Source organism: Rhipicephalus microplus, chromosome 1 (genome assembly GCF_043290135.1).
Source record: "Rhipicephalus microplus isolate Deutch F79 chromosome 1, USDA_Rmic, whole genome shotgun sequence".
NCBI classification, from domain to species: domain Eukaryota; kingdom Metazoa; phylum Arthropoda; class Arachnida; order Ixodida; family Ixodidae; genus Rhipicephalus; species Rhipicephalus microplus.
The window spans coordinates 274,973,311-275,044,570 of record NC_134700.1 but is presented as its reverse complement, the minus strand read 5'-3'; the positions used below and the strand labels follow the sequence as shown (position 1 = coordinate 275,044,570).

The 71,260-nt window shown below is 44.1% G+C and overlaps 4 protein-coding genes across 8 annotated transcripts in view; all 4 read right to left on the bottom strand.

The window, feature by feature from the left end:
* Positions 1-3,684, bottom strand: part of LOC119188214 (5'-AMP-activated protein kinase subunit gamma-1-like) — a 383,279-nt gene extending 379,595 nt beyond the window's left edge. The window contains exon 1 of the mRNA XM_075895085.1: positions 3,215-3,684. Within this exon, the coding sequence (XP_075751200.1) occupies positions 3,215-3,262 (48 nt within the window). The 5' untranslated portion in view covers positions 3,263-3,684. The remainder of the gene's footprint in view (positions 1-3,214) is intronic.
* A 10,360-nt stretch (positions 3,685-14,044) lies between these two features.
* Hacl (2-hydroxyacyl-CoA lyase) lies at positions 14,045-37,510 on the bottom strand. Of its 3 annotated transcripts, XM_075895046.1 has the most exons (18): positions 37,306-37,510; positions 34,104-34,208; positions 32,209-32,249; positions 31,127-31,207; positions 29,623-29,695; positions 28,392-28,469; positions 27,266-27,473; positions 26,305-26,440; positions 25,062-25,167; positions 23,976-24,059; positions 23,731-23,739; positions 22,012-22,113; positions 21,390-21,443; positions 20,984-21,084; positions 16,942-17,100; positions 15,131-15,241; positions 14,584-14,770; positions 14,045-14,394 (listed from the first exon to the last, which is right to left on the bottom strand). In XM_075895046.1, the coding sequence occupies exons 1-18, from the start codon at positions 37,360-37,362 to the stop codon at positions 14,362-14,364; spliced, it is 1,725 nt and encodes a 574-aa protein (XP_075751161.1). In that variant the 5' UTR covers positions 37,363-37,510; the 3' UTR covers positions 14,045-14,361. The 3 variants fall into 3 exon arrangements, with proteins under 3 accessions (XP_075751161.1, XP_075751169.1, XP_075751177.1); XM_075895054.1 differs by lacking the exon at positions 23,731-23,739; XM_075895062.1 differs by lacking the exon at positions 34,104-34,208.
* A 348-nt stretch (positions 37,511-37,858) lies between these two features.
* Positions 37,859-44,855, bottom strand: LOC142817692 (uncharacterized). Its single transcript, XM_075895040.1, has 7 exons — positions 44,755-44,855; positions 42,682-44,449; positions 41,859-41,927; positions 40,624-40,737; positions 38,697-38,751; positions 38,582-38,613; positions 37,859-37,935 (listed from the first exon to the last, which is right to left on the bottom strand). Exons 2-7 carry the CDS (start codon positions 44,404-44,406, stop codon positions 37,897-37,899), a joined length of 2,034 nt encoding a protein of 677 aa, XP_075751155.1. The 5' UTR covers positions 44,407-44,449; positions 44,755-44,855; the 3' UTR covers positions 37,859-37,896.
* Positions 44,856-46,136: 1,281 nt separating this feature from the next.
* Rpn6 (regulatory particle non-ATPase 6) lies at positions 46,137-70,458 on the bottom strand. Of its 3 annotated transcripts, none has more exons than XM_037436146.2 (10): positions 70,302-70,458; positions 68,581-68,679; positions 67,605-67,729; positions 66,988-67,059; positions 61,809-61,866; positions 59,699-59,988; positions 56,758-56,931; positions 54,925-55,086; positions 52,875-52,926; positions 46,137-46,511 (listed from the first exon to the last, which is right to left on the bottom strand). In XM_037436146.2, exons 1-10 carry the CDS (start codon positions 70,384-70,386, stop codon positions 46,369-46,371), a joined length of 1,260 nt encoding a protein of 419 aa, XP_037292043.1. In that variant the 5' UTR covers positions 70,387-70,458; the 3' UTR covers positions 46,137-46,368. The 3 variants fall into 3 exon arrangements, with proteins under 3 accessions (XP_037292043.1, XP_075751144.1, XP_075751150.1); XM_075895029.1 differs by lacking the exon at positions 70,302-70,458 and adding an exon at positions 69,936-70,065; XM_075895035.1 differs by lacking the exon at positions 70,302-70,458 and adding an exon at positions 69,186-69,265.
* Positions 70,459-71,260: the final 802 nt, after the last annotated feature.

The window sequence follows — 71,260 nt, the reverse complement described above, 5'->3', positions numbered from 1 at the left end:
ATAGGAAGGGGGCGCAGCAACTTAGGGATGGGTAGAGTTACTGTGTATGCTACCTTAAGGTAGGGAGGGGGCGCAAAGTTTTTGTAGGGAGGGGGCACAAAATATATGTTAAAGTTACCTTTGTTCCCCCTGGAGGGGAAGCCCGTACACGCCTACGCTCACTACAGATCTGGTGTGACGTCACTGCGATGGGCTTTGGTCGGGAGAATGAGCATTTAGGTACACTCTGGAGGCGAATTAAAACATAATCTAAAGACAGTAGGATTGGGCGTATTGGTATAACATGATAAAGAGTGCTTGACAGCGCAAACGACAGGAGGAGACAAAAGATACGAGACATAGCGCTGAACTGCCAACAATTTATTTCTTGCGAAAGTCTTCGCTTTGACAAAAACGCCAGTTTGCTAAAGGTTTGCCGTGTCCGACAGTTCGCGTGGAGTGTCCTAGCACATAGAGGGTACCCACAAAAAAACTTGTTTTAGCCTCGAAATTTGGTGGCTCCACCACTTTAAAGTGAGCATGGAAGCCAAGCATTTGCGTAACGCAAGCCCAGTTCCGACATTTTAGCATAAAAAAATATAAGGCCACAAAACGATGCACGGACGAAGAGGGTAACACGAACTGAGCACTTTCAATTTTCGCTTAGTATTTTCACTAGATGGAAACACGCAAAGCACTCTTCCGCATTTGGTCTGGCGACGTCCACCGTATTACAACACATGCATTCGATTTCAAATTCCCAAAGAGGTATGCGTTAGCGTACGAGCCAAAGCATAACCAGTGTATTCACGGCCTTGTTTTGCTTCACTATAGAAACGCGCGAAACGCTACACACTAGTTCGTTCGTAATTGCTCTCTTTTTCCCATAATAACGGTGCTTTCTAAATACAGACTGATAAGTTACTCCTTCGTATTTACATTTTTTTATGCAACACTGATTAAGGTAGCAATTAAATGTCTATTGAAGCGACTCAGTTAACGAAAGGTAATAATTACCTTAATCACCACTCTCGAACACTAAACTCCAATAATTAAGTTGGCCAAAACGTATTTCCTAGCCATACCGAAATAAATAACTAGCATAGATGCGCCGAATAAACGTCCTGTTTTTTTTTTTTCTGCTCTCTCTCTTGTTTTACTTTTTAAAACAGTGGAACTGCGCTCCAAAATTTCGTCCTCTTCCGATACAAAAACCGAATTTCCCATGTTTCTTTCGTAACTTCCAACGTGTCGAAAATATTGTTGTCACTGTCCTGCACGCATTCAATTGCTTAAATTATTTTGATACGCACCGGAATGTTGCAGAATGCAGTGCGCAGCGGTAGGCACAAATATTTTTCAGTGCGTGTAGAAGGAGGAGGCGGGTACTTTGTCTGTGTGCAAATTTTCTGGCTGTGTGTGTACATAACGTGTGTACCGCACGCATACATTAAGAAGTAACTGATTGCATGTTTTTCTTTGCTTTTAAAATTGCCTTTTGTAATTAATATAGATTGATAACTCAAGTAGCCCCGCCGCGGTGGTCTAGAGGCTAAGGTACTCGGCTGCTGACCCGCAGGTCGCGGTTCGAATCACGGCTGTGGCGGCTGCATTTCCGATGGAGGCGGAAATGCTGTAGGCCCGTGTGCTCAGATTTGGGTGCACGTTAATGAACCCCAGGAGGTCAAAATTTCCGGAGCCCTCGAGTACGGTGTGTCTCATAATCATTTGGTGGTTTTGGGACGTTAAACGCCACATATCAATGATAACTCAAGTAGCAAACAAAACATATAATGAATCGGTCTCTTCCACCTCGACGCTGTAGTACATGAAATCCTATTCGAAGGAACTGGAAATGACAGACGAAGGTGTTCCGTTTATGCGAATCACACAAATATTTTTTTTCAAAATATATTTTCTCTCAAAAGATCGATTTTCAGTGCATTGAAAAAAAAACCATAATGCTTAGCTGCGAATAAATGAATTTAGCATAAACCATTAATGCATGTTTTAGATGCAACCAATCTCGCCTTCTCTTTCAAAATAATCTATACATGCATGAAAGTTGGGCACACGAAAGTTTGAACCACAGAAACAGATACCTTCAACTTCTGTTAGTACTTGTATACAAGCTTCAGTATAATTTGAAGAGTTGCTGTTCCTGGTTGCACGCATATTGGCTTCGTCTTTATTATGAACACCACAATGAACACCTCTAAATGCGAAACATCGAAGTGTTTCACTTCTTTTTATACTGACATGAAGACTGGTAGCTTGGGGGGCTATATATATAACAAAAACACGTTATGGCTTGGAGGTTGCTCATTAGTTTTTGGCTAGTTACGAAAATACGCTACTGCATAACGCGGTTCAGCTCTTCCTTTCGTGGTCATCGACCTTTTGCCAGTGAAAGCGCTACAACACTATAAAAGATTTTTCAAAAGTTTACTGCGGATTTGTTACGCCTCATCGTTGCCTGTTAGCCTACGCATTGTTAACGACATATATTTTCCTAAATATTTTAGGAAGCTATATGGTTAACGAGACACCCGTCGTTCGGGGACCCCTGTGATTTTAACTGGTAGCGACAAAAGCACAACGAGCGGGAAAAGAGGAACACTGCCGTATACTGCCTTTCCGTATTTGCGTACCGTAATTAAGTAACTTGCTAAAACTCCTTGTAATTACCATTTCACATGGTTGCACGTAGGAACTACACTTACTCCGTTTGCCTCTTTTGCTAATTGCTGAATTCCTGAGCTGTTCATCCCGTGTATCTGATACAGCAACTGAAGTCTGTCGCAGCTATAGCTTCAGAAGTGTGGCAGCTTGGGCTAGTTGGTATGGCATGACGATAATTATAGCGCGAGAACAAAACGACGACACAGAGCAAAACGACGACACAGAGACAAGAACTTTCGTGTCCTTCTTGTCTCTGTGTCGTCGCTTTGTTCTCGCGCTGTAACTATCGTCATAGCTTCAGCTTCGTTTAACCGGAGTTCACAGAAAAAAAAAAAAAATGCTGACACGTTTAAGCGAAGCTTGTGCCTATGCATCGTGCCGTATACGGGATATGCTCCCAAAGTTGACACCCTCGTTTTGATTATCCGGCCTTTCCTTTAAAGCCAGTTTCTGTCGTCCGTACTTCGCTGTATGCGTGATGCGTTGCCGCGTTCTTTCGGTTCCCCACCACCCACGATTCCTACATCGGCGTCATTCAAACGCGCGGTCTCACCTCGGGCATGGACAATGTCCTTCTGGCCGTCTTCCAACGCAGAGCCATCTTGCATAGAACGAAGCGCACAGCTATCAGGTGGTTCCCAGCTAGTACACACACTTCAGCCAGAAACGGGGCCGTCGGACCACCGAAACGGCGACAGAACGGCACCAATTAGCAACTTACTCACGCGTCGCACGTATATACAGCGGTTTCCGACGAAGGCGTTTCAAAGGTAACGACACACTGTTTGCTACAATGGCCGCAACACTTCCGCGCGGAGAACACGCGATGAATCGCGCACATTCGACCACCGGTGCAAGGCTTTCACCGCTGAACTCGAGAAACGCAGTTGCCGCGAGGTTCTGTCCTTCCGACGTGGTCCCCTCGGCGTCTCCAGCCGGGCCGTACCTCTACTGCTAGGCGTTGTCCGCACCCGCACGAAGTACGTACGCTCGGCAACGCGGCACACGCACGCACACAAGTAACGACGCAGCAGCAGCGGCGGCGGCGAACATCGACTGTACTACAATAGCAGGCGGTCATTCCGAGCCTGTAATCTAGCCAAGCCACTATAGCTACTTCGCCTCGACTGCCACGATTGTGTGCTTTCCTTGTCTCCTCCCGGCCAAGATAACAATCCTTAAACGAGGAGGGCCAGAGGTGCCCCGAGCGGTATTTGCAGAGTTCGGAGCACACACGCATGCGCATGACATATACGCGTGGGTTATCTCTGCGGCAGCGCGCAATGACCAGAACGCGAAAGAGCTGCTTGCTGCGGGCCTGTCGTTGCCATAGCGACGAGCCGAATGACATTTCAAGCAGCCGCATTATTCACATGATGACAGTACACTTGAACCAGAGTCTATGATTGTAGAACTTTTGCGGAAGCACTCAGAGGAATCACGAGGTTCTTCAGCAGCAAGCAGCTAACGTACTTAGCGACGCACGCATCTTTTGTTCGAAAGTGCAAAGATGCCACGTGGTGTGGTAGCTGTAGTTGTCAAGGCAGCCTAACGTTTGATCAAAATGGCAAACTGAACGAGGTGGTTACGCGTTGAGCAAAATCTTTGAACTCTCTCTCTCTCTGTCTATATATATACCTTACAACCTTTACACACAACGTGAAGGAAATAACAAGGCACAGGAAGAATAAGAAGAGACGAAGAAAGTTTTCGCCAGATTTACAAAATGAATCAGATGTCGAATAACTGCGATAGGTTCAAGAGCACGGTATCGCTTGCTTGCTGTGTACAGCAGGAAAAAAAAATATATCTTGACTTGTGTAGTCGTTAATCACCTGCGTTTTTTTTTTTTTTTGTCAGGTTTGTTGTCGTTTATGCACAATGGTGAATGGAGGGTGGTGTGTTCTGTAGTATATACGGATGTGCAATGTTTTACACATAACTTGAGCCAAGAATTCGAAAGTTAAAGGCAGTTAGGAGGCGAACTAAACCAAACGCACACTACTCGCACTAGCTTGTAGGTATACAGGCTATTTTTATTTCTCCCCATACTAATCAATTTATTCTTAGTTACATATTTTAATTATGGACTGGAAACCCAAAATATGAACACTGAGATGTAGAGCACTTTCAGAAACCACCGACTAAATTGTTTTCTGTACGATACGTCTCGCGCTGGTATTTTCTGCCACATTGTAAAGAAAGCCCGCGAAACGTGAAAAGAAGCCGTGTGACGGACGGCGAGCGCTGCTATAGGCTTTCCTAACAACCGCAGCGCCCTCACACACCGCAGGAGCAAATCGTGCCCGCCTCGAAACGAGGAGTTCGAAAACTGAAAAAGTGTCTATAAACGTCGGGGAGGATCATACGTCTTGGCTGGCGTTGTTGCGACCGGGGTTTCCAGACACCGGAGGTCCGGGATGAAGTTGTCGAGGCAGGAGGAAGAGAGACTTGAAGAGGGTTTATTTACAATACGTACATTGCGAACTCCCTACACGGTGAGCTCTCAAACGTGGCAGGCCTCTACATGTCTCCTAACATAGCGCTACATGGTGCTTGGTTCTACATGGTTCTGCTCGGTTCTGCTCTCGAAAAAAAGCACACACGAATGAGCCGTGGGGGCTCATTATAAAGGGTCTGTCCTCCCCAGATCCCTAGATCGGGGACCGCGTACAGAGGGCACCGTCCAACCACGGATCACACATTACCCGCGAGGGTGACGAGCACGCACGGTCCACGTGAACGTTCAAAATTGAAGCGTGGTCACTGCACGGCCAGGTGGCACGAACGTGGCTCCTCCTCGTCAAGGGGTGTCGCTGGGCGAGGGGTCTGAAGTTGATGACTGCATCCATCGAAAGGGCCGCCGTAAACAAGCTTCAAATGGTCGCCGAACGACTCGTTCAATTAGCGGGACGATTTCCGGCCGCCGCCGCCGCCGTCATCTTCCAAAGAAGAAGCGGCACTTGTGGTCTCCCGAACTGCTCACGGTGTCGTGGCGGCAAGACGCCGCACCCTCCGGCCAGGGGGGAACAATACATGGCGGACACAGGCCGCCAGCCCGTTTGGCGACTAAAAAAGGAACATCAAAAGGAACGCCGATCCATTGTCAGACCTGGCGCCGGTCCTAACAGTAGGCAGCCGGTCGTTCGGTTACTTGTTTGAAGATTAAAGGAGCGCCGCTCCCTCTTCCGCTCTGGCGCCGGTCACAACAGCTCGTCCGCCGGCGGGAGAAGCGACCTGAGGGTGACCAGCTGCACAGGTTGCCCGAAGTGTCGCTGTGTAGTGCTGTCTTCCAGGCCACTGCTGATGACGCTCAGCCAAGGACTCTTTCCCTCTCGCTCCTTGTGGCTCCCCTCTGGGAAAAGCATTCATACACACCACCACAGGCACGGGAGAGCACCCTGCCCGCACTGAGACACGTCGAGTCCGACAAATTATCCAAAAGCAACCTTACTTAAGTGGTATTACCAAACACAAAGCAGCAATCGGGACGTTTCTCTGAGGTTTCACCAAAACTCCTAATCCCGATCCGATAATAATCTTCCCATCAAACTGCTTTCAAGAAAACTAACTGTCAAGTGATGCGCTCACCGTGGCATACCCGAGTGCTTGCGTGAGCAATCCGCCGTAACCCACCAGGTATCATACTCATAAAATAAAGCATTTTACTTCACGCTATCTTTTAGTTCCCGAAATTTAGTGCCGCCAAAGCCAGTCGTCAATTCCTTTTGAGAAGACGAAAGCATAACTGCCGTGCTGCACCTGCATTAGGAACATCTTTATTATATATCCGCAAACGCACATCACAGTGCTCCTGCCTGGATGAGATACCACCTAACCGTTCCCTTGCTGTTGCCACTTTCACAAAGCATACATATAAACTCACGAGCTAGCTTTTCTTACACACCGGACACATGCGAACAAAACATTAAATGAACAACAAAAAAAAGTTTCGCATGAATCCTGAAAAATCTCGCAAGCAATAACTTTGCGTCTCTACGCTCAGTCATAATTAGTTCATAACGTTGCTCCTGCTCATTTACACGTATCTACCATGACGCAGGCTCCTATGCGTGTCGTTTATGCAATCGCACAACGCTTACCTTAGCTAAACGTACAACGCCCAAGAAATGAACAAAACCAAAATTGTGTTACCTAAACACTATTTGGTAGACGAGATTCTTAAAAAACACATTAAAATCCAAAACAACTTAAACAGTCAAAAGCAAATTTCAAAACAAAATAAATCCACTAATGACCATCGTCAAAAGCTCACGGATGTCTACTCCTTTTTGGGACTAACGCGCGGTGTCGCGTCCTGTGGGTCTTTCTAGGCGAACGGGAAATGGAACAATGGCAAAACCCATTCGCTTCGCCTCCGACCCCCGCAAAGCTCTGCGCTGACAACCTGCGTTCTTACTCTCGCTGAGTACCTCGCACTCCCGCAGTCCATCAAACATGCCGTCGATAGAGCGACGAAAGGGTCTGCCTTTCTACCCAACGTGCTTTTTTTTTTTTTTCGTTTTGTCCGGCGGCTCGGACGCATACAAACCAACTCCGGTGCCGATGACAAACGCCTAATTCTGTACGCTCTAATGCGTGTCACTATCCTTCCAATAGATCTATACAACGTATATAGGCTACCAAAATGATAGAGCGCTAACGAAAACAAGGTACAAACGAGTTATTTACAAAATCACAAAAACAAACAAAATGTTCCTTTCAACAGTCCCGAGTCGACGTTTTCCGAGAGGCTAACAGCTGTTCGCAACAACTCTGAGTCGAACTCGCGGTGGTCGCGCCCGGAACGATTTTCTCGAGAAACGGGGTCTACAACACGCGTCAATCGCCCTGCTACCGAACCCCGCGACGTTCCTCGAAGCCGACTTGCTGTCGCTTCCTGCCCCTCGAAAACCACCGACTCTTTTGCCCCGCACCCCGTCCAATGCACCGCGAGAACAACGGAAGGGTCTCTTGCCCTTCGACCACTTACGCACACCATGCGCTTCTCTTTTCTTTGTTCTCTGGCCGCTTGGACGCTTGCGATATAAGCCAGTCAGAGAAGACAACGGGCCTTTTCTCGCAAATCCGCCACGCCGTTTGAAGGTCCTCGTCAAACGCGCCGCGCTGATCGCGAGCCTTGCCGCGCTTCTGTTTTTCGGACGCTTTCTCCGTTTGGCACATTCCTTGGTGCCAAACCTGGAGCCTTTCGTCCGCCTCTGACGCTCATCAACATGGTCTACAGGGCTGCAAGGTTCGATGGAACACTCTGTTAATCTTAACTTCGTTTCCCCCACCACGGAACCCTCACACCCTGCTGTGACCGCGAGCTCTTTTCCCTCAGAATGGGTTAAAACCTGTTCCATTCCCTTACAGGCACTAGCCTTCTCTTTGGCCTCAAACGGCACCGCCGCTATATCTACAGATATCAGACCCGCAGCACTCTCTTCGGCCCTAAACGGCACCGCTGCTGAAACGCACCGTTCGTGCGGTACATCTGCAAATTTCTGACCTGTAGCCCTCTCTTCGGCCTTAATCGGCACCGCCGCTACGTCGCACCGTTCGTGCACTTCATCTACAGATGTCTGACCTGTAGCCTTCGCTTCGGTCTTAAACGGCACCGCCGCTACATCGCACCGTTCGTGCGCTACATCTACAGATGTCTGACCTGTAGCCTTCGCTTCGGTCTTAAACGGCACCGCCGCTACATCGCACCGTTCGTGCGCTACATCTATGGATTGACCACTCTGCTGCAATGCCACCAATTCACAATTAAGCCTTTCTATCTCTTCATCTAATTCCTGCATCCTTTTTATATGTTCTTCATGCCTGCGCTCAGCTTCCAATTCCTCCTGGCGCCATCTTTCCTTTCTTTGCGCCCTTTGTACTTCCTCCTCCTGGTCCAATAAGTACATATTCCCGAAGTGCTCGATTTCCTCATTGTCACTATTGCTTTCGAGAATCACTTCGCGGAGTTTAGAAGCAGGCATATCATCATTAAAATCTAGCTCCAGATCCCAACACAGGTTCAGCAGGTTCTCTCTCGTCAATCTCGTAAGATCCATGGCGACTACTTTGCTTTGGCTCAGCTGTGACAAAACACAAACCCACCAGCGCTTCAATTCTGGGTCTAGAGAAATTGAAGCCTGGCAAATCTCACAGCGGAGACCACAAGCTTAAGCACCCAAGTAGCACTACGTGGCCAACATCCCTCTCTACTTTTTCTTGTTAATTTTTCACTCCTGCTTTTTACAACATCCTAAAATTTAACCCGCAACGTACCCTTAGAAATTTTGAAACATTACCCCTTGTTCCTATTGAATCATCTAAGCTTTCCTGCTTTAGCGTACTTGCTCAGATAATCATCCAGTGCTGCCTTGTGCTGAGATAACAACCACAGTGGCCAGGCAGTTGTTGGTTATATCTATCTTTTAACGAATTTAGGCTAAACGACTCGATATATCTCAAGCACAAAGCCAGGCACTCACCCCATTACGTGCGGTGGTGGTACGCTGCTTCGATCCCGCCGAGTTCCAGGGCTTTCGGCTGGCCTCCGGTACATGTCGCTCTCCGTCGCAGACTCGTATCCCACCGCTGCCAACCAGTTGTTGCGACCGGGGTTTCCAGACACCGGAGGTCCGGGATGAAGTTGTCGAGGCAGGAGGAAGAGAGACTTGAAGAGGGTTTATTTACAATATGTACATTGCGAACTCCCTACACGGTGAGCTCTCAAACGTGGCAGGCCTCTACATGTCTCCTAACATAGCGCTACATGGTGCTTGGTTCTACATGGTTCTGCTCGGTTCTGCTCTCGAAAAAAAGCACACACGAATGAGCCGTGGGGGCTCATTATAAAGGGTCTGTCCTCCCCAGATCCCTAGATCGGGGACCGCGTACAGAGGGCACCGTCCAACCACGGATCACACATTACCCGCGAGGGTGACGAGCACGCACGGTCCACGTGAACGTTCAAAATTGAAGCGTGGTCACTGCACGGCCAGGTGGCACGAACGTGGCTCCTCCTCGTCAAGGGGTGTCGCTGGGCGAGGGGTCTGAAGTTGATGACTGCATCCATCGAAAGGGCCGCCGTAAACAAGCTTCAAATGGTCGCCGAACGACTCGTTCAATTAGCGGGACGATTTCCGGCCGCCGCCGCCGCCGTCATCTTCCAAAGAAGAAGCGGCACTTGTGGTCTCCCGAACTGCTCACGGTGTCGTGGCGGCAAGACGCCGCACCCTCCGGCCAGGGGGGAACAATACATGGCGGACACAGGCCGCCAGCCCGTTTGGCGACTAAAAAAGGAACATCAAAAGGAACGCCGATCCATTGTCAGACCTGGCGCCGGTCCTAACAGTAGGCAGCCGGTCGTTCGGTTACTTGTTTGAAGATTAAAGGAGCGCCGCTCCCTCTTCCGCTCTGGCGCCGGTCACAACAGCGTAAAGCTTGCATTGGAACGATTCTGTTGTAGTTGCGGGTCGCACAAAGGTCACTGCACTCGTTGCACAGCCTACGTTTGCGAAAAGGGCGCGCTTTTCATACACAGCGAAGTAACAACTGAGACACTTATTCGCGTTCATCTGTACCTGTGAGTACATTTCGTGCGTCATTTGTGCGTGAGAAATGCGGGGCACGTTTCGATCTGCTTGCCGTTTTGCGCGTGACCTCACAGTTTGTTGCTATCGCGTTCATTGCAACGCCTTTGCGGCGAATATGTTCCTTTTTTTATCTTCCTGTTTCGTATCGTCCTTTTCGACACACATATTTTGCCACTCCGTGAAACAAAGTTAGTAGAAAGTCAGCCCTCTTTCTGTCTACTCTGTTTCTCTTTCTTTTCCCTATATGTTTGCGCGCTGAAAAAACTTGTCAGTACGACTACACACCAGCTAGTCCAAGCTTCCACTCTTGTCAACAGCCATTAAATTTTGATGATCAATATATCCTAAATTACATGCAATTCTTGTGATCTCTGAAAAAAAAGGATATGCTATAAATTGAAAAGGCCTACAACTTTCCCACGCGAACAACGATTGATTGATATGTGTGGTTTAATGTCTCAAAGCCAGCATATGATTATGAGAGACGCCGTTATGGAGGGCTCCGGAAATTTCGACCATCTGGGGTTGTTTAACGTGCACCTAAACCTGAGAACACGGGCCTATATCATTTTCGCCTCCATCGTAAATGCAGCCACCGCAGCCGGAATTCGATATCGCAACCTAAGGGTCAGCACCCGAATACCTTACCCACCAGACCCTCAAGCCATTACGAAGAAAATTAATAAATTTTTGCTAATTAGCACTTGAATATTGCTTGAGCTGAAGCAAACTGTTTCCGCCTCGACATAGTTTGCGCGCGAAGATGACAGGAGCCTTGACTGGCATAACGTTTTTATTTTAAAAATCTGTATTTAAGAAAAGAAAAAAAAACATGGTTATTCGCCTTTTTTTCTATATTCGACCGAAATCCAAAGTTGCCTATGAACACGATGCTGCCTCCTTCCACGCACTTACCTACTGAGTTTACGCTTAAGAAGCCATTGCCCGCGCTGATCATTCACATCAACTTGCACGCATTCAATTAATTAACCGACTCGCAAATGGGCCAGTAATCTCGTTACGATAACCGTCACAGAAACGCCCGCTTTATTTCTGGATCACTTGTCCTTCTTTCGCCTCCAGCACGCCTGGAATTTCTGAAAAGATCCTGTTTCCGTACACCGGAAGATGTCGTCAAGTGACCGACGTCACGTATGAGATCGAACCGTTGTTTTCGTCCCCGTCGACTCATTTCCGCAACGACATCGTTCACGCAGTGCGACTGAAGCACTATCGTACACCGGACCTCATTGATGCATGTGTGGCGATACTGACATACCATCTACTTTTAGGGGCGAAGCTCCTTAGGGCGTGGGCTGTGCGTCCCCTGTATGTAGCCATCTCTCGTTTAGTTCTTGCAGTGTTCACTAGATGGCGGTAGCGTCCCTTGTATGTAGCCACCTCTCGTTTAGTTCTTGCAGTGTTCACTAGATGGCGGTGCTTGTATTTGATGATGAAAAGATGCAAGATGTTATAAACTAGACGGCGGCACTTGTAGTTGATGATGAAAGATGCGAGATGTTATAAAATAGGAATGATGTCACATATGGCAGGTGTCATTGGTGGAAGGCAATCGTTCGATTTAGTGCAGCGACGTACGCTAGGGGGGAGCATTGTAATAAAATCGAGTGGGCAAAATGTACGGAAGATTCATGGTTTACCAGGTTTTCCTCCAGAGCTTCGCCCACTCATCATCATTCACTTCGTGGATATGGCGGCACTTTTTCTGATGCACCGAGTATACAGGTGCTTTCACCGGCGGAGGGTAATGTTATGTGCCGCTGACCTAGATGACGAGGATGAAGACGGGTTGTCTCCTGTTTGCGGCATTTTGGCTGCTGTTGCCCCGATCAATTCGATTGTGTAAGTAGCGTAGATACATCCGTCTGTTGTCGTTTCTCCGAAACAATACAAATGCATCCGTTGATCTTGAATGAAGGCCGCGAATTCAGATGACTTTTCTTTTTGATTAACACCACCTTAATTGAACACCAGCAATGAATTGAGCCAAGAGAAGTAATAAGGAACGTTAATTGTACTGCTTCAGGCATATCGCAGTAATTATGATGCAGAAGTAAATGAAGTAACGAGGCTTAAAATGTAACTTGCCGAACCTGCAAACTCTGGATTACGCGCCCGGTGATCTCACTATAGATACGGCGAAGATCGTCCCCTTGCGCACTTTATTGGGTATTTAGGTGCATGCAAACCCCCCATGATGTACCTGTTGCAGCGCGTCACGTGACGTTGGTGGCGCACTCTTTTTATTGCGATAGCAATTATAACGTCAGTCTCGGCTGTTTTTTTTTTCGCCGTCGCCGCCATTCACCGTATATGTATACGTAGCTAAATATATATAAAAGCAAGAAAGAAAAATAATCCAGAACAATACTCCGGCAAGCGGAATCGAACGCCCGACCTCAGAATTGTGAGTGCGAGGCATTAGCCACTGAGCCACGAAGGAGCACCTCCTTCAACGTTCAAACGGCAAGCTATTTATATCTACCACTTACCGCTTACTATGGGCATCTAGGCGGAACTATCATGTTTTCAGCGTTACCAGCGAGATGGCACAATGAGCGCGCGTCGCCAGATCGTCACGGCGCAGCGGCGCGAGCTCTCATTTCCCAAACGTACTTTGCCCCACAAAGAGGGGACGCTCACGCTTGCGCTCGCTTATCTCGCGGTGGGGACAATCATACGCCTTGGGCTTTCACCGGAATGATTCTGTTATAGTTACTGGGCGCACAAAGGTCACTGCCTTCATTGCACAATCTCCGATTGTGAAAAGGGCGCACTTTTCAGACACAGCGAAGTAACAAGTAAGACGCTTATTCGCGTTCATCTGTACCTGTGAGTATACGTTTCATGCATTCTTTGTGCATGAGAAATGCGGAGCACGTTTCGATCTGCTTGCCATTCTTCGCGTGACCTTTCAAAATTTGTTGTTATCGCGTTAATTGCTTCGCCTTTGTGGCAAAGCTGTGAATTTTCTTTGCCAGCTGCGTTGCGTAGCATGTGATCCTTTAGTGAGTGGACAGTTGAGCAATAAGCTTTCTCATATCACCGGGAAGGCACCAAATCTACTGGAACAAGGCCTCCGCGGGCTTGTCTGCAGATTTTCATTAAGATTTCGCTTGTTTTGGTCACTTGCAACAGAGCGTTCTGCCGAACAGAAAATTGTCAGACTAATATGCATTGCAACATGCAGCGGACATAGCAGGCATATTACAACAGGCATTGGCAGGAGATAAGGGGTGGTGCAAATGGGGCATCTCTCCACAGCCCCCACCCCCCTCTTCTATATGTCGAATCCGAGAATACCAAGACCACCATGGATGCAAAAATGGAAATTAAGTGACAGCTGGCTTCTCACAACGGTCGCTCATAGGCCTTGCCTTTCAGGTTGGTTAACACAGGCAGTACAATGTTCCTTGATTGCACCATCAAGGGTCTTTGCAGTCACCATTATTGTCAAAATGCACGAATAACCGTAACCTTGCACACTAAAGACTGGCGTGAAAAGTCTGATTGACTAGATATCAGGTAGAATTGGGGCTCTCTGACAGGTAGCAGCACTTCTATTGATACTGATAACAGTTATTTCATATGATACCAATAACAGCTCTCCAGAAGCAGGAATATTACAAACATGCTCTAATGCAAACATTATATTTGTCACAGTAAGGCACCTGAACATCTCTCATTATTAGAACGTGCGTAGAAAATTTGCTACCTGGTAAGAAAAACAAGAAAAAAAAGGCAGGATGGAACTGGAACAACAAAAGTAACCTGTATGAAGTTTTTATTAAGTGCAAAGACAATATTTTTAGCAAATGTGTGATCTTTCTTTTTATTGGTATAAAAAACAATTCTAATATGAATCAATTACATCAGAAGCAGACTTAACAAAGTACCAGTGACCAGCATTATTACATTGTGGAAATGTGATATCGCATCTATATAATACTTTGTAAACCTACCCTGGGTGTATAGATAAAACAGTTACAGAAGACTTGGGCATGAGCAGCTATGTCGTAGATTAGGTGGACAAAAATTATTGGAAAAATACTGCACATTCCCAGCTTTCACGGTGAAGTACTTATCACATCTTGGACTTTGTCAGCCAGTCAAAGTCCTGGAAAAAAGAACAAAGTGAAGTCAATAAGAACAATGAGAATAAAGCAAAGCCTGTCAACGGTTTGAAAAAACACTCCATCAAGAATAGATATGAGGAATAGGAACACAGCTTCAAATCACAAACACAGCTTCCTATCAAGGTCATACAATTCTCAGGGCAATTATAAAAAAGACAATGGCGGCTGACCTGAGGCTTTCTCTGAGCCATGCCATCAATGACAACGTTGATAATAGTTGGCCGGTCGTTGGTGGCCAGGGCCTCTGTAAAGGCAGCTCGAAGCTCCTCAGGTGTTGTTACGTTAAAGCCTTTGCAACCAACCATGGCAGCCATCTGGTCATAACGGACACCTGGCTGAAGAGAGTTTGCTGGAAGCCTGAAAACGATATGTACACGTAAGCAATGCACGCCTTGAGTATGGTGCATTAGTTCAGCAGCCAAGTTAGGTGTATTACAAAAAGAGATTACATTGGGGACAGACGTGATCATATTTAGATAGCATGATGGAGCAAATGATTTATTTACAATCATCCACAGCCAGTTCTCTGAAATGATGGACAACCTAGAGCCTATCAAAAAATAAGTAGAGAAATAATTATTGAAATCATACAAGTTGTACGTAAAACTGAAGCTATATAAGATACCCAAGCTCTATAGTGCCCATACATTTCTTACTTGCAATATTATTATTGCTACAGCCAGTGTGTAGCAAGCCCGACTACACTACATAACTCACGAGATGCAAGGATGCATTCCCGACTGCAGGAAGGACTCCCAGGTTTCTCCATCAAAGCCATTGTAGATCCCAGAATTGTTCATAATTATGGCAATGATCGGAAGCTTGTACCTGCAGAAAGACAAGAGGAAGGCCAATGTGGGCCACTTTGCAACACAGCCAACATTTTGGAATGCCCACAGACTCCTTCCAGGTAATTCTCAATAATACTATGTGGAGTTTAATGTCTCAAAACCACCATATGATTATGAGATACTCCATAGTGGAGGGCTCCGGAAATTTCGACCACCTGGAGATCTTTAATGTGCAACCGAATCTATGCACACGGCCTACAGAATTTTCGCCTCCACCGAAAATGCAGCCGCTGCAGTGGGGATACGATCCCGCAACAAGCGGGTCAGCAGCTGAGTGCCTTAGCCACTAGACCACAGCAGTGGCTCCAAGTAATTCTTCATTTATTACAATTACTGAACAAGCTCAAGGTATTGAGTCACTCTCAGAGTGCATAACAACTTAGAATGTGTTAGCATGCTACTGCTCGCTATTTTTCGAGCTGCGAGGTCACAGTGGACGCAAGCCCTTTACACAGACACAACAGGGGGTCATCAGGAGAGAAAGCTAGAAAGCGGTGGCGGGTTTTCCAGAATTACTGCCTGGATAGTTTGTGTCAGCGAAGCAAACCACAGCAACAAATTCTTGGGACAGTCAGCCGAGAGCTGCAGTACGGGCCATGTGGTCAATGCGACTGAAGAGCAGAAGTGGGTTACGCCCGTCGTCAATAATGGTGAATGCGTGTGGTGCTGCCGTAAGAGAGCATCCCACAAATTCTTTTTCTCTCTGCTGAGAGCAAAGAAAGTGGGAACGTACACTGTTTGCATGATTGCTTTTCAACAGCGTGGGGATGTGCAATTGGAAGAGGGAACGGGGAGAGCTCATTGGGCACGGCTCAAGCGGATGGTCGTGTTGAATAAACACTGCCTTCAACCAGACCCTGGCTCTTCCTTCGCATTGCCAGTGTGCATTTAGATCACCAAGGGGCGGTCGATACCAACAACCAAACTTATTGAATGCCTTTTCAATGTGTAACAACACTTTGGCCAGTTGGTTGGCGATTCACGTTTAAAAGGTAGTGCACTCAAAGCAAAGGACGACGAGAAAACTTTGCTAACTCACAAGTGATTTTTATTTCAAAAGCAATATGCATAGTCACAGTCCTCCTTCGTTTGTGCGCAAATATGCTGCATTTAAGCATGAACTTCTAAGCGTCATGGCTCATCGAATACCCAGCCAAATACTGCCTCTTATCTGACTAAGATATTGCAAGGTGTCTAGATCTACACCTGTCAACAAAAAGTGCTGCAGTACCTATAGTATGATTTTGCTAAAGGACGCAGCTTTAATTTTAACTGTTACAGCCATCTTTCAATTGAGGAGAGCTGCTATAACACTTTAATACAATGACCCAACGGTTAACACGACTTCATAAGGCTGAAGCCAAGGCAAAATGACCACACCCGATGCAGATATCACAGTCCAGCCAAGTTCCCACATCCGAGGACGAAGAAGATAAGCACCACATGATGACAAACATGTATAGAAAGCAAAAAAGCGCTTAAAAACACCCACAATACTTATATTTAGGAGCAAGTTGAAGAACCCTAGGTGGTCAAAATGAATCTCGACTCAGCCACTACAACACATCTTATTTAAATTGCAGTTTTGGCACGTAGAGAAGAAGAATGACAACAACAGCAGCAGCAATGAGCAGAATGAAAAATCCCACCAGGAGAACAATATCTAGTGTAATATACCTAGCAGCAGTCTCCATCTCCATAGCTGAGAAGCCAAAAGCACTGTCTCCCTGAATGCAGACAACCCGCTTTGAGGGAGACTGCATCTGGCACCACAGGGCTGCAGCAACAGCAAAGCCAACCCCTACACCCATGGTTCCAAATGTGGCAGCATCTAACCTACGGATGAGAGACGAAGAGTGTCAGGCATGACAACACGATCTCAAGTGATGGAGTCCTGATGTGCAGACTCTTTAAAGTTCTATGAATACCTGCATGTTTTTTTGACTGGGAACCAGAGCACCTGTTGAATAGATTAACGAGATACTACTAACACTGTTGTGGACATGTGGGCCAAAGGTTACTGCAGTCTATGTGGCAGGGTACCTGCAATTTCGAGGCTTTCGCTCGGCAATCTCTAAACAGCGTAGCAGTTTAAGCTGCCATACCTATGCATATCGTGCACAGAAGAAACTCCGGTGGGATGCACCACAGGAATAGGACAAGTTCCCTGCTGAGCACAGCAGGTGCGAGGAAAAACAAAGACATTAAAGAGAGTGAGCGGAGCGAAAGAGAGGGTAGCGGGGAGGGAGGTAGTAGCCTGGGTTTGAAATGAGTGAAGCCATGTAAAACGAGGAGTGCTAAGACAAGGAACCGGGAAGGAGGAGGGAGGCAAGCATTAAGCAAGAACTCTGTTAGGCAAAGTAGAATAGAGGAAAGATAGAGCAAGAAAGAATATGAGCCGTGGTGAGAAGGAGAAGGAACGAATAAAACCACATAAAATGTTTTGCCGAGCGTCATAGCCACTTGGCTATCGAGGCACGGTAGCGTAACAGCATTTATGGAAGCCACATGATTGCACAGGTGTAGGCAAGAGAACAAGAAGATGGAGAGAGAGAAAGAACGATGTAGAGGCAGAAAGAAAGCGGTAGAAAGAAAGCATAGCATAACCATGTAGTATAATACAGTACGGCAGGGTGGGGCGGGAAAGAGAAGTAAGGGTGAGATAAAGAATGAGGGCCAGGCAATCAGCTCCACTATTACCAGAGTCTTTGCACTACTTGTGAGAAGACTGGAACTGCATGGCAATTTGAATGGCACGAATGAATGCAGATGGAGAACAACACACACACACAGCTCGCAAAGTTCATAGCTGGCATTCATGAAGTCCTTGTTTTAAATGTGAAGCATTTTTTTTGCGTACTAATAAGCATTTTTGCCATTTATCTGCATATCAATTTGTCTAGCCGCTTACATCTGGGTGCTCTCATGGTCAACCCCTTAACTTGGTGTGAATCAAAATTGGTCTGGGAGGGTAAGATGGTTTGACGATTATGACGTGCTGGTAATGACATGAATAATGTTGCAATCCCGTGGCGCACGTCGTCAAACATTTCTCACCAGATAGTGGCACATACCCATGGCAGAGTATGTGCCACTGGTATGTGGGTATGTGCCATAGGTGACTGACACTTAGTACCTACCCAGGAACGACAAGAACACACATGAGCAATTTTAACACGTGAATTTTCAGAAAAACCTGACTTCAGCAGCGTTACCCGATGAATGCAAAGAATAAATGACAGGGTCCCAGCAGGAATCGAGCCTAAGTATTCTGCGTGGCAATTAAGTATTCTACCACAGAGCCACGCAAGGTCTCAAAACTACTTTTCAAATAGATTCTAATGTTCGTGAAACATCAAATGTGGTTGCAGTGCTGGCTATCCAATTTTATAAACTTTACGTATATACTTATATGATACAGTCATTACGTCAGGCTAACGTCAATTATACATCTATATAGGTGCCATGCGCAGAAGTTGATTTATGTAGCAGTGTCCAGGGTTACCATCCTCGCAACCACCAGCACTTCATATCAGCTTACCACTTCTGGTGTTGCTAATATCCATGATGCTGTTGGCATCGTTATGCAGCTGTAAACAACTCACTATATAAAACCTGTACGGCTGTTTAGCATGTGTCTGTGCTTGCACTTGTATATATCTTCAGTGTCACTTCGTAACGTTTCGCTCAATTAAAGTTACAGCACAGTAACCTTCCATTTGCATGCTTTGCATAAAGTCGATTCCCAAGGTACGTGGGATCTGCAGAACTGGAGTTTTATGGCACAAAACGAATTTAATAACTATTGTTAGTGCTTACGATATTCATAGAAGTTCTGACACAAAAATTTCGCCCTCGCATATTTTTTTGATGCAATGTGTTGCTGGGGGCCTGTCAGTCATACCACTGCACATTGCTTGATGCAGCATGCGACAGATAATTAATTACAAGCTTTCTATTACCAACCCTTCTCAGTTTCGGTTTGAAAAAGCTTCGAAATGACAAGCCATCGGGTGGCACTGTCACTACATAGGGTGTGCAATGCTCGACTTCGTTATCACAAAGAACGGTGACACATTTCCAAACGGTATGCATCAAGAAGTCCGCTCAAACTGTAAACGGGACAGCAGTGTTGCCAAACCCAAAACTTTCAAGGCATGCTCTTCAGCAACTGACTGGCAAGCAGACGCTGAGCAAGTCTGCTAGAGCAACGCAGCAAAAAGAAAAATGGCTGCTATGACGTTACCATAACATGTCGTATTTCATAACATGTTGTACTGACTGCAGCGTGGTGACGTGAGGGAAGTAGGGTTCACTGCTGGTCACTTTGCTCGATGACGCACACGAACATCAAAATTCATGTAAAATACATTCTAAGCTATGTCCGCTGTTAATATTTTGCAGATGATATAGTCGAACCCCGCTACAATGAAACTGACGGGCGCGGAAAAAATTTCCTTGTAGTGAAATCGAAAAAAATATAGCTGATCTTAGCTAGCAAAAAACAAAGGAACAATTATTCTCAAAATTCAAGAAGTGTCTGCTCCTTCCTATTTTTTTTCCCAGCAGAGTCACAACACTATTCTCCCCCATGCATAGCAAGGTCATGGTGAAAAGCACGCCGAAACAACACCTATAACCGCTTTTGTGAATGAACCAAACAGTTACATTGACACCTTAACACCAGCAGCCGTCCGCCGTCCAAGTGTATCCGACAACACCGAGATGGAGGCAAAGTATCATAGAGCAGTGACTTTTGCCTTATTCTATGCCATTCTTATCATCCACCACTCGCCGCTAGCTGATCTTGTTAATGTGGACAAACAGCCACTCTGATTAGTTACCACAATGACCAAGTGTGAATTAAATGATACGCATTGGGATCAAAAAAGGCATCATTTCTCACAGCTGCCTGAAAAAAAACCTCGAACCTAGCGACTGATCTTCAGCTTCGGATCGTCTGCAGCTCAAAAGCAAGCTAGTGGCAAAAGCAGGGCAGTTTTATTGCGATCACTATTGAGCAATGGCAGCGCCTATGCTTGCTGAACAGCAGCGGTTTCTGGTGGTGCGGTGTGTGTTTTAGACTTCGTCAACTTATTTTTAGGTTCGGAAAATGCATCAAAATGTTCAAGATTGTGTTACTGTATAGCAATAAATATCTGAGCCTGGAATTGCATCGTGAAATTTCATTGAAGTGGGACGGCAGAAGAAAAATTGTTCGTTGTGGCGACAATATTTAAGCATTGACTCCTATGAACTGCTGACGAGAAAACGTGAATTTTTCGTTGTAGCGGAAATTTCGTTGAAACGATGTTCGCTATAGCTGGGTTCAACTGTATGCATGTTCACAGGAATTGATCCCGTAGGCATCTCGGCGGCGGAATTTTGTGTCAGTACCCCTTCAACTGAAAGACAGCTAATTAGTAATATCAAATGATCACTGTAAAAACATATTAAAATTTTAAGAAAGCCTTGTCGGGTTAATCAGCACTAGGGAAAAATAACACAGTATTAAGCAAATCATTGATGGAATAATGGCAATGAATAGGAAGAAAAGAATATTAGTGCCGTGAATAAAAAAGGAAAATTTGCAGACTTGGTGAAGAGTTTAGAGCAAGTACTGCTGTATCGTACTCATGGTGCATTATGTACCAAAATGCTAAGGATACTGTCGAACATGCTAAAGCGCACCATTGAATCGAAATATGCACAGACACACCTATGCCGTGGCAAGAAGTTAGGCAACATCGTCCTTCCAATGTCCATCGTGTTGGCACCTTCGTTCACAATGACTGCGTCCTTTGGTATGAGGTCAGCTATCTACAAAGGAGACGGAAGGCGGCAACAATAAGTGCCAACAAGAATCACTGACACGCACAATATCTGGGCTTTGAGCTCACAAAAGTACAATCTAAGAGTAGTGAGCAGTATCAGTTAAAATACACGGGAAGCACAAATTATTTTTATTGATTACAAAAGGTGCTCTGTTGTATCAAAATTTACACAAAAATATCAAATAAACAAGCAACTATACAACATCGGTTATTCATGCACAAAGCTGTGCTGCTGTTAGTGAAGCGAAACAAGTGTAGAAGGAAGACCAAAAGTATTCTGCAAATGCCCACCTGCTTATATGCTGTGTGAAAATTCATAGGAATATTCTTTGACGATGACAGCTCCTGGATAGCATAAAAAGAAGATGGTAAGTAAACCTAGTTAAACGAAAGCTTGTGCAAATAGTCAACGAACAGCTCCTGTGATGCATGCTGCATATTTTGAATTATAACTCATACCTTTGTAGAAGTCACATACCTCCCTTCGCGCCAGTTAAGAATATTTGGTTTATAAAATTCACTAGTATACAATATCTGCAGACTTTTGTTTCTAGAAAATATTAACAAGTAATTAATTACACAACTGAAAACTCCACCGTTCAATACCCCTTGCCTATAATTGCTTCCAGTTTATCAATTAGGACAGTAATCCTTAAGCTAAACCAATTAGTGTACATAACTCGATGAATGCTATCAACTAAAGCATTCCTTACAGCTCCTCTACTTTATTGGGAACATAATGCACTTGATTCTATTCACATATTATGATGCTGATGCCTGTTTTTAATTCTGTAGGGACCTCTGGCATAAGTGAATAAAAAGCTGAGGAAACTAGAAGCAGAGCTCAATCATCTAAAAGATCACTGTGTCCGATTAAAGCTCACAAAGAAACAAGTCAATGCTTTTGCCTCACCTGAACAGTTTTTTCATTGGCAGCAACTTTACCACGTAGCGCATGCCACCAGGGCGCATCGGCAGGGTACCGCCAAGGGTCCTTGGCATGCTCAGCGGTCAACTGGGCAGGCAAGGTACAGTCGGCCAAATCTTTAGCTATTGTGCCCGAGTGGCAGTTTTTTTTCTGCGTATCTTTGCCATACGACTGAACTAAGCTTCATAAAAAGATTAGGACAAGTGTATGCCCACAAAGCACATGTCCACGAAGCAAATTTTGCAAGCACATGAGTAGTTCAGTAAATAAGAGTACTTTGGGTCACTGAAATAACCGATACTACAGTTAGTTAATGGCAAGTGTTATGGAGTACTGTGACTGTAAGCCCCTCACAAAATTCATGATTTTTTTTTTGACAGATTAGAACTTTCCCTGGATGTATATGACTACCTTGGCTTTATGCATACGTAAAAATAGAAAAAAAAGTACTTATTATAAATACAGAAAGATTCGCCAAAATACGAGTACTCACCTATGTTCTACACAAAAAGAAAGCGGAAGTAAAAGGCCAGAGGAGGAGGATAGACGAAAGTTGAAAAGATACATAAACTAACGTTACTTGTACGCTGACTTTGCTTTTCGGTCTTAATAATCCGAATATATGCATGAGTTGTCTTGACTTTAGTGTCCTATTTTCAAACAATGCAGATTTTCCAAATATGAGAGCTCGTCGTAAAAATCATGGATAGAACAATTCTGTTTCAGTGTAGCTCTTCCTCATTGTTCTCACACTGTGGGTTCTCCAGCTCTTTGAATGTTTATGTTCATGTTTAATAACCTCAATTTTCTTTGAAGAAATTAGGGTCATCTTCGTAGCTGAACATCATAGTTTGTTCTAGAACCAACTAAAAAATTTCCCCTTATAAGAGCCCACTATTTTGCAGCTTGTATGAACAAATTTTGTTACATCGGAAGGTTATGAAAAAAATTAAACTTTAGAGAGAAAGTAAAAACAGTGATGCAGTTCAGACCATTAGTGACCTAGGAGGACTGTCAAGTAAGTTTCGTGCAGTGCAGCTGAAGTAGGCAAGAGAAAGACTGCGAGAGATTAAGTGCAACCTGTTCATAAAGTTTGGGATATAAATAATCCACAGCGCGAAAAACAGACGAGGACTAAGGAAGACGCGACGCAGGTGCCTCCTTATCCTCCGTCTGTTAATTGCGCTATTTTTTACACCTCAAGCATGAGCCATTAACTAGCCCAACTTTCTCTTTTAGTGCTGTTCATATAGTCGCTGCCGGCTCAATTCTTGTCAGTTCTCTTGCCCCATTCTACAGCTTGAATACTCAGGCCAAGAGCAAGGACTGTTGAGGCAAATAAAAGGAAACCATAAAGTGCACAATCGACAACAGAGACATTGTCAAGGAACATGCAGGGCTGTTCAGTGCATAAAGATGGCAACATAGATCAGTTAGTAATGTGCCACCATGAAAAAACGTACAAACAGAACGGAGTAGGGCAAGAAAGAAGGAGATGACATGGTCGTTAATGTGGCCCACTCCCATTCATTATTCCTGTCCGATCTGTTCATGCTTTTATTGCCATGACACTCCACTTAGATGAAAGCGTGCTGACAGCCCACGAAATGCGTTAAAATAGGAAAGGACAGACCGAAGCTTTGAGCAAACCACACCAGTCAAATGCAGCAGGGCAGCCAGCCTCTTCAGTCAGCAAACACTCACCCTGGATATCTGAGAGAGAGCAAGAGATGGAAGCCGTGACATCCTTGCCCATCAGTTCAACTACCAATTGATAATCCAAAGAAATACGTCCCGAAAAACTGCACTCATGCAGACTTTTAAACTATATCTCAACTAAGACAACAAGACTGCTTATTAGTAGTAGCTTAAAATGAAAGCACTTGCCTGCTGTATGTATACTATGCACAGCAGTGACTGTATAGGCAGTGAAAAGATTCAATAAAAACCTGCTCTGCCACTGCACCCACGTCACCAGCCAATGCGACAGCTGCAGGGATGCTGTTGTGCAGCTCCTCTTGAAAAAGTTCAACCTGCGAGACAAAGACAGAATATAGCTGGGGAAAAAAAAAGAAAGCAAACCACCAGGAAAGAAGCAGTTAATTTCTTAACAACAACAACAACAACAACAATAATAATAATAATAACAACAACAACACCAAATATTCTGGTTTCTAATGCTTTTCGTATTGTATAAATGTATAAATGAGCTAACCTTTCTTTTACATCAAGTTTGCCAAAAAGGTGCCTGAAACGTTCACGCAGCTATAATAAAGAGAAAAATTTAACACAATGTGGGCAACGCGAACAGGCGCCACCATTTAGTTATACAAGCTGCAGCCAGAAGAAGCAAGCTAACTAACAGATATGCATATTAGAACAACTTCAGTCTAGTTCACAGTGCACTAATGTTTTTTCATGACCATACTCATCATCAGCCATGTTAGTACAAATTATGTTAACAGTCATGCTTGTTGGAGAAGGCTTTTAAAATACAGTACATAAAACATGTCACCAACGTAACGACATAAAGTAAGACTTCTGACTAATGTTACTTCACCTGTAGTGCACAACAGGACAACAAAAGAGGTACATATAAGTGCGTAATGTAAAAGTGCAATAATGATATCATTGCAAAGCAACAATAACTTGTGATCTGTACCTCTCAACCTAACTTTTTAGTATATAACAATCACTTTCCCTCAGGACATTTAGCCTCATTCAATATCTCAACAGTGCTGTGTGTTTAGCCACTATTAATGCCCACATAACAGCAATAACGGCATTTGATTTCGTATTGCACAGTGGTGTATGCACTAACACAGTTAACACTTCCATACTGATTCCAAGGTCACTCTTTTAAGGGTGATCAGAAACCTTTGTCACTGTTGACTAAGCATTCTCACAAGTTCTGTGAAACTTCTCTGAACGGACGTGAGTATGCTGTCAGCAACAAAATTGAGCAGGTGCATCTACAAAAAATTTGCTACTTGCTCACGACAGCTAGATTTGTGACAGCGAACTGGCGCCCTTGCCTGAATTATTTTGACACCTGGGCTGAAGCGTGGAGGCCGTCCAAAATGTAACATCCAGTTGAGTCGTGCCCCCAGCAAAAGGATGACGTCCGCTTCTTGCAACGCTCTGCACAGACACATAATGCATATCATAACCCAGTGACGAAACTTACAGCTGTGAACGCTACGTGAAGTACCTGTATAATGCCATAAAAATCATTGATAAGGCATTAGTAAGGCATAAGTCATAAGTTTCAATTAGTGCCATGCAGTTTCAGTAAAAGCTATAAGCATTAGAGAGGGCAAGGCTTCTTAAAAGGGCCCTGCAACACTTTTTCAAGTAACAATCAAATGGCTTCGAGTTTATTTCCTCAAGAATGGACAGCCGCCAGATTTTCTGAATCCGTCAAGTACCAGCGGTGTTCCATGGATATATGTACCAGCAAGTATGTACAGTGAAAGCTACACTGAGGGGTATGAAAAGGGGGCCGGAAGCTACACCCTTTTAACAGTGCAAGTCATGACCATAAGCAATTTCTTTTTTCCTCAGTTGCGCAGCATACCTTTAGTGTGGCCTCACCACGGTGGTCTAGCGGTTACAGCACTCGACTACTGGCCCGAAAATTAAGAGATCTAATCCTGGCCACAATGGCTGCATTTCCTATGAAAGCGTAAATGTTTGAGGCCCGCATATTTAGATTTAGGTGCATGTTGATAATCCACAAGTGGTAGAAATCTCCGAAGCTCTAGAATACAGTGTCCCAGATAATCACATCGCGTTTGCAGGATGTTAAACCCCAGATATTATTATTACTGTCTCCAAAGTGATTTTAAGTGAGTACTTTGGCATCCCGCAGCAACCATGGTAACTATGTGGCTCACCACGCTCAAATCAGCCAATGGCGGTGGGCTTTCAGTTTATTATATTGCCATCATTTGAGTTTATGACATTATTTGTAGAGAAAAGAGTGAGCTGAGCGGTTTAACTTTACAGCTGACTTTGAGAAACAATTCTGAATTCCAGGTCATGTACTGCATTATAACGTTTTGCTCACTTGTTGCCGGGAGCCTTGACTGCTGATCGGCAGCATTTTCTAACCATACTGAAAAAGTGGTGCAAGGCTTTTTAAAGCTCATAAGCTTCAACTCGTACACTTGTTTCCATGTATCTTTGCTCTGTTAATTCATGTGGCAGCCGGGGTAGGTTCACAATTTTGAGTTTTGACAACACAGTGATAATTTAGCAATGTAGTGAGCAGCTCACTTTGATCTGGCTGGTGCTATGCACTGAGGGTGGTTATCGGGCAAAACACCCTTTCCCATCGGTGTAGGCAGGTATGGCAGGCCCGTGCATTCCACAAGTTCACGTACGCTCTTCTCGGCACGAGCATATGCGGCGCCTGTGCAAGTAGCGTAACAAACCTTTAGCCCTGTCCCCGAATGGCACAACAAATGTCGAAAGCATGAATGGAAACACCATCACTACACTCCATACTAATTGAGCCCAACATGTGTCACCAATTATAGATTAGATTGCCTTACTACTGCAGGACCCTTTATCTTGGCATTTAGAAACAAAGCTTGAACTATGCCAACCATTTTATTAGTCGTTGAAAAAAAAAAAGAAAGGGGGGTGAACTAAAATCTAAAAGGTTGTTTCTAGGTTGTGGTAGCAGAGTATAATGCATGATGGACATGACACGATAAACCAAACTATATGGCCCCCTTTAGACCTACATGCTATTGAGGAGAACAAACTTAATCTGCTCATTTGTACCACTGCAACTCATATTACCAACTCATATTACTAAGTATTCCGAAGATGGAATGTGACGATTGTTCAGCTGTGAAGGGACTAACTTCCAGTTAGAAACAGGCCGTATTTCAGCTGGTTCGAGCTGCATTAAAGCTTGCAGCTGACAATATGCAGCTCGAATCAGGCTTATCGCCTGCTTTTTTGCTGCTCCATGTCGGCGAGTTACAAGTTGGCCGACTGCCTGCAACACTGCGCTGGAACCACCAGACATTGGTTCCATCAGCTGCTGGTTTCATTACCTGCTGGAAGCACCAGCTACTGGTTCCATTACCTACTGGGAATGTGCTAATAAACCAGCACTGCTGGAACAATAGCCAACGAGCAGGAAATTTTCACCTGGGAAGGGTTCTCGTTATAACACACTCAAACGATGGTGATACACAGCAACATATGTTGCAAAGTACGTTACCCTTTCCAACGATAATAAGCGGTTTCTTGGCACTCTTAAGCAGTGACAATGCCTGAGCCACATTTGGTGGGTCAGCGAGAGTTCGTGGAGGGTCAGGGCATTTCGCCACCTCCGGCACACTCTCTTCAGGAACTTCTGCCATTATCATGTTTCCAGGCAGGTCAATGTATGTGGCACCCGGGCGGCCATAAAGGCTCGTTCGAACAGCCTGCAAGTCATGAAAAAAATTAATGTTTAGATAACAACAGTAAATTGCCATTCAGCCCACCAAGTATCAACGAGAAAACAAAAGTAAATATGGAGTGAGGCAAAAATAATAGAGAGACATGCAGGAAAATGCCGGGGATTAACCACATCTTGCTTGCTGCTCACCATTGGGGTGGGGAAACAAGGGCAAAAAAAAGGGAGCAAAGAGAGAGATAAAACACACATATAAACACACAGAATTAAAAAAGACACATAACAATAAAAAATGAAGGGCATAGGGTGTAGTACCAACTGTATCACAAGAGATTAGACAATACAGAAGCTATTTAAGCTTCGGCAGAGCATTACTGATGGGCTGCAGTGCTCACATTTCACACTCCCAAGCTACAAACAGAGAGGACGATGATGTGTATTTCACAAGCACCTGTTTTCACAGATGCTGGTGGTATGCGGTTAGCTAGCCTGAAGAATGTGAAATAATCTGACAGACACACTGTCATGTTACTTCTGGATTCGAGTGTGTGCTGTGCAAACACATTATGGCTGCTGCTGCAAGGCTGAGTGAGGGTCATCAGGACCAATAAGTCTGGACAGCAGATCGTAAACTTTCAGTTAAAACTGTCCTCATTATCTAATCCTCATATAGAACACGAGGCATATTGCGAACCAAACTCGCTCTTGTGCCAGGCATTAAATTTAGAAAAGGGCAGTACACTTAAACTTTTGGCTAGCAATTTTTCAGTTTGCATGCCACATTACAAGTAATTCAGTAGTTGACATGTAATAAACGTGAACATACTCACTGTTTGACTAACATCAAGTAAATTTTATAGCAGTAGTTAACTTTCTCATTCAAGAATAAGAGGACCACATGTTCTCAAAGGCCGTGCACTTAAGTAAAAAGAACCAGGGTACATACCTTTTCAATCTGCATGGGAATCAGCTGTACAGAGCTGGGACGACAGGTATACTTTGTGTACATACGACAGGCGTCCACCTACCAGAGGAAATTGAAAAAATCTGTGTAAAATACGCACAAAAGCAAATTCACTGCATCTCTTCTTTCCTCCTCCCCTCTTTCATCATTTAACTTTCCTTTTCTCTTTCCCAAGCAAAAAGCATGCAACGAGACTCTTGCTTCCTTCATCCTTTTTTTTAAGCTTCTCATGTCCATTTACCACGTTGCCTAGGCATTCAGGTATCCTCTTATTGGCGAGCCATACCAGAGTATGACTCTGTCAGAAGTGTCCCACTTGTACAAACTAGTGCACTGTGGAAGTTTATGAACTGTGTATACTACTGTCTTAATTTTCTGCATGTACGCGTAGCAAGGGGAATTATAGAGGCCATGTTCCACACCTGACAACGTCAGTAGTGGCCCTTGTTGGCCCCACAGCATTTAAGGCTCACAGTGCACACAAGTTCACTACAACTTGTGCAATGATGTCGAGGCTAGCGTGACCTCTTGCAGTAGCTGTGTTTTCACCAAGAAATAATTAGGCGTTTCTTTTTATCAGTTATTACTTAGAATCATTCTTGACTCCGGCTGAGTAATGCATTACGAGTTTTTGTACACTGAAGATGAAAAAAATTCACACAAAAAGATGTTACAATATCTTGTTTTAAATTAAGGTATGCTTCGCCGTTTTTCTCTTGCGCTTTAATTTAAAGCCTGTCACAGTACCTCACACGAAGCCTGATGCAGTGATTGCATGAGCATTTGCAACCAAGGCCAAGCCCAAAACACTCATAGATGCATGTTTTGACAACTGAACTTCTTGCACAGCCTCCATGATGCAGGACGACACACTTAATATTGAGCTGATATACAAGTACAGAATTGCATGACGTGGTGAATTGCATGAAGTGGTGAGAGAGTGAATATCTAAGCAAGCTTTCGTTTCCTCCAAGCAATGAAAATGATCATTTAGGGCGTTAGATGGCGTATTAGCTATCTGGTACGGAGTGGACACAATATGGACGAGAGGAAGTTTATGGAAGAGGGTGTTATGAAGAAAAACTTTGCCTCCTTTGAAGGGCGCAATGGTGTATGTCGATAACCTACCTGGCTCTTTAGCATTTCCCAGTTTCAGAGGACTCTGTGAGTGCTCCGCAAGCAAAAAGAAAAGACTGTATCTTGTTGCACTGACCTGCGGGAACTCTTGGAATGCCCCGAGTCCTTCAAAGTTTTGTTCACTGGAGCCTCCAACCAGCAGCAAAGGCCTGACAAAGATTAAGGATAACAGCAACTTGTAAGAATGAACTCTTCACAATGCGAAACTGGCCCTCACTGCCCATGGGTAGCAGTAAAAAGCTTTTATCTATGCAGGCAATAAAACTCTGGATGGCTATAACAAGCCTGCATACACTAAAGGCTCATTTTCTCATAAATACATATAAAGAACACCATAAGCTTGAATAGGAGACCGATTTTAATGTATAAAAAAGCTATGCACACACACATGTGAGCAGGTGCACACATACACAAAAGATATCACACTCAAGATTTATGAACACAACCATGCTCATATCTAGAGAGAATGTCCCAATCGCCTGCCACCCTTAAAGTATAACTGTGTGCTTAATGCACCAGCGTGAAGAAAAAAATGTAAATTTAAGGGCTCGTTTTATTTGTTAAACACAATATTAATGAGAACTAATGATGCCAAAGAAACTATAGGGGATTTTGTTGAAAGTATTTGTAAAGTAAGGGTGAAGAAAGAAAAGTGGACGAAAAGATAACTTGCCATATGCAAGAACCGAACCTGCGACCTTCGAATAATGTGCTCGATTCTCTACCAACTGAGCTACCATCGCGGCTATCCCCCCATCCACATTGTAGGGCACATATATGCATTTAAACCTGGGAGAGTCAGTCAGCGCTGCCTTTCGCCATCATGGAGAGTGGGGGGACACACTTTTTTGCCTATTGGCATCACGTAGCACGAGATCTTATTAAGAGCTGGCAGCTGACCAATAGTCTCTTGCATACCATTTAAAGCCATCAAGTCATCAATGAAGGAAAGAAGTGTAAATTTAAGGTGTTATTCGAAGTTAGCAGGTTCGCTTCTTGCCCACGGCAAGTTATCTTTTCGTCAGCTTTTTTTTCTTCACAATTACACTACAATTACTTCTAATAATATCCCCCATACTATCTTTGGCATCATTTTTGTTAGTTCTCATTAATAGTGCTCCAGCATGCAGCATGTGACAAACTTATGAACTCCTCTGCAGTTTTTACTATCGTTAAAGAACTCACTAGAACCAAAATTAATACATTATATTTATTATTCATCACAAGCATCTCTGTAGTTAGCATCATCATTAACGAACGCCTGAAACCGATACCCCACCTTCCTCAAAAGAAACCTGAATCTGCTCCTAAATAGTACAACGGCTTAGCACGTTGCAAAAGCATAAAGAAAGGACAATACTGCACAATATCCCCAAAGCTGTGACCAAGTCTACGGATCATACATCGGCCATGGCAGAATTTACTGGAGCTGCTGTGAGTGTGATGGTATTACACAATATCGTAATGCAGCAGGATCAACTAGGTCCTCTCTCTCTATTTCTTTATGTTTCGTAGTTATTTAACTTGAGAAGCTCTTGTGTAGCAGAGCACAAATTAGCTATGAAAACAGGTGTACTCACCATGCATTGATCTGAGCATTTGCCAGGCCACCGAGGGCATGAACAAGCCCTGGACCCGAGACAACAAGGCACACTCCAGGTCTGCATGGGCAAACACATCTGTACTATAAGGGCAAAGCTGAGGTGCCACAAACTGTGCAACTTGAACAATGCCACTCAGCAGAGTTGCAACAAGAGATGTATAATAACCAACATAATAATTCATAAAATGGCATAAAGACAGAAAGAAAGAAAGAAAGAAAGAAGGAAATAAAGGAAGAGAACTCATGACTAACAGTGTTGTGCTTAAACAACAGCTGAGAGTAATCTTCATCACCGTTTTTCTTTGTCGTTTTTTATTCACGTTTTTTTTATTCACCAGTTTCCACGAGTAAGAGGGTGAACAGTAAGTAAACTGTGCTGCCATCATTTTCTTCTACTGATGCCAAACACACACACAACACTTCAGTAAGGTAGATTACACAGTATTCTTGGCCCATTATTGTGCCCAATTCAAGATACATGATTTTCCCTTCCCATCAAAACAACAAATAAATCAGAGAGACAAGTTTAAATGATGTGCCCAGACAACTGGAATGCTGTTGGCTTACCTTGACATCAACTAGCTCACAAAGCAAGCTTATTAAAATTCAAAGAATTAATCACATTTTCTCATGCCAAGGCAGAAACAACGCATTTCTTTAAAAAATGAAAACTTTTGCAGTGAACTTTCTAAAGAATGTGTGGCCACTTGTCATATATACTTCTCACGAAGAATATTATATAATAGTCTATCATGCGTGAAGAAAGTTGGCTTTGCCCATGAAGGGGATGAGACCAACAAAGCGGCTATACATGCAAAACAAGTATTTAGCATGTGCTCCATGAGAACCCACAGGCAAAAATCTTGTTTCTATATATGAGAAAAGGGCAAAAGCCAACTCTCGTATATTTTTAACATCAACTGTCAAAAAGACGCACAGAAAACAAAAATAGAACAATGTGCCTCTCGCTTGTGGTTTTTTTTAATGACAGTATTTCTTTTTGACAGTTGTACAAATTATACTGAACTATCGAAGTGAGCGCTTCAGAAGAAAGCATACCTTCTGGTAAGATATCCCATGGCACCAGCCGCATAGCATGCCTACAGGTTTTACAGTAGTTGAAAGAAAAAGAGAGTTTATTAAACAAGAGGCAAGCACTCCTATACATGCCAATTGATATAGCAAACTAAAGTCATTTAGAAACAAGCAAGAGAGCCGATATAGCCCTTCAAGGGTCCCTGAAACACTTTCTCAAGCAACCATAATATGAATTCACTCGAAGAGCTTATTGCCTGACAAATTCAACGCCCCAAAAATTTTAAGAATCTGTCCAGTATGAGCGGAGTTGCAAAGATTTGTCGCGTGCTGCAATTGCATTCTCTCTTCTCTTGTCCGGACGAAAGCGCTGGAAGCTAAGCAGGGAGGGATGGCAGGGGCAAAAAGAGATGCCATGCGTGCCTCGTGACCTTGAGCACTTTTTATTTTATTTGAATGTGTGGCCTTTTCAGTGTGATCGCGCGTGCAGGCGTAGACAAGTCGCGGCGATCTCTCTAGCGACCGAGCACGCATTGCTTTCTACGAATGATTTTTAAGCGTCTTCTGTGATTTGTCGAGAAGAGAAAGCAATTTTTAGCTGATGTTGATAATTTATTGTGAATAATGGGCCGCGTGCTGCGCTATAATATTTGGCTTGCGTATTGCCGAGAGCCTCTTCTACCGACTGGCAGTGTTTTCTGACCATGCTCCAAAAGTGTTACAGGGCCCCTTTCTATAACAATGTGAAAAAGCACTTGATATCAAACAATATCAATGGTGAATGTACACAAGTAGGCAACTACAATTCATTAAAATACAAATGTACTGCAATATAAAGCATATTGGCATGCTAAGACTGCTAATATACTAATGGCAGAGCATAATAGTATGTGAAAGTGTGTATACTTGAGCATGTTGGCAGCTGATATGCACTTTTCTAGCGCACACAAAAAAAAAGGAGAGGAGGGCGTGGACAAAATAGCACTTTATACACATGTTTATTTTCCACCCTTGTTCTTTTTGTGTCGTAAAAATGTGAACTAGGTAAAATGATGTAGCTTCACAGCTGGCAAACCCCACACACTTTCTGTGCATAAACTTTTACATTTCAAACTTTTTCTTTTCCATAAAGCACAAGAAAATAAAAATGGTGCTTAAACAATGGCAGAATTCATAAAAGCTATGCATAAGCTTGATTATCATAGGGTATGCATAGCTCGGCCGGTCATATTGAAGTAACAGCACAGCTGCAGTTGAAACATTACAATAAATATATCTCCAGAATAATTTGATGATATTCCCCGATATCAAGAGAACTCCAGCATAATTTTAACTCTCTCCCTAGAATCACTCTAATTGAAATAAACCTATCAGTTGTAATTTTATGCTAATTTCAATATGTTAAAGAATTTAGCCTGCAATTCGAACAAACAAGCTGAACACAACAGCAGTTGAGCCAAGCATTCGTGCTACTGTAGCAAGTTCTATGCTACTTTAAACAGAAAGAATATACACATATAACGTTAGTATTATTAGTAAGGTCATATGAACCTGAAATGATTAGATTATGTGAATAAACTCACATACCTAATGTTACTACAACATTTCACTTGCTATGCATGAATTTGTCACAATGCATATATGCATACTGAATAATACAAAAACATTTAATTCCCCAACTGCCACCTTTCTAATTTCTTCCCCATGAACCGAGATTACCGTAAAGCCTTGCTTTCTTTTAACAAACTTAGCTCCTCATTTTGTCTTAGTACAGGGTGGCATTGTCCAAACTGCCAGCCACTCAACATGAACAAGGCCAGAGATAAAGTACAATAGCACCCCTGCGCTTCCTTTTACAAAACGAGTCATCGGCCTCTATGATAGCAGCTCAGGAAGTCTAAGCAAGATAGGACACTGACCGCTTGCTCGTTGTGCATGCCGACAAACTTGATGCCAGCCTGTTGAGCTGCCAGAGCCACTTCAAAGACAGGCACACCGACCACGCCAAAGATGTGTTCAATACCCTAGTTTGCCGCATCGCAAAAAAACATGCACCACACAATGAGTATCACAGCATAGAAAAACCTTTAGGCCTTAACCTGGCAGAATAGTCTTCCATTCATCCATCAATCAAGACGGGCACTCTTGTTTAATTAGAGCATCTTGAAGGGCTGGTAGGTGCATTCTAGTAAACGATCGTGAACTGCGGCAAATCAGGAAAAGTACAACACGAAAGAACACACACAATACAGAGCGCTATATCCATTCTGTGTCTTTTTTCTCTTCTTTCGTGTTGTCCTTTTCTTAATTTCCTACAGTTCACGATCCTTTACAACCTATTTAGTGTTACAAGTTTCAATGTACACAGGACATGACAAGGCTGATTTGTTGCCAGATTGCATATTATGGCTTCTGTGCAACTTCTCACAAATCTGTATCTCTATACTATAAATACAGAAACCCTCCTAGTCCTTAGGAGTAGGAAGGGCCTTGCTTTACAGCCCAGAGTGGTAGCTTTGGCCATGCCAAGCATACCCTTAATAGTTAAGTCAAAGATTAAAAAAAAAAAAAATAATGTTTCAAAAGCAATGACAAATGCCCATAATATGAGGTTTACAATATGAACATTGCATGTTGATCAAGAATGAAAGGAAGTGGCTTACAGCTACAGCCATGAAATGTGCTTTGATGATTGGAAAGGGGAAAACAACGTGGATTCTCTCAAGTTCAAGCTATTCTATATTCTGCAATTGCAGATTAGCAGTATTCCTAGGTAAACAAAAATAATGTGTCAAGCAGAGCATGGTAAGACATGACGTGCATTTTAACAATGTCTCCAGTACTCAACCCAAAAATATAAAATAAGTATGGTTCACAAATCTAGTTTATTGCTAGTGAGCATGTACAATTGAGAGCCCACTACCTCCAAAATAAAATGTCCTAGATGGAATGTACAGAGCTCAGATATGCTACTGGGAACACTAAGCACAAGGTATTGTACTTTGTACTATGGTTTCTGGCATGCTCTCTCCCAAGGCCTGCACCCACATCCTGCGATTGGGCACTCAGATTTTTTCACAAGAAGTATTGATGGCTGAATGAGGAATTGGTAATAAAGCAATTGGCAAGGAAGCATAGCAATAGTAGTGAGCATATTTCTGAAAATAAATCAGTCATCAGTGGTGCTCTGTCCCATGTCCCCCCCTGTGTTTGTGTGTATTTTCGCGGTTTAAAAGTGGTGAAGGCACACCAACTCGCTCAACAAAAAGTTCTCTTACAGTAATAAATTTTTGAGCACATCATTTAGTATGGGGAAGCGCTAACATAAAGCTTCAGGAGGTGAGAAAGGAACATAGGCACTCAATCAGTTTTGTAAAGCTGTTAAAGCCTTGCTTTAGACAAAAACAACAACAAAAAAAAACAAGAAAGTTGCCTTTTGACAACATGCAACATACAAGCAGTGTTGTACGTTAGCGCTCGTGTCGTGCCTTCTTCATCTTGTGCCTGTCTTAATTTTGTGCTGTTTTTTTCCTCTTATATGCAAGCCATGCCATTGGAGAGAAGCAAACATAGGCAGCGCTGTGTGTGTTTGATGCCTGGGTGAGTGCATGTGTCAGTGATTGTGTCGTGTTTGCGCTCTAATTAACTTTTAGAAATGTTGTACCAACGAGCCCAACAACAAGTTCTTTTACAAAACATAGGCAGGTTTGGCCCATCACTCTAAAATAAAATGCCTTCACAACAAACAGCAGCATTCTTCACATAGTCAGAACACAGCAAATTTTTCAATGTTCAAATGCAGCTGTACTAGCTCAGGTTGTCCAGCTCTATTATAATGAAACAGCAAAAGATACGATGAAGGCAGGCTATCCAATGTGAAGCCCCTTCCAACGGCATCCTACCCTCTTCAGGGGCACCACAATGCCCACGACACTGCATACAGAATGTCTTACCTTATCTGGCTCCTCCGACAACAGTGAATGAAATGGTGCTTGCATTCTTCCTGCTTTGACTATTATTGCTTTTCTACGCACAAATAAACAACCCGCCAGTACTCGTGAAAGTAACCTTTGTAAAGGGGTAATGGTACAAGAAAAGTACTTAGTTCATATGTAGCACAACACAATGTTGGACACATGTCTGCAAAATGTTAGTGCGTGCAATAGCGTGCAAAACTGGGCTAGTCAGCTGATCTTCATGGGAAAATCAGTGCAAAAATATGGCAACATGAGACGAAGACTAGCACTGGACTCGGTGCCTGTATTGTCATTCTTTGTGTCGTGTTGCAGTCTTTTTGCACAGCTTTTACCACGACTAGTTGAATATCGCCAGTTTTCATGTGTTCTTATTCTTCCCAAAAGCAGTAAACATGAGATTGCATGTGATCCGTACACCGTAACTGGCCCGTAACACGCAATCCTAGGTAAAAACATTTTAATTTGTCCCAGAAGAATGCACGGGCACTTTACGGTAACCAACAAACAGGCCGCGGTTTAGCTCGAACGACACGTACACACACGGTACGAAATGCTTTTGAAGCACGGACGTAGCGAAAATTAATTTTCTCGCTACTCTGCTGCAGGATTGCCGCGATGTGCTCACGGTCATGCCGAGTGCGCCGCAGCCGATTTTTAAACCGGGCGCATTAAAAAAAAAAAAAAAAAAACCCTCGCGTATACCCACATTTGCCCTCGCAGCGAGTCCTGTCACAGACATATGCGATAGGGAGATAAAGGCTCTTCACTACGAACACGTCTTTCCGTTCAGTGTCGCGAACAGCATTGATAGACGTAGCGAAGTTTGAACAAAACACAAAAAGGCGAGGCTTTCTGTGAAAATAAATGTTTATTTGTGCGTGAGGATAAAGGCAGGAAACGTGAGAAGTTCGAACGTCTAGTCAAGAAACAAAGTGAAACATGCAAGCATTGTACGAGTGCCGGCGCTATTCGCTGAATTCGCAACCGTTGTCCGAATGCTGAAGGCAGAACGTGCGACGCGATGCTGAAGGAATGGACCGCTTTTTTGCGGTGAATACCGAATACATCTTGATTTAGCACAGATACGACGAGTGTATTAGTCCGTACGCTACGCGGAACTACGAGGAAAACTTGGAGAGGTCACCTGCTTCCGAAGGGCTTCGACCACCACTCGGGCACCGTCGATCGTCTTGGCAGCCATGTCGCGATTACTTTTTACAGCGTCTTCGAGAAAAATCAACACAACGTCGTTTCACCGGAGAGGCACTAACTTTGTGACGACGCTAATCTTACAGGCTAAACTAAACTACTTGACAGGCCGCGCCTTCGACACAAGCGGACGATATTCCCCGCCTGCTGGCGCGCTGTCAATGTGGCCAACAACCTTGTGACAAAGGTCCGAGGCGGCGTCGAGTGCTGTTTGTTTTCATTATCGCGACAGGCGAAAAAGGCCGCTCACTGTACGCGGATTACCGGGTCAAGGCGTCCCTGCGCTTTCTTCCTACTACTGCTCTCTCTCTCTTTTTAAGCATTAGTTTTAACAACACAGATATGCCGCGGTGCGTTTGAACCACGTTGCCGCCTCACACGAAGTTTCAGATTTTTGTGGCGGCCTCGTCGGCACTTATAAAGGTTATATAAAAGAGTCCATGTAGTTGGATGTTCTCCGATTCCACACGACATTGGTGTGAGCTGCATTGTCGTAGCCGAAGTTGAACAGTCCCCTCTGCGACGGTCAGTGGCGGATGACGTGGATAACAGATGCCTCCATTTCCTGCAAATATGTGCAAGGTACCACGCTTGTAATATTCGCGGAATAAAAAATAGAATGGCTTAAATAGAGGAAGCTGACTATGTGTAAGCCGTACAGCCGAGGTGTCACCTGACAACGGCACGGCATTCGATCGTATTGGTCGGAATCATGCGCTTCCGCAGCGAAGAGCGATTACAACCAATCACAAGAGGGCAAGTGAACGGTTCACTTTCTCGTACCGGCGACGCGACGAAAACGGCAGTGGTGCCTTTAGGATCATTATTTCAATTTTTAAGGTAACACCAGCCGAACGTAATCCATTTAAAGAGCGGCTGCCCGACAATGTATCTCGAAATTTAGCAATCCGATAAAGAATAATTCACATTCGTAGAGAGTAATGCAAACAATCTTGCAGACCTCGAGAAATTTTCTCGTCAAAAGAAAAAAAAAAAGAAGACTATACACTAAAACAAAGTTGGTGACGTAAAATTTATGCTCTCATGCTGCGACTCGGAAAACCCAATTTTGCCCAGTTACCAAACTTTTGCGCTGGATAGATTAAAATGATGTCCCAAAGCACTATGCTTGCTTGACGAGTCTCAATTAACAGTGCCCATTCAAAACAAGAGAGGGAGAAGTAAAGAAAAAAAACACGCATGGTACTTACGGGGACACTTCGGCCATCATCCTTCCTGGACACTGAAACCAATGGCAAATATTTCAACATGTCGCTAAATCAGTGTGTAACACGAGTGAAACCACGAGGTGAGATTGAGCATTACCTGTATGCTTAATGACTATGGGCTTGGAAGGCTTTGCCATATGATCAAGACCCACCTGCAAAGAAAACAACTTATTTAAAAAGGAGCATGGAGTGAAATTTCCATGGCAATGACAGCACTGAAGATCTTCACTTGTCTCGATTCGGAGTATATCGATTGATGATTGATATGTGAGGTTTAACGTCCCAAAACCACCATATGATTATGGGAGATGCCGTAGTGGAGGGCTCCGGAAATTTTGATCAACTGGGGTTCTTTAACGTGCACCCAAATCTGAGCACACGGGCCTACAACAATTTCACCTCCATCAGAAATGCGGCCGCCGCAGCTGGGGTTCGATGCCGCATCCTGCGGGTCAGCAGCCGAGTACCTTCGCCATTAGACCACTGCGGCGGGGTGATTCTGAGTATATTAATGAGGTAACTATTCATGCACCCAGATGACTAATTCAATAAGCTTGTACAGCTATAGTAATGAGCTAATTATTTATGCATAGAGATTACATTCGCTACTACGATAAGCTTGTATAGCAGATATATGGTAGTAACTTCCACCAAAGAGACTGAAATTGCAAGTCAGACTGCCAACATTTACACAAGGTCAAAATCCATATGCTTAAACCTCAAGCTGTATGCTGTCAACAATGTATTCATTTTGCACACAAAATGGAAAGAGGAAGTCTGCAGGCACATGCTAGCAGACTGTGGAGAGGTTAGCACACAATTAAAACCTTCAAACATGACACATTTCCTGCATAATAATTTTTAATCACTTCAAGCCTGAACTCAAACAATTAAAAATATAATTCATAACATAATATGGTCATAAGCTCTGATACAACAGCCTGCTATGGAGAGTTCGAAGACATTATTGACAGGAATTCCACACGCTGCAGCGCATTATATATAACTAGTTATCATTGAGTAGTGTTTGCTTTATTGCCTGTCGCTAGAGCACAGCTCACCTGGCTGCTGTTTTCAATGGTTTAGCAACAGATTTTCTAACTTGAGCATATGTGTGTTCGCTCTCAAACTCCAGCAGTCAAAATTCGATTCAGTTCAACGTACAAGTACACACCACTCAATAGGCGCCTCTTGCACAGTGGCGGTCAAAATTTTGTGGACCATTAGAGCGCGTGTCAAACAGCACCGCTGCATTTTTTAGGGCTGCCTGCGAAGCTCAAAAGCGCACACTGCGCACACATGCCCTTTTTTATCTATTAGCCCGCCTGTTCGCTCTCTTCAACAGCGTGCGCACCGGAACGCTACAAGAAGTGCTAGGTGTCAATTCGGCTGTCACAGCTCAAACCCTATCGGAAAGGTCGATTTTTAAAACACTGACGCTGCATGCATGTTTTCGGCAGAACGGAGCGTCTGGGGCTATGGCACAGAATGCAGCGCGCACAGAGCACTGCCAGTACAACTTACAGTACAAACTATGTGCTTTTGTCGCGATATCATCGCTCGGTGTATCCGCGGCAACAGCAGGAGTGACACCTTGCGCTTCTTCTGGCGTTCCGGTGCGAGCGCTGTTGAAGACAGTGAACAAGCACACTGGCAAGTCAGAAGGTGCCTCGATGTTGTTCAATACGTGCTCCCATGGTCTGCAGTATTTTGACCGCCACTGCACATCACTTCAACAATAGTTTTAGTTTTTACGAGTAATGCTGTAAAGTTTTCAGCATAGGCTTTCTCCTGCCTTATGCAAACTTTACGGTGTTTTGCAATTATATATGTAAACCTAATTTGCAACCTTTGACGCATGTCTTTGACGCAAACTTTGACGCATGTTTGCACTATTCACTCCATGAGAACAACTGAGAAGTTGATCTTCCTTTGCTCACGCACATTTTAAAAGCAAGAATACTAGTTTATTTGGCGCTGGTCCCTTCCTCATACAGGAAAGCGCAGTGCAAACAAACACGCACCCTGTGAAGGATTCCCATGTTTGACGTTTGGTACCGTTTGTCTGGCAGAGGAGCAGTACGTGGAGATGCTGACAGAGTCGGTGAATGAACAGGCGAGGTTGCTGTCGTCAAGGTCTGAAATGGCAAGCATACACTTCTGAGCTTAGCAGTACCTAGTTCAGTATGACAATACTGGATGCCTGAGGTTTGGACAGAGCATGTAGTTGCTCCAGTCAACAGGAAATGAATATGAAAGAAATAACACTACAGAAATGACTAACAACATGAGTGAAAAGAAAACAGAACTAAGGGTTGCAATGTCACTTCTCGTGAAGCCTGATGTATATGCAATGAAAAGGTGCAAAGCAACTCATTGTTAAGTATAGGCCATAGCCTCTAATTTTGTTTGTTCCTACATCTCATGGGGGAGCCCTGCCACCAGCCTCTATCAACTGGTTCTGCATAAATACAATACCACCATGATGCAGCCATTAATATTGCCCTTTCAAAAAAAAAATGCCCACAACCAAGTGACATACGACTTCTTTAACTTTTTTTTCTCATAGCAAACAACATAGTGGGTGTGGTATGGTTCTGAATGTGGTGAAAGAACTTCAGTCTAGAACCATTACTTGTTCTTTCTTAACTCTGCTATCTGTAATCAGGACATCTTCACAAATTTGTTTAAAGGTAGAGTGTGTTTACCATACAGCAATCAATCATGCATTAACCTTCTACTACAAACGAACCAAATGTGACCGTGAGCCAATTATGTTTTATTACAGTAAAATGAACAGCTTGCTGAATGCACTGCTCTTGCGGCGGTGCATTTCATACATTGTACTTTATGTGTGTGATCTTGATAGGTGGCAACTAGAGAGCACCTGTGAAGAAACATCGCACGCATGAGAGAGATGGTGCATACACAAATTTGAATCAACTGTCCAGTGGCAATTCAAAAACATCGCATGCTGATGCTTGTCGATGCATCCATTCAACCAAAAGCACATTCATGGGCATGTCAAAGCAAGGTCATGTAACAGTACTTGGTATTTCAGCTTCATGCATTCGAAAGCATGTTTTTGCTGGCACACCTTGCTTGTCGCTTGCTATATACCCCATCCAGTCAGTAAGCAAGCAAGATACTGCATTTAAGCAATTGTTCTTTAAAATATGAAGAAAGATGTAGGATTAGAAGATACAGTGCTGCAAGGGTGTGGGCTAGAAAATTGAGCAAGAAATGTTGCTTGTCCTACCTTTGCTGACGGAGACTTTCGGGGCCTAACAATCTGGATGAGAGGCGGTGCAGGGTTCTCATGTATATACTGGAACATAAAGGACAGCAGGGTGTGAGCACTAAATGCAGACAATGATAACATCTAATCTTAGATTATTAATACAGCACAAAAGCAAAGACAGTATGCAAAACAGCAGGACCATTTCGTGTGCAATTCTAATATATGCTTTTTGCACTGTAATACCAGATATCCCCAATTCACCATCCTTAACATTTTTAATTTATCCCATATCTAAATATAGGCTGACTGATTTGCTAAGCACTTTCCTGTGGTCTCTGTCTACCTTAATGAAAAGAGTACAACAATAAACAAACCCCAAAGCATTAGCGAGCATTGTATGACAAAATGAACAGAACCTAGATGCCTTGGTTCTAGTAATCACTATAAAAGAAAAAGACAAGCTGCTGCTAGGCAGTGGAATAGCAATGCCAGGGGTAATAGTCAATATTACAGATTGCTTACGTGAAATGTTGTTGACACCACATGAGATGTATATTCATGGATTCCATAGTGCTAAAAAAACAAGCTAGAGGTCAGCAGCTTATACTAAAGTACAACTTTGATGCCTTTTGTACTCGGAAACTCCAACCCAGATTGTGTGCCTTAGTGCAAGCTATCTCTGGCTGGTCCATTGGATATAGCCATATTTAGTTTCAAATTTTAGTGACAGTAAACCGAATGGTGCTGTCAACGTACAATTGCTTTGTTTATTTTCTTTTTCTCCAAGTATTTGCTCTCTGCTGTATTTTTCAATGTTGTGTTAGTTGAATGCTTCTCTTACCCTAGCAACAGGGCTGACGACTGACCACGGTGACCGTGCGCCCTTCTTAACACTTCGTGGCGTGCCATCGCGGGCCTGAACTTGGCCAGCACTCAGTGGACTCTTGACTGCAGACTTCTGTGGAGTCTCCCCTGCTGAAACTCCTCCTGGAGTCTTTCCACGTATGGGTGTGGGCACCTTGAACACACTGTCGCGGCGCTTGGGGGAAGACGTGGGCGAATTCCACTTTCTGAACGGTATGTTCGACGGAGTGCGACAGCGGCCTCGGACAGTCCCAGCCACATTGCTCTCTCGTCGATTTAAGAAAGGCTTGGCAGGGGCACTTCCAGCTCCCTTTTGAAGAGACTTGCGCACGGCGAAGTGCTTCACTGGTGTCACGCAGGCAGTGCTTGTGGCAGGGACATTACCAATGCAGAAAGATGTCTGACAGGCCATCTCAACACCACTTTCAACAGTAGGGCAGTCCTGCTTGCTCTGTTCTGGAACACAATCCGATGTCTTTGGGGCTTGTTCAATGAAGTGAGATACAGCCGCACTTTGTAGCTCGTCGTTGCTGTGTGGCGAAGTAGCAGCTGCTGCAGCCTGAAACTTCTCCTGGGTGGGTTCACAATCCAATGTCTTTGGGGCTTGTTCAATGAAGTGAGATACAGTTGTCACAGCTGCACTTTGTAGCTCGTCATTGCTGTGTGGCGAAGTAGCAGCTGCTGCAGCCTGAAACTTCTCCTGGGTGGGTTCACAATCCAATGTCTTTGCGGCTTGTTCAATGAAGTGAGATACAGTTGTCACAGCTGCACTTTGTAGCTCGTCGTTGCTGTGTGGCGAAGTAGCAGCTGCTGCAGCCTGAAACTTCTCCTGGGTGGGTTTTTCTATAACAATAAAGCTCTTATCGCATGTTCGGATCTCAGGGGGATTATGTGGCACAGGTTCTTGCTCAGTTTCAGTGTGACTAGAAGTGGGAAATGGTTTGAGACCACTGCAAAGTAATTCATTATCAAACGTATGTTCTGCCTTGTGGCTGGATCCAAACGACAAGCGCTGTCTCACGGGGTCTTCATTGCAGGAAATTTCTTGAATTTCTGTGGAGGGTTTTTGCGGAGCGACGGCTTCCGCTGTCTCTGAGCACCGGTACAGCACGTTTTGCGCCGAAGCTTTAGAAGGGCGCGGTGTGGACATAGCGAGAGGTTCGGTCATCACTATACTGCTGTTCTCATGGCGTAGCTGCGCTTCGCTAGCCCTCTGCTTACTTTTCTCTTCCGTGGCCTCTTGACCCGTCACTGTCTCACACTGCTGTAGCTTGAAATATGGCGCCAGAATATCTTCTTCAGGCTCGGCGCAGGCATCCGTGCTTTCGCTCTGGCTCGCGATTTGCCCGCATTTCTCATTGAAGGCGCGCGAGACGCGTTCCGGCTTCGAAGGCTCCCTGTTTTCTTTGTCGCAGTCGACGTTGGAAAGCCTTAATTTATTGAAACCGTCGATACAATCGTCGGCTGAGGAACCACTGCCGTGCGCCGACAACTCAGTTCCGAGCAGCGAATCATCCACATAGTCGTTGAGACGATTAGTTTCAGGAGTCGCGCTGCTGGCTGCACTGCTGTTACAGCTTTTCGTGCGGTAACGTCGGATGTATGGAAGTCCTGACGCTTTCAGCTTCTCCTCGTTTATCACAATGCTCTCATCGCTTTCGTCGACGTAAAAGCTGTAGTGGGTAGCATCCACTTCCGACATTGCGTTCTCCCGTTAAAGGTCCGGGCTCTTCACCGATGAGATGCTGCAAAAGGGATAAAAACAACTAAGGCACTAGATAACATGTTTTTACGGCAACATGTTTTTGCGGCACAGACCTCATTCCTAGGAGAAGATGATGAGGTTACACCAGATTACATTCCGCTTTAGAACGAGATTCTAAAAACGGTCATGCGGTGGCTAGATTCAGCGGTTCGTGAAACAACCGACACCGATTAGGTTCGTGGCGAACTATTTGGAGCCAGTTACCAGATATCGGTTACGGTCCGCTGTCCGAACTATGCCAACGAAAACGAAACGCAGTGACCGTGATAAAATTAACAACGCTACCTGAATATCTTCAGTCTTGTTCCGCGTTTTCCGCCAGTTGCTTCAAATCTCGAAAACGGACCGCACCGTCCGCACGTTAGCCCTCGTGACCAGAACGTCGGCCGTCATTGGCCTTAATATCTTGACGTCACAAAATGTCTTTTTCATTGATGATGATAGTTTGACATGTCCAAACTTGCAAGCATAGAGTACGCCTGCAAGGTTTTGTACTTTTGTTTTTATTAGTACGCACAACAAAAAAAAAACTAACTGACAAAAAATATGACTTCCGAATCAGTTAAAAAAATAAGATTAAGCGATTGTAGCAGCAATATATTCATTCAGAATCAGAGTATTCTTTTCAAAAGGTAGGTGGCATCTGAATTCAGCGGGTGTTTCGAACAGCGTTGTCGCGTACAGCCGCACATATTATAGACGGGCTGCTCCGTTTACGAATGCAAAATTGAGAAGCTTTTCAACGCAATACAGGCATAATGTGCCTTGCGCAGAGGCAGATAGTGATCTTAAAGTCATGTACGCAACCCGAGTATACACATTTGCTGCATATTTACAGCATGGGACAAGTGAGAGGACAAGCAAGGGGTGCACGTGTCTCTACTCCGGCCTTCCCCATCTGCCAGCACTCCTTGACAAGAGCATTTGGTTTTTCCAATAAAATTCTGTAGAGTTCTGGCAATTCGCAGGTAGCACTAGGGATCTTGCCTTGTGTATGGAATGGAATGAAAGAACATCAGAATATATTTTTTTTTGCAAAACAGATGGTATGCAAACATACAGACTCAATATAATGTAATGTAGAGTACAAACTGCGTGAAATAAAAATTACAGGGCAACGGTATGCAAAATTTGTTAATGAATAACTATTACCATCAATTTATTTGTAAGGCACATTCATAGCATACCACATTAATAAGTGAAGCCTCAGTGACAACTCTCATGTGTGTACACTACACATCAGTTAAGAAGGCTTAAATTCTTTTCGCCACAACTTCTATGCCCATTAGGATGAAAGCCGACGAGCGGGCTTGTAACACGCACCAGAAAATGAGATACCATGTGGGGATCGAATTGGCATCATTAAACAATTCAGCTATGCAAGCATAATGCTGATGAAGCATCAACCATAGTTCCAAGCCAGCAATTTGGGAGCGCCCCCCTTCCCCCCGACCATTCATGGCTGTCCTACCAGCATTCGGGATCAAACCTGGTATCTTGCATGTTGGACTCTGATGCCCAACAGTTCTGTTACCACTGGTGTGAAAACATATACCCTGGACATAATAATTACCTGTACCTGTGGAAGTTATCTTACTCAAATGCCACTGCATTGTTACTACAATCCCTTGTAAATTAAAAATGAAGGACAATGCAACAAACAACAATCCTTTTTGGAGACTTTGCTTTATTTTCTTTTTCTCTCTTTCATTCCTTGTGAATTGATTTACTCGATTCCAAAAAAAGGAGCCAGCCGGGACAAAGGTAAACTTGGCGAGGTGTTATGTACAGAGGGCAGGGGGACGACACTGGACCAGGAGGCAGCGCGGCTATAAAAAAAGGGAAAAAGAGGGGGGAAGGGTCAAGCACAGGGAAGGGGCAAGAAAGAGGCACCAAGTCCTAGGACAGCTTCTTGGCTTTCTGGTACAATGAGTCCACCACACGACCCATACTCTGGATCGTCTCCAGTGCAGCCTCATAGGTCTTGTCCACAGTGGTGTTTTCGAAAATGATTAGAACACCTGCCCCTTGATCAAGGATCCCTAGAGAAAAAGAAGATAGGTAACTAAATGATGCGAGAAACAATTTAACCATTTATACTTCAAAGGGAATTATACAACATGACTGCCACTTCCTGTGCAATTACACAGGGTTTTCCGCTTTTAAAATAGCCAAAACAAAAATTTCACTGCCAGCAAAAAATTATTATATCAGCTATTGCACAGTACGACTACAAATAGCTCTGGAAAAAAACAAACATGAAAGGGACCGTGAAAAGAAAATGAAGCTGCCCGATTGCCTTTTTCCGCACTTAAATAAAGATTCCAAAATATTTTGGCACAATACCCAGTGTATATTTATTGATGTCCGTCTGAAACCATGTACTTATTCTGCTCCTAAACAACCATGCAGCACTGCTGGCCACCGTAGGCACTAATATGTGACGTCATGCTAAGAGATGTTAAAAACACAGCGTTAGCTGTTCTAAAATAGCTTCAAAATATTACATTTATTATTTTTTAAACTAGGAACCTAGGAAAAAAAAAAAAAAACGTAACAGCAATTTTTGCACTTTGAGTTGTATTCTGTACAAGAACTGCAAGTGATCTGCTTGGTTTCACTTTCAAGTACAGTGGCGGTCAAAATTCGCGAACTACGGGGGCGTTGTGGCTCCTTCTGACGGCTGCTTGCAAAGCTCAAGAGCGCTCAATGCACATGCGTGCCCTTTTTTACCCGTCAGCCTGCTTCCTCCCTCTCTTTAACAGCGCGCGCACCAGAATCCTAGGCGAAGCGCCATGTGTCACTTCTGCTATTGCCACGGAAACACCGAACAATGATACTATTGCGACGAAAACGCGCAATTTGTACTGGCAGTGCTCAGCGATCGCCGGATTCCGTGCTTTAGTCCCAGACACTCTGCAGGACACTTCCATAGTACACAGCAAGAAATTCCAGTGTGCATGTCTTCCACGAATGAAAGCTGTTAAGTAACATTAAAACAGAGGCCGGTTTTCAAAAAACTGAAGTGCATGCATGTTTTTGACGCAGCAGAGCGCCTGGAACTAAGGCGTAAAACACGGCACGCACTAAACTTTGCCAGTACACATTACGTTTCTTCGTCAGAATAACATTGCTCGGTGTTTCCGCAGCGACAGCAGGAGTGACACCTAGTGCTCTTTCTGGCATGGAAGGCCAAGATTCTGCATGAAAGGCTAAGTATTGCGTGGAAGGTCAAGATTCTGAATGCTCACGTAGATGAAAATTTTCAAGAAACATTTCATAACCCCTTTAAGGGGGGGCGCGGCAAGTAAAGTGCCGATTTTGGTCAAAATATGCGATTTTCTGATTTATTTTTTTTCGTAATCTTCAGACCTTCAACTTCCTTGTTCTAAAATATTACAGCGAAACGTGCGCTACAAATCCCGCAAATAGTGTTTTTGCCGAGGCTAGTCGCCGAAAAGTGCGAAAAAAAAAGCCCCTGAAACGGTGTTGTTCACGCCGCACAAACGCGCCAAGTTGTTGACCGTGGGCCGCCATTTTGGTAGCTTTGGAAAGAGGAGAAAGCCGGCTTCCTGATGGTCGCGGTCTCGTATTTCGCCGAGTGAAAATAAAAGCGCGAGGAGCAAGTAAAAAAAACAAAAACGAAGAACGGCAATTGGCTGCGCGGGTCACGTGGTAGCAGGCGCGACCTCTTACTGGTCAAAGCTGCGCCGCGCACCTTGGCAACCTTGGAAGCGCGAGCGCATCTGCGGCCGCCGTGTCGAGAATCATCCGGCGTGCGCTTCGTTTTTTGCCAGTTTGCTGTTTTTGTGATAGTTCGCGTGCTTTTTTTTACCAAGCTTTGTTTACATCGGTGGTCTCTTCTGAGTGCTTGCTCATACTGCGGTGCTATGTTGCCGCAAAAAAAGTTCCGGAGCGTCCACAAGTACGGCAAGCGTCGGAAAGCTTGGAACAAAGGGCAGACGATTGCGGCTGCCGTCCCAGTCGCAGTTCCGGACGGAGCATGCTCTTCAAGCGTCACGGAGCCTCTACTCAGACCCTTCGCTGATTGTTGTGAGGCCGAGAGTGTGGAAGGTGCCACATCGTCGTATGTCAGACCGCCGGATGCCGTCGACCGTGATGGACGCTCTCGCAAACCCGCTTGCGGTGGCACCGCGTCGGCAGCCGTTGCAACTCCGGGCGTGCGCGCGTCGAACATTCTATCGCGAGTTTCGGCCCAGATTCCGAGCAGTGAAGAAATCGCGCAGCGGGCGCAGACAAGGCGGGATGTTTTGGATGCCGTAGCATCGAAGTCCGCTTCAAAGCGGAAGCTCGAGCTTCTGAACGAAGGCTGCGACGAAAATGACGGCGGTAAGGACTCCACATTCTTCATTGTAAATAAGAAGATGCTGAACGGTCTGCTTTCGTCAGTAAAGTGCAACAAGTGCGACGAAGGGTCGATACGCCTCGAGACTACGCACTGCCTTGGACTCGCAGCGAGGATGGAACTTTTTTGTGACAATTGTGGCAGAGTGAACAGTGCGTGGTCGTCCCCGAGGTGCTCCGGGCAACAAAAAACGAACCCCTTTGAGGTAAACGTGCGTGCTTTGAGGGCTGTGCAGTCAGTTGGCAGAAAACAATCTGCCATAAATGACATTTTTTCTGCGATGGACATTTCGCATCGAGCACTGCACCACAAGTCCTACCAGAGACTGCAAAGGAAGTACAGCCACCCTGCCACCACATCAGCTGCCACCCGCATTGAAGCAGAAAGTGCACAGAAGGTGCATGACATTTACAAGGACCTAGGAGGAGTGCCAGGCAACATTGACGTCATTTACGACGGCACGTGGATGACGAGGGGGCACAGAAGTCATATTGGCGTGGGCTGTGTAATCGAGCTGTACACAGGCTTGGTCTTGGACCACTGTGTCCTGTCCAACTACTGCCAAGGCTGTGCTGTTGGCCCCAAGCCTGGTGACGACAACTATGAGGAGTGGCTTGAGAAACACAAGCCACAGTGCCAAAAGAACACCGATGCTAATGCAGGCCAAATGGAAGTAGAAGCAGCTAGGATCATGTTTGAAAGATCGTTTACCAAGTACAAGCTTCGATACATCAATGTGCTCTGCGACGGTGACAGCCGTACGTACCTTGCCCTCACGCAAGACAAGGTGTATGGCTACATGGTGATTAAGAAACAGGAGTGTGTGAACCATGTGAAAAAAAGAATGGGCACTTCCTTGCGCAACCTTCTTGATGAGCACAAATCCAAAGGCCGAGGACTGAGCATGGGTGGCAAAGGCCGGCTGACGCAGGGCCTGATAAAGAAGTTGACGAATTATTATGGCTGGGCCATTAAGAGCCACCCCAACGATGTTCCTGGCATGGAGAGGGCCATCATGGCCACTTATTACCATGTAACATCCACAGACCAGGATCCACACCACAACCTGTGCCCAAGTGGGACTGACTCCTGGTGCCCGCACAATCAGGCATTGGCCAAGGGAGAGCCGCTGCCGCCTCACAAACATAAACTGCCCCCTCACGTGCGAGTGGCACTGCTGCCAATCTACAAGCGCCTCTCGAACAAAGAGCTCCTTGAAAGGTGTGCGCAGGGAAAAACCCAGAACGCTGTGGAGAATATGAACAGCCTCATTTGGTCACTCCAGTCCAAGAGCCAGTTCGCCTCCCTTCGAAGTGTGGAAAGTGCAGTTGCAGATGCAGTCTGCCGTTTCAATGGTGGCTGCAAGAGTGCGCTGCAAGAGATCACTGCTCAACTGGGCTTCAATCCAGGAGACTGCTCTTTGCGGCGAGCAGCCGAAAAGGATGCCAAAAGGGTAAAGAGGGCTCAAAAGGCGCATTTTTCCACGACAAAGAAGCGCAAAACTGGGTTGCGCTCTACAGAGGCCAAGGCCACAGCATCTCAGGATTACTGCCCAGGAGGATTCTGAGTGTTTTAGGCATGTTGTGAACTTCCAAACAAGAGTGAACTTTCAAAGTCAGTTTTCTCAACTCTTGATTTTCGCCTATGTGCCTTCGCTAGAACATCTGTCATTTTCTAACAAAGACTGATAGAGTCGTTCCGTTTTTTGCACTAGGCTCAGGAGGCCTTTAGCAGTGCAATAAAGCTTTATCTCTCTTCTTACTCATCATTTAAAATTTTTAGAACACATTTTATAATTACTGCGATGTGTGTGCAAAACAACATCCATGTTTTAAAAATTTTATTTATGGTTACAAGAACTAGAAAAATCAACTAATAGCTTCTTTGCACAAGTTGATGCTTTGGGAACATAATAATATGAAAAAATAATTTCATTTAGCAATAATTATCTCTTTAAGTGTGAAGAGCATTAATTAGTATAATTATGCTTGTAACTCAAAAAGTACAAGAGGTATTTGAAAACGGTTTTCATATTTGGAATCCTTACAATCATCCACATACACACACCAAATTTCATCACAAACAGTACATTAATAAAAAAATTAGTTTTACTTGCCACGTCCCCCCTTAAGCAGAAATAAAAGGAAAAAAGAGGTAACTAGGAGGTAGAAAAAACAACCTCATGGTTCTTTTTCACAAAAAAAAAAAGAAAAACAACACAGGAAGTTATGATGAGACTATCAAATAATCAATGCATACTTGGGTAAGGTAATGTGGAGACAGTATTGTATTGTCACGCTAGGATGATGAAAACTCCAGTTAATACATAAATTCATGAGCTGATCTTAGTATGACACCACTATTTTAAGGCGAACTATCAAAGAATACATTTACCGTATTTACTCACATAATTTGCGCACCTTTCTTCGTGATTTTGGAGCCTCGAGAAGGGGGTGTGCACATTACGTGGGGATTTCGCGAGCGCATACAAAATATTGTGTCACAGTTCTAACGAGCGCAGTATATACATAAAAAAAGAAATAAATTGGAGCACCAACCAAGTGTACTTGTTCATTTTGAAAGAATTAGCGCATACCTTAACCAGTCAGATCCGGTCATGTGCGGTCTAGTGGGAATCACTGATCGCTAAGTCCAATTGGGAAACATAGTCGCAGCTGTAGAAGACGGTGCATGTGCTGGTCGCACACGTACTTCCGAAGCTTCGAGCACGCTGCTCTCGATCGTCCTTTTTTAGATGGTTTTGGTAAAAAAGTTCATAGCACACGCTGCGATTAAGAAAAGTGTTCTAAACATTCGAATTTTGGCCCAATGAACAAATGAATGTGGCTGGGGAATTTCACGAATGCCTGTCGCGGTTTCGCATCTCTGAGACACTACTGTAAGTTTAGATGAACGCCTCTCAAGTTTGTTTATAACGCGGTGAACTCGAAAAAAGCCTGCAATGGACTGGCCGGCATTTTTGTCAATGCACCAGATCTCGCACACACATTTCGATTTTCGGGACATTTTAATGGCAACCCTACACATGGAAGAAACGGTTACAATCCGGGAGTCTCCCCGACAGTGCGGGAGACTCCGCAAGTATGTGATGATGATAACACCAATACACATAGTTTTCTCCTGGTGGCGAAATATAGCACAGTTTTTGTGGCCTCCGCAACCAGCTACAGCAATGCACCGTAGTTAATTGCAGATGCCACGCTATTTTACTAATTTTACTTTTTTTTATCAGAAATTAAATATTTTTCGTAAATTTCAGGCAAGATTCGTAAAATAGTACGCGCTCTCGAAATTCTTACATTTTTACAGGAAAATTGGAAGAGTTGGCAGGTATACAATCTTGCCATTATTGCGTTGGTAGAGACTGGGAGTTAAGAGAAGGCAAAAGAACGAGCAGTACCGGTGACCCGTCAAGAGGTTTGTGTTCGGGTGCAGTATTCTAGGGACCCTAGTTCGGAGGAAGTCTTTGGAAGAAGTAACTTTGACTGCGCTCGTCTGCTCGGCAAGGCCCGCACCTGGCCGAAGCATTGAAAAATCCAAAGATGCGCGCGCCGGCCAGCTGGCTTAGGCAAGTTGGGAAGCGCGAAATATGCAAGTAAATATTCTTTTTTTTTCTGAAAAACTGGCAAAATATTAGAGGTGTGCAAATTATGCAAGGGTGTAAGTTATGTGCATAAATACAGTAACCACACATATAACTGGCTGTACAGATTCTGCTAACTGAATGTCATTGGATTCCACTTATATCAATGAATCTAATAGGAGTACATTAATGGTTATAGTTTCCTAGCAGAAAACGTCTATAGATTTTTTTTAATATGATGTTTATGAGATGTTGGCACTTTTGTAAACCACAGGCTACTTCTTTTCATGGAAGTGAAAAGCGCAGCAACGAAAAAAATCATAAAGGTAAAAACAATTAGCCAGAGTTCATATAAGGCCCTTCAGTGCTTCATATTTTCCCAGCATGACATGGCCATTTGCTTGCTTATTGCCAGTGCTCAGCTGAAGATCTTACCACTGAACTTCTTGTCCAAGATCATCTGGGACAGCTTCTTTTCCACCTTGTCCTGTTGAGCAAAGAAAGTGTCAGGTTGCTATCCAGCTTTGATGAGGCATATAACAGTGCTCAGTAAAAAAGAAATGCCTCGGGCTATTCACCTGTGCAGAATATCCTGGTTAATATCTGCACGCAGAAGGTAAGCTATAGCATTTGCAAGAAAAGACATTTGCAACGACAAATCTTGCGTGGCTACGGACTCGAAGGTGAGTGCTTTAGAACTCAGAGACTACTTTTTAGCATAGTGATGCACGGATTCAAACGTTTAAACTGTGCTCTCCCATTAAAAACCAAAAACATTCGGATGGAACCGTGGCACACTGTAGCAGTGAAATGAGCCACTGAACCAATAAACTTGATAAGACAGATGCTTGGGCTAGTTGGTGATTGGGAATCAACATATTTCCACAGCGCAAGACTACGAGTAGTTACGAGGTAACTACAGAAGAAGAGACAAGCACAGAAAGAGCGCTGACTTCCACTGACTTGAAGTCAGCGCTCTTTCTGTCCTTGTCTCTTCTTCTGTAGTTACGTTGTAACTACTCGCAGTCTTGCGCTGTGAAAAAATGTTGATCGAACCAATAAACCACCACTGTCTTCTTCTTTGCACCCTTCACTTCATAGGTCAAAGTATCACATGTATTGAACTAGTCACACATGGTTGTCTATTTGCATTGGTGTATCAAAGGAATGGGACTTTTATACGGATCAGTTCCCAGGCAGACCTGCCAGCACTTTGAAACACAAAACAAGGGGCAGAGGAGCATAAATCTCACAAGTTCATATCATACCAGAACTTTAATCCTTACAAGCAAGCTCCAAGCTACGGATTTCACATAAAAAGGAACTAGCTTCCACGGCCCTTGTGAATACATCCTGATGAAATTGTACTGCAATTATGCACAAGCTTCTACAGCATTTTTTCCCACGTATGAAAGATATGGAAGTAAAAGGTAATTCATTCAAATTTCACAGAACCAGAAACCAAGTTACCCTAATGCCAAATTAACAAAAGTATCAAGAAAATAATTAGACAAGTGTTTGTTATGTCAATACAGTTTCATTTCTTTAGGAATATGCACAAGTCCTGTACTTATTTTGCATAAGAGCAGTGTAAAAGGCCAAATTTTCATTGCCTTGTGACTTCGTGCTGTAACTGCAAGGCGACCACAGCACGACCCTCCCGAATAGTGCTCTCCATCCCTTTTTTGTCCCGTACCACCAGTACAATCACACGTAGAACAAGATAGCCACCTCCATGATAACTTTTTTTTTTATCGCAAGTAAAATAGCCAACTGATGGTTCATCCTTCGGGATGCAGCGAGTTTTGCAGCATTGCACGCGCATTGCATTGCATTAAAGGGCCCTGAAACACTTTTTCATATAACTGTGGAATGAATTCACTGGAAGAGCTTATTGGCTCACGAATTCAACGCCGCAAAAATTTTAAAAATCCGAGTGGAGTTACAATGGTTTCTCGCATGCTGAAATTGAATTCTCTCTTCTCTCGTCCCGATGAAAGCGCTGAGAAAGCTAAGCAGGGAAGGATGGCAGGGCCACAGAATAACGTCACGCGCGCTTCGTGACCTTGAGATTTTTTTTTTTTTCTTCTAATGCGCGACCTTTTCAGTGCGATCACGCGCGCACGCGTGGACAAGTAGCGGCCTCCCGCGACAATCTCTGTAACAAGCGAGCGCGACATGTTCAAATCAACCAATGGCTGATAAATGGGTCATTGACGTGTGATTTTCGGGCATATACCGTGACTTGTCGAGAGAAGAGAAAGCAATTTTTAGCTGACTTTGATAATTTATTGTGAATTCTAGGCCGCATGCTGTGCTATAATATTTGGTTCGCGTGTTGTCGGGAGCCTCTACTACCAATCGGCAGTGTTTTCTGACCATGCTCAGAAAGTGTTGCAGGGCCCCTTTAAGAAACTTTCCAGGTGCACAAACAAAGACCGAGAGTGGATAAGGTAACCGTGAACTGTTTATGGAGTGCACTCACCATAGGAAGTTTGATGGTGCTGGCAATGTGGGAAACCTGGACACGTGAATATGGCTCTACGATTCGGCACAAGTTCTGCTCCAGCATGCTGTCGTAGAGTGTGTCTAGGTGAGCCTGTATTATGGGGTCGTCCACCAGCTCGCGCTCATACTTCTTCAGTGCCTGTACAGAAATGAAAGAAGGGTTACATATGGGGAGACGCAAGTGGAAAAATGCAAGTTAAAAAAAAAAAATTGCATAGTTTTCATTTTTATTTGCTTTCAAAAGTTCAGCATCTTTACTTCCCCGACAAAAAAGCTGAACATTGTAATTAAACTCGAAGTATGTTAAGATCGCTTTAAAAAAGCACAGGGTGGCTACTAAAAACAAAAAAATACTCAATTCTCTAGAGCCCCCGTATAAATTGTCACCCGGCTGCTTGCCATAGCATTTCGCATGAGGAGTTCACTAAAGACATGCGCAAAATAGCCATTATTGCAAAGCTCTCACGATAGAAGAAATCATTTTAAAACACATCTTTTCGACTTAGATGGGTTTTCACTTATACCTTTAAAATGTGTTTTTCTGAACATCCTTTTTTGGAACACTTCTTGAGTTTATACATGATGATTTTGGTACTTGTGATAGCCCAATCAGGATTAAATTTTGCCACATATTCCTTTAACATGTGGAGGGTGCAAGTATCTCCTCTGAATCATGATATCGCCTGTATAATTATTAAGAACTTAAAGTAAGCAATTAGTATAGGCTGAGGATCTTAAGAATTCTCACATTACAATTTTTCTTTTCCATTAAAATGTCTTATACCCACTTTATTGATAGTTGATAAGAAGCAGTATGGGCCATAAATAAATGGCTCAGAACCACAAGTTTATTGGCATGATAAGTTTGTCCAAAACTAGCAATACTAGACACATTGTCATGGCACAACACGAAAACTGTGCAACTTACTAGTATAAAACTAATTACATATTTGAAATCAGCATGAAAACCTATATGCACAGCAAAAATTTCATTGCTATAGGCTGCAGATTAACTCAACATTTTTTTTTTTTAGTCGTATATGCCCTTAAAAGCTTTCACTATAGAGATCTTAAAAAAAAAAAAAAAAGAATAGTTGGCCATGGTCTCCTGCAGTTTCTTTTACCACGATTTCACTGCATTCTTCACAAATTTCCCTAACTGTAGAGATTGCACCCCCAAGTCGTCGTCAGTTTTCAGAGAAAAATGCACAATCATTAAACCTTAAAGGGACCACGAATATATTTTATTTTATTCATTCAATACTGCAGACTCGAGGTCCAAGCAGGGTGGTAATACATCTACAAATATAAACAAAATAATTGCAAAACGAAACAAAGGGCTAAGGAGGTTGTTTGGTAGGTTAATTCATTCATCACATGTATTAGTAAGACAGTTCCATTCACATATGGTTCTTGGGAAGTACAAATACTTCAGTAGGTCTGTGCGAGCAAAATATGAGATCAAGGCCTTTGGGTGGTGGTGTTCCAATTCGAAGAGTTCTGTTTACTGAAAGGTGAACAGAGATGCAGAGTTCAAGTACCAAACTCGTCATATTATAGGCGGTTTTATTTACGAAGAGTCTACTGTAAACATGGTGCGTCGATAATGCATATTTATAGATGAGCAAAATGTGGGATGATTCCATCAGCATATTAAAATATGTCTAAATCATAACTTCAAAAATCTAAGAAACAAAAGACAACTCTGTCAAACCTGCTGGTGAGAATGACACAGCAGTGGCTCAGTGATCCCATCTTCAAATTTAACAAAAGCGCTGTGCCCGCTCCTCAGGAGAGACCATTCACATACCTCCTGGAACTCGGCGAGTGAGCGGCGATGGCTGGCCTTGGCAACACTTTTCATGGCTTCCACTTGGGGACCCGCGTACCGCAGTGCCAACTTGCCCATGACGATGGACTGCACATCCTCTGGCAGGTTGAGCATGATCTTGGACAACAGCATGTACTTGAGTGCTATGAGGGCCTGGACAAAAAGCGAGCAAATGCTGATGCAAGCACCAAGGTTCTCCCCAGAGTAGGTGGCTGGGGTTTCGCCGGTCACCGCTTCGGCCGACTGCCCACACTTATACTTGTTCACATCCACCCATAACCGCCGACCTCTCAGACTTCAATTCAGCAATACTCGAGGACAACTTTCAGCAAGCTAAACCAAAGAGCACCCACTCATATTGAGGGCCCTCACAGTCGTCGCTTGAAATGAGATGTGCGAGCTTCAATGTGCTGCTTGCAAATTAATAAAGCTTGCACAAGTTTGTACCTCCAGCCTCACTCACCCTTGGTGCACACAGCTATGGAACTGCTTGCTTAGCATATATTCGAGCTGTCATCCATCTTGCCGAGCAAAGGCTTGGCTTGTTAATAAGCACACGACAGTACTAATTAAAGGCCCAAATATTTTTCATCAGGTGTGCCCCTACATTTAGTCACTTTCAGCTGCAAAGTTTGAATGCGAGTTGAATAATTTGAGTATTTATCAATGATCAATGTTTTTATTAGTACTTCAAAGCAAAATTAAGCAAAAATAGTTCACGCATGTCGATCAAATGATTGCTAACGGTGAAGTGAAACACCTCGCAGCACCAAACACCATGCAGCATACCATGAATCATCTGTGAAGTGACAATGTTTCATAAAAGCTTCCACATTCTCAGTTCCATGTCTGCTTGATGTTGCCGTATTGCTGCAGTTTCTCCAGCTCTGAGCTCAGGGCCGAACTGGCAGTGTTGCTGCAAAGCCAGTGCATGGAGCGCCTTACATTTGCTTTCTTCTATGACGTCGGCCCAACTGCGAGGAGTGTGTGCCTATATCAGCAATCTTTGGGATTGCCACACAAATGGCACACCTGCACTTCGTCTTTGCACTACAGCACACAGGACGGATTGAAGGTCGAGGGACATTCTGAGGTCTTATACCCATGTCACCTGTGGCAACTTAAAGTGCGCTTTGAGCGAGTACACTTAGCCGGGAGAGTCATTTATGCGCTGTCACACAAGCAAGTTTAGTGTCCCTCCCTGCAAAGTACACTTGCCAGCAAGTGTGTTCCCCAACCTCACTTTCCTGCGATGAAGGTGTAGCCTCGGTACCAGTGGCTTGCACAGAAATACCCTGTTGCCTAAAGTGGTGCTCATACTATTTTTTTCATCATAAAGGATTTTGCCACGTAATAAAACAAGTCATAAATAAACAAAAATTCTCGCTACTTTCACCCTTGGCCAGGTAACGGCCACATTTGTTTACTAGAGGGGATGCGGCAGCACATGATGTGGAATGGCTGTGTCCGTTGCGCTGTTTACTTCCAGGCACGCTTTGTGTAAGCGAGTCGTTCTCTAGTTGTTTACAGTGGCGTGTGCCACTGGTGCTACTCCGACAATGAGACAATGGCGCAAGGGCGCAAAAATAACAAGTATATATTGCGCTACAAACCCAAAAACTGCCACTGTCATCATTTACAAAGTACACTTTGCTTTCTCGTGTAGCAGCGAACCGCCAAAATGACACTTCGTGAGCGTAAGTACACTCAAAGTCCCCTCAAGTTTCTATGTGTGACAGGGGTATTAGGTGCTTTGCTCCTATAAGTTGCAGAGGATCCCTGACATGTTCTTATGAGATAGCAACATGAAGGTGTTTCTTTTGGCTATGTTTGTGAAGTGCTGGAGAGGCAGAGTTCTCTAGTTGTCTTATCAGGAATGAGGCTGTGCCGAGGCTAAACTGTATTGAGTTATATAATTTGGGGCAACCAGTGACGTGCAGACAACACTTGAGACGTCAAATGAAAAGACCGCATTTCCACAACCTCTCCTCCAGCTCCAACTTCCGTGAAGGCACAACCCATGTGATAGACAAGGGCACGTTTCCTTCTAGCCCAGAGTTCCTAATCTGCCAAATGGACTATGAAAGTACCTGAAATTTTGGTTGGTGAAATTCTTCATTCAATTTTTTTTTTCGACTTTCTAGTTCGAAACAACATCGATTCATGTCCCCACCTCTGCCACATAGATTCCAACCAGCACTTTTTTTAGTCGATCCATTTGTGGCTGTAGCAGAGCCCGAAAAGCAGCTTTGCAACAATGTCAATCATAATAATAATTGTTGGACCTTAACTTTCCAAAAGCACCACACGATTATGAGAGACGCTACAGTGGAGTGCTCCAAAAATTTCGACCACCTGGGGTTCTTTAACGTGCACCTGAAATGTTGATATGTTATGCGGTGAAGTATGCCAAAAATATGAAGCAACAGGTACTTGATGTACATTCACAAGTGTTAGTGTATCCACCAAAATGTCTGCTAAGCCTAGTTAAATGTACTTATTTCAAGCATAGCTGTGATGATTTTATTGCTTGATTGGAATAGAAATGCATGAATCAGTTTTTTCAGATAATATCACTGCCCTAGGGAGTCCAGAAAATCGCACATTGACTGCACAAGTTTGAATAATAAAATTCCGGTGCAAACAGAATCGAATAGCTATTAGAAAGATATTTGAATATTCGTGCATTCTTAATTGTTACTCAACTCAACATCACCATCACAAACTTTTATTCTTTGTCATAGATTTAGGCAGAATCTGCAGAAGAGACTGGATTAATTTTGACCAGCTGAAGTCTCTGCCCCCAAAGCAAAACACAAAACCGTCTCAGCATCCTGCCAGCACTTTAGTAACAGGAAATCAAAACCATGACAGGCCATTCTAATCGTCCTGACAAGTTCTCCTGCTTTTGCAAACTTACCTTGGGGGAGTCAACCGAGTCATAGCACTCAAATGCTTCGTAGAAGTAGGAAAAGGCTGTCTTGAAATCCCGTTCATCGGCAGCGTGCAGCACACCACTCTGCAGGTCAAGGGCTGCCTGCAACTTGGGGGGACAGTAGATGGCGTTGGCTGTTGTTCGGGCACTGGTCAGGGCAGCGCGAGCCTTGGGCAGGTTGCTCAGGGCGTGGTACACCTTGCTCTCAAGCAGCTGTACTTCCACGAGCAGGTTCTTGTCATCCAGCTTCTTCAGCTCCTTTAACAAGCTACTCCCTGCATCCCAAAGGAATATCTCACACGCAATTCTGATTTGCCCTGTAGGCAACACATGCCTCTTTCAGTAAGGTAGCTGAGATTTACACTCAAACTTTGATATAGCGAACCCTGATATAACGAAATATCGGTCATAACAAAGTAAATTTAAAATAGTCTTGCAATAAATATAGTGCTAGAAACAAAAAAACTTTATAAAAAATTTTTCGGAAATAACAAACTTATTTTTGTGTAAGATGCAACTTTCTTATAATGAGGTATGAGTGTACCTATTATGCTACGAGCTTAATGATTCATAATTCATATGGGATAGCGCATGACAACAGGGACAGAAAAGATAGACACACACATATATTGTGAACACCACCAACAACAACTAGGCTGGCAATGTGCCTAAGCCTAATGATTGCCACTGAGCTAAAGTAAAGTAGCTGTTTCCACATTCGCACTTGCTTACAGCAGAATCTTCAGAATTGTTTTTTTTTTTTTCAATGACAGACCAACAATGTTTATCGAAATAAAAAAAAAACAGAGGTCTTCATGCACTTGTACAGGACTACTCAAGGCGATTGACATTTTTTTCCTTCTCAATTAATGCATTAACCCCCCCCCCCAAGCCCTCTGCATTTGTGGCATTGATCTTGCAAGCAACTGAGGACAATTAGGTGCAGCAGCAGGCACATCTCAACTGGCCCCAAGTGTGAGTAAACTTGACGAATAAGCAGGTGCCCTAGAATGCAAAAGAGATGAAGTGTGCCACAATGGGTACACATGTAAAGAGTGCACATGGCAAAATGCTTGCTGGCAGGAGATGTGCCCACAAAGCAGCAGACAAAATACAGCCAACATATGATAGTAAGCAGAGAAGATGTTTAGGGCACCTACAACCCCTACTCTAGCTGAAAATGTGGCTGCCCTAGGAGCTACCACCCATCCACCCCCCAAGGTGGTGTTTCGCCAACAAGAGGATGGCAGCTCAAAGTGTGGCCTGGTCTGCTGTGCTACCTTTGCTACAAGCATTGCAGATTGTGGGCAAAGGGTCTCACAAATCAGTTGTTCGGCGCAGCGGAGATTGTAACCTGGCTAACGTTGCATTTCAGCCAGGCACTGCAAGCTAAAAAGCAGGCTCACTGCTGTGCGGCTATACGTGGACCACAAAGTGCCATTTTCACTGCAGCAACGTGTAGCCAGACAGTATTCCTTAAAATCTGCTTGCCCCTTGCTCGTGCACCTCTGCAGTCATGAGCCGTTTTCGAACTCAGAAGTCAGAAAAATGCAGGTCTGCGTTGTGTTGAACGAACAGGCTACTCGCTGCACACGAGTATTATTCGGAGTGAAGCACGCACGAAGAACACATACATAAGACTGCATATGGCCCAGCATGCGATGGTGAGAGCAGGAGGAAGTGACGTGCTGCAGGCAACTGGCCAGGGTTGACGGTTTTATGTGGCGGTGCCACACTTCAGGGAAACGGCGCGAGTTCTTTGCGGACGCAGTTCAATTCACTCGCGAGAAAATAGCTAGCATTGCTTAACACGCAAAAAGGCCCAACTTGCCACAAAGTTCCTAGAACTTTGTAATAATAATTAAAAAAAGAAACGCTTTGGTCGCTCAGTGCACGCTTTTAAGAGCAAGTCCATATATAACAAATAACTGATATACTAACCACTTTTCGGAGCACTTCAAGTTTGTTATAAACGGGTTCAACTGTATTTCAACTAGGTTAAAACTCTTTCAGGTGAGCACGCTACAGTAATTTCGCTCATTCAAGTCACTTTCATGATAAGAAAAGTAAGTAAACTAAGATAACATCAGCTTACCTAATTGAAGAGCTTCAGTGTAACGTCCGGTGTCGTAGTAGAGGGCTATAAGCCGTGCCTGCAGAAAGATACCAGTGGATCAGTCACAAAAGCAACGTTGAACCACCTCTCCAAGGCTGATACCCATTATAGTAGTTCATTAATTAGTATGCTCCACTAATGAGAGCGTGTTGATAGGCACAATAGAAACCCACTACTATGGGCCCTGTTGTAGCATTTTCCTGGCTGCTCAGTAGTTTTCGCCCAGTTTCGGTGCAGCTCCAATTGAGCCCATTACATTGGGAACCCCTGTTTGATCTTATTCAATGTGGTGAAGCATCAAGTGACCTTGGCGGCGAGTCGACGGAACCTCAGAGAGGAAATTCTCCGTGTGAGTCATGTGAGCAGTCACTCGAGCGGCCCGTCGCCGAAGCGAGTGGCGCGGTTTCCGTAGCAGGAGGAGACGACATGACGCCATTGAGTCAGAGCAAGAGGGGTGCAACGCTCTCGCCCGAAAAAAGAGAAAGAATGTGTCTTTTTTTGAGAAAGCAGGGCTCCTGTATCGGAGCTATACAAATGCGCAAGGTCGCAAGTATGAGCAGCTCTTGGTGCCACAAAAGTATCGTCGCCAACTATTGAAACTGGCGCATGAAAACGCGTGGGCCGGGCATCTCGGCATAAAAAAAAGGCCAAGGCTAGAGTTTTCCTTGAGTTTTATTGGCTGAAATGCTGGAAGGATATCGAAGACTTTGTAAGCTCATGCGCACTTGTCAGAGTGCGGGGAAATCCACGGACAAGTGGATGGCACCTATGAAGCTTGTACCATGTACCAATTATCACAGAACCTTTTAGGCGCCTAGTAATTGATATCGTCGGGCCATTGCCAGAGTCAAGGCAAGGTTGTCGGTACATCCTGACGGCTCTCTGTGTAGCCACAAAATTTCCGGAAGCGATACCACTTAAAGAGCTCAATTCCCCTCATGTCGTGGATGCACTGCTATCTATATTTGCACGCGTCCGATTTCCTTCTGAAATCCAATGCGACAATGATAGTGTCTTCACCAGCTGCCTTACCTCTACCTTTATGGATAAATGTGGAATAAAAGTAGTGCACAGCTCGATCCATCACCCGCAATCTAATCCGGTAGAGCGTATGCATTCCGTTCTGAAACGGGTACTGAGAGCTCTTTGCTAAGAGTACAAATGCGACTTGGAAGAGTGTATTCCTCCCGCTATGTTCACTTTGAGATCAGCGCCTCATGAGAGCACTGGTTTTAGCCCTGCAGAGCTTGTGTATGGCAGGAGTTTGAGAACGCCATTGGGAATGCTACGCGAGTCCTGGGAGGGATTCGATGAGGACCCTAATGTAGTTGCTTATGTTCTGAACCTCCTTCAAGGGCTTGGAAAAACGAAAGATCTTGTGGAAAGCCACATGAAGGCTGCACAAGTGTTGTCGAAAGAGTACTATGACAAATCAGCAAAGAAGCGCGCTTTTGAAGTAGGAAGTCAGGTAATGCTGCTGCAGCCATGCAAAAAGAACAAGCTTGAGGTTCATTGGGAAGGGCCTGCCAAAGTAATATCGGAGCTTTCTGATACCATTAAACCCCACCATTGTGTTAGGAGAGTGGAGCCGTTTCTGTATGATACATCAAGAAGTGGTTCTCTGAGCTGGGTCAATCGGCCATGAAGTAGAGGACAGCAGCCATGCTTACTTTTCACCCAGCTTGGCAGTGCTTGTCAACGAAATCAGTTGCAAAGAAATGAAAACGTATTCAATTGCTGCCAGCAAAAGCATCACCTCTAAAATCTGTGTTTATTATTCTAAGGGGGTGATAAGGCATCCCCAATAATTGCTCAAGAGAGTAAGCATCGCTAAGTATCGCTGAAAGGGATCATTTCAGAGTACTCTCATAGGTGCAAGACCTAATGTCCTCATTTGCAGCAGATGCACTAGATTTATGAAGATCTATCTGTATGTACGCTAGTGATTGGAGAGCATCATGGCACTGCAGGTGCTAAAAAAATACATTATCCTGATTGGGTGCAAGAAAACTCTCTGGCCAGTCATGACACTTTCAGCTGTAAACATTGAAATAAAAGTATGTACATTTCACAACTGTCGTTTTCAATTATTCTCTTCTCCCACCTCCTACATTCTTTTGGCCCCATGAAAAAAGTATAACCTAGACTCTACTATATTGATACTAATCCAAATAAGTACATACAAGTAGTCGTAAGTTGTAAGGTGTATAGGCAAATGAGACAGTGAAGAGGAGTGCAATCAGCTAATTCAACAACAGCAGACAGAGTACAGCCAAATCCCGCTACAACAAAATTGACGGGACGCTTGAAAAAAATTCATTGTCGCGGAATTTCTCTGTAGCGAAATTTCATCTATATAGAGTACAAAATTTGGTAAGATTTGATATTTATGGCTAGTCTTTTGGTCAGTAAGCGCATGCATTTAACTCTCGCCAAACTCAGATGTACCTGGCCGAACACTGAGTGAACGTATTTTCTCGCATATAACATGATCAAAATATACAGAAAATTTAGAGCTGAAGTCGGGTTGCGAATTATACGATTTCTGTGCGCAAGTTGGCTTCACGGAAATGCATAGAAGGCAGCTTTGCGTCAATACGCATTTAGTTTTTTTTTCCTCCCGCGATTTACAGCCAGGGGTGCCGCTTATATGCAGATACAGGGATAGGTTGTACAGAAGAAAATACGATATTCAGACAGGGCATGACGAGTGCACATCGCCGTGATTGAGCGTGCCCAATCTTAGCTAGAGGCCAACTGTAACTGCAACTGAAAGTGTCGAAGCTCCGGACAATCCTGGTCATAAGGGAACGACAGAAAAGCTGTAACGCTTTGTGTCGATTTATAGCTTTATTGCCTGTGTTAACTGCGCACCAACGGATCGTATTCGCTATCGATGAATAAGACGTCAGTGACTGTGCACGGTTTTCTGCGCAGCGGTTCCGGCAACCACAAGTTACATTTTCCACCTGTGCGCGCTGCACAGATGACCTGGAGGTGCCCTGAAACAAACTTTTGAGTAACCATGAAATTAACTCACTGGAAGAGCTTATTGCTTCACACATTCAACGTGGCAAAAATTTTAAGAATCTGTCCAGTCCGAGCTGAGTTACAAAGATTTATCACACGCTGCAACCGCATTCGTTCTTCTCTAGTCCTGACGGAAGCACAGGAAGCTAGGGGCAAACAAAACACGTCACGCGCGCCTCGTAACCTTAAGCACTCTTCTTTTTCTTTGAATACACAGCTTTTTCAGTGCGAGCATGCGTGGACAAGTGATGGCCTCCCGCGGTAGCCTCTGTAATGACCGAGCTCGCCATGTTCAAATCAACCTATGGCTGATAGATGCGCATTTTACGAGTGATTTTTGAGCATCTTCCGTCATTTGTCGAGAAAAGAGAAAGCAAATTTTAGCTGACTGGTTACTTATTGTGAAGTCCAAGCCTCATGCTGCACTATAACATTTGGCTCGCATGTTCTCGGGAGCCTCTACTACGGATCGGCAGTGTTTTCTGACCATGCTCAGAAAAGTGCTGCAGGGCGCCTTTAAGAACTGGGTCGTTGCCATCTTTGTTCGCATCGTCACGGCAAGAAATATTGGGTTGAGTCAGTGCGCGTTGACTGCGCGCATACTTTTGTGGTTGCACATGATTGCGTTCGTGTTCACAGCGGTTGCAGCAGAATGCAGTTATGCTGCGGATTGGTGCATGCTGCTCACATGTGCGCTTTCACGGAGTGTGGTTGTCATTCACAATTGCAGGGCTAGTGACCACGAGAGGTAGTTTTAGTTTTGAGCACGACGTCAAAAATATATGGCGGGGTTTCTTAGAGATCGCGATTCTGCCATGGCCTGGACGTACTTATATCACATCCACCAGCAGTATAATGGTGGATGCAGAGAACACCTATACCGCTGGTGGGTGGGTGAGCCGTCGCTGAGCATCTCAATGACGATAAATTTAGCGGGATGTGCGTGTGGCGGCAGAGATCGTGTTTCTGATGAAAACACGGTTGTTGTGTTACGGTTGTGCGCTCTGGATAACGCGAGATATCGACAAATGGCCGAGTTGGTATCGGATTTTCGCAGCACTCAAGACAAGCTTCTTTTTATTATAGAGTGGTCCTTGCAAAACTTCGTTAAAGTGGAATTATCCAGGAAAGGTATTCGTTGTGACTAGCCAATTTGAACCAATATATGCCCAGTGTCCTACATGTAGGATGCTGAAACATTTTAGTGTATTTTGAAGGTTTTTTTTCCTAAAAAAAAGCTAGCACTACCTAAGGTGTGTTTATGATGCCTTGCCCTTGTCACATGTAAGTCTAGGTGATCGCTGGGAAACAAATAGCCACGTGCTTGCAGTCACAAAATGGCTATTTCACGCGTGTGTAGGTGAGCGCTGTACGGCAACAAAAAATATAACATAGAGTCAAGTTGTTCTCTATGTTGCTGATATTTCTGTTGATTGTTTGTCAGTTATTGGGAGTGCAGTAACTTTCATATGACTGTGATAGGCGCTAATGTTTTTTGTTCAGGGTAATCTAACATTGGTGTCCAACATATAGAACAGCTCCAAACCCATTTTTCGAAAGTTTTTTTTTTTTTTAAATAAAAGCCTTATTTTGTTTTCTGAGGTTATAGAAGCAATCATTTTGGGGAAATAAATTAGTTTCGTGAATTTTCCCAAGTTTGGGCCAATGTGGGTTAACTTTGTTTTCTATGAGCAGCTGACGGGGAATCGAAAATCATGCATTGTGGCGGAAATTGCGTTGTAGCGGAATTCATTATAGTGGGATTCGACTGTATTGTTTGGTGTCAAGAAAGACTTATCAACTAAAAAAAAAAAGGATATTCAATGAAAACCTCGAAACTAATACAAATAATGTAGAAAAATTATTTTGTAATTTACAAGCTAACTCAGCCATTCCGTTACTGACGACACTTACAGAATGAAACGTGACAGGAAAGCTAGAAAGGTCACAAGCAGAACAGCCTCATGTGCACTCACTCAAAGACACTTCATTTCATGAATATGGGGGTCCCTTGGATGGAGTATCTAGCAAACAATTGTGAGCAAATGATCTAAATGCTATACTTATGATTCGATGTTGTAATGCCATAATTTGTGGAGGAATATTGAAAACAAAAATGCCTACACACCTCTAGGGACTGCCGCAAGAAAGTCCTCTTCTCGTGCTGAGCCCAGTCTATGCATTCCTTGCATAGCTCCACCTGGACAAAGGTCAGTTCAGTGTCACCACATGCATCCGTGCCATTATCTCGGCACAGCATTTATTTCAACAGAAACACAAGCCTCGACTTCCATACATGTGACTGCCCCATTCCATGAAACTTGTTCGACTGGTTTGAAGTGCTTTCAAAGCCACTTTTATTTCAACGTATAAGGCACTCGTACTCAGGTGCTACTGTAATTGGTGGGTACACATAGGTGCCACCTCCATCTACTATTATGTGACTGGTTAAACATGAACATAAAGTTTCCCGTGACAGCTTAAGATATTTCAAAGATTAACTGAATCGAACTGTCGAGCCATAGTTTCAACATGCATGTGAGACAACACAACATACCTCCGTTAAAACTGTAGCTTGACAGAGTGTATCAAAAGTTGCATGCTAATAACCTGCATAAGGATCAGAATTATTCTACCAAGGCCAAGAGGGATACTAACAGCTTTAGTTAACTTGTAGCCATATCTACATTCCTTTCCTTTGCCTGCAGAAGACAGCATGCTTTCATCAGATGACATAAATCTCACCTCAAGGCCTGTGGCAGCCTCCATGTCGAGAAACATGTCGACAAGGGCGCGTACCAGCTTGGCCGCTTTAGCTTTACTGAACGAGTTGAGCATTGGCCTTGTTGACTTGATCAAGTCACCGAGCTCTGAGGATAAAACAAGGAAGAAGTAAAAAAAATCAATTAGTTGGGAGTAAATTAACTCTGCTAGCCACAATGCAAACGGTGCCACTAAAGAAATTCAAGCAACTTTTGTTTCAACATCAAAATCAAAGCATTGCGAACTAGAAAATTTTACTCATTGCACCAACCATTCATTACTAGATTATCAGTGTAAAACAGTGAGAAACACGTGAGCCACTGGATAGCAGGTGTCATGCGGCAGTGCAGAGCTTAATCGAGCACACGTAAAAACATTAATGCAGATGACTTCATTTAACCATATGGTGTAGTAGCGCAATTTTGACGGGGACGAAGAGGACAAGAAAACACGACACTCGCTACTGCGTAGCGTAGCGAGTGTCGTGTTTTCTTGTCCTCTTCGTCCCCGTCAAAATTGCGCTACTACACCATATGGTTAAATGATGTCTCACCAACTAGCCCAGCTATTAACCCTACAGATGACTTAAGTCCATTCCTCCACTGCCGGTGTGAACGTTTCACAGCAATGTAATCACAAATGAACTTTTTTTTTGGTTGTTTTAACTAGAACACACCACAAACAAACAAAAATTAAAAACAATACGAAGTTTCCCATTATGTCACTGCCATCTTCAAAAACTTCGTATGATGGGCAGCACACATACTGAACACAAAACTTTTTAACATTTATCAATCAGAGAAATTATAATTAATACACATGCACCACTGATAGTAGCTCATCACAGCAGTATCAGCTTCAAACACTCGTGTTGCTTATCTTCAAATGTCACATTTACTCAGAAGACCTAATCCACCGATTATCTTCAGCAGCTAACACAAGGGAAGACACTTCTCACCTTTAGCCTTGCCTGCCTTGCTGAGCCTCTGACCCTCTTCCAGGATCTTCCGCACTGTATCCTGTGGATCTTCCTCATCCTCTGCTGACCCTTCAGGTGCTGAGTCAAATTGAGAACAGGCACTACATTAGGCATAGACAGGTACAGTCATATATGAGGAATATGATAAGGGAAAGGACTGAGGTCTGGCTTCAGAAGGAAAAAATCGCTTGATTACTTGTCTCATGAAGATTTGCCTAGTAGTACAATTAATCTTCGTGTTTCGTTGATAAAATGACATTTCACTGATTTACAGCAAATGATTCCCGGCGGAACAAGCCACTCTGTTACAGCACTCTCGATAATTCCCAAAACCTGGGGCATTTATCCTACGCCATAATATCAGCAAACAAGCGATTTTTTAAGGCCATTACACCAGCAGCCGAATGAATGAAGTAATCGAAAGAACGACCCCGTGATACGCTGCCGTTTTACAGCGCCAAGTAAGCAACAGGCCAGTGCTGACGACCTTGGCATAAAAGCATTGCCCTAGCTGGGACCAAAAACAGCGGGGGGGGGGGGGGGGGGGGGGCAACGCAGACTCACTATAACCGAAAATGAATTACCGAAGTCCTGGATCATGTCGCAGCTGGCAACCATCACCGTAGGCGAGACCACAAAACGAGCCTGCGTCTGCTCGCACACAACAACCGAACCACTAGCACCACTAGGATGACAACAAACACAAGTAGTTCGGGCGAACGATTGCGCAACCGGGTAAACCAAAAATAAACATTCACCCCGGGTTTCGTAGCTGACGGCAGTGACGTCACCGTGACGGGCACATTCGGGACTCCCGATGTGTCAGCGACCTGGGAACTTAGGTTTCGGATCGCTCTACAAGTTCAAGCTTTTATACTGAATTACGCAGTGCCATCGGAACACTGGAGGTAAATTATCGCGGTTTGCTCGCGTTGGCCGGCTACGCACACACATGAAGGCCACTGACGTTCAAACACACACTGCCAGTCTCCAATCAATCTGGTCAAGTGCGATTATATAATTAGCGATAAATACAAACTGCGCTTTCGTAAAATACCGCGTGCATGAAACCCGCTTGTCTCGACACTTCGAGCAGATTTGGCGTAGACTACGAACTCACAACGCCAGCAGACGACCGAGACCACGTCAATTGTGCTGCTTTATCACTACTCGCAACGCGGTGCTAGGTGACCGGGCTGCAACCAGAACGGGGCACTGGGCGACTAGACAAGCACAAAAAATCGAGCGGGTACCTCCAGCGTTTCCAACGGTGTTATAACACAACCGACCGCAACAACACGTTGTGAAAAACAAACGAACTGCGCGCCACTCACTGGACAGGTTCGCCGGCGGAACGTTCGACCAGCACATAAAACAGCAACTCATGCTCCTCGCGTGTACTCGAACACGCTTGTGCTGCGTGCAGTCAGCCTTGTCAAACGTTAATTTGGCGAAGTTTCAATGAAACGAATATTCGGTTGCCTTAGTAGTCCATCGAAATGGCGGCGGAGGACGTAAAGACCCCGTATGCGGCAATCGGCAACGGGAACCGACGAGCACGGGTGCCCCGTACGAGCGCACGGGTTAGGCCTACAACCACGGCGACTCCCTCGAGTTGAGAAAAGTTAGGGCTGCCTGAAACAAGGCAGGTAAACAAGCAACATAAGTGTACCGAAGTAAAGTAATTTTTTTCCACCTACCTGCCTTTAAGAAAGGAAGTAGGTCCTTATTTTTGTTTAAGTTCACCGTCACTCTGGACCTTTCAACTACTGCAGCAGCAGCCATCTTTACATAAACTCTCGTGAAAGTTCGCTGTGAGCGTTGAAGCTCGCGAGTTGGTAACACATGCGCTTGCAGCGCCGAAAAAAATGCAGTCTCTGATGTTGAAAACAGTCAAAAACTGCCAAAACACGCTGTCAATAAATATACCGAGTTCATCAATAAAAAAACTTAAATATTGTGCAAAAACACTTGACTGACCTGCTGTACTAGTTATTGAATAAAAATCAGTATTGAGATCACTGTACGTCGCTAGTCTCTTACCACCATTACCACTGGTTACCACTCTACATCAGTCTTTTTAGGGGTAAATTTGGCGTTCTTTCTCTACAACCTTAAACAAAAAGAAGCGGGAAAATTGAATGCATTTAATGTTTGCATCTTCACTTATGGCCGGCCCGTCAACGAGAACGTGCAGAGCAGTTGAAGCTTTTCTCTCTCTTCGAAATTGCTTCATTTGTCGTTTGCTTTTATGAATATCCTTTTGTATCGATGCTACAACTTGAAGTGGTCTGTTTCTCACGAGACGTTTATCTTTCAAAGTCCGCGTATAAACTGATCTTCCGGAAGGTGAATTTGCCCGCACAAAGGCCGAAAAATTTTTGCATTGCGGCACTTCGCGCGTGTCACCTCTCTATTGCAACATGTTCGGTCAAGTTGGTTCTATCGCTTTTATCGGACTGTAATGCGGAGCTCTACCACATTTCACATAATTCTACCACAAACGTGTGATGGACAAGTCCATAGAACCACTTGTATTTAATATACATTACTGCTACGCACACTTTGTGAGTAAAACGCTCATATTGCAGACATGTGCGCAATTGTTTCCCTGCCTCAATTCTTATTTATTTTATTTGCCATTCAGGCATTGCAGTGT

Coding starts and splice junctions, on each gene's coding strand:
- Hacl (XM_075895046.1), bottom strand. CDS start 37,362: ATGGCTGCCAAGACGATCGACGGTGCCCGAGTGGTGGTCGAAGCCCTT. Junction 34,209..37,305: donor TCGAAGCCCTTCGGAAGCAG/GTGACCTCTCCA, acceptor GCGGCAAACTAG/GGTATTGAACACATCTTTGG. Junction 32,250..34,103: donor GCATGCACAACGAGCAAGCG/GTCAGTGTCCTA, acceptor TAAAACCTGTAG/GCATGCTATGCGGCTGGTGC.
- Rpn6 (XM_037436146.2), bottom strand. CDS start 70,386: ATGGCTGCTGCTGCAGTAGTTGAAAGGTCCAGAGTGACGGTGAACTTA. Junction 67,730..68,580: donor CAAGGCAGGCAAGGCTAAAG/GTGAGAAGTGTC, acceptor TTTTATCCTCAG/AGCTCGGTGACTTGATCAAG. Junction 67,060..67,604: donor AGGCTGCCACAGGCCTTGAG/GTGAGATTTATG, acceptor ACCTTTGTCCAG/GTGGAGCTATGCAAGGAATG.
- LOC142817692 (XM_075895040.1), bottom strand. CDS start 44,406: ATGTCGGAAGTGGATGCTACCCACTACAGCTTTTACGTCGACGAAAGC. Junction 38,752..40,623: donor ACATGGGAATCCTTCACAGG/GTGCGTGTTTGT, acceptor TTTTCTTTGCAG/GTGGGTCTTGATCATATGGC. Junction 38,614..38,696: donor CATAGTCATTAAGCATACAG/GTAATGCTCAAT, acceptor CATTGGTTTCAG/TGTCCAGGAAGGATGATGGC.